We start from the raw sequence: 71461 nt of genomic DNA, 5'->3' as shown, positions 1-71461 counted from the left end.
ATAGCTAAGGTCTTAGACTCGTACTCTGGCCTAATGGTTAAGGTCTTAACTCTTACTCTGGCCTAATAGCAAAGTTCTTAGACCGGTAATCTGGCCTAATAGCTAAGGTCTTAACTCTTACTCTGGCCTAATAGCTAAGGTCTTAACTCTTACTCTGGCCTAATAGTTAAGGTTTTAGACTCGTACTATGGCCTACTGGTTAAGGTCTTAACTCTTAATTTGGCCTACTGGTTAAGGTCTTAACTCTTACTCTGGCCTAATAGCTAAGGTCTTAGACTCGTACTCTGGCCTAATGGTTAAGTTCTTCACTCTTACTCTGGCCTACTGGTTAAGGTCTTAGCTCTTTCTCTGGCCTACTGGTTAATGTCTTAACTCTTACTCTGGCCTAATAGTTAAGGTCTTAACTCTCACTCTGGCCTAATAACTAAGGTCTTAACTCTTACTCTAGCCTAATAGCTAAGGTCTTAGACTCGTACTCTGGCCTAATGGTTAAGGTCTTAACTCTTACTCTGGCCTAATAATTAAGGTCTTAGACTCGTACTATGGCCTATTGGTTAAGGCCTTCTCTCTTAATCTGGCCTAATAGCTAAGGTCTTAGACTCGTACTCTGGCCTAATGGTTAAGGTCTTAACTCTTACTCTTGCCTAATAGCTAAGGTCTTAGACTCGTACTCCGGTCCTAATAGCTAAGGTCTTAACTCTTACTCTGGCCTAATAGCTAAGGTCTTAGACTCGTACTCTGGCCTACTGGTTAAGGTCTTAACTCTTACTCTGGCCTACTGGTTAAGGTCTTAACCCTTACTCTGGCCTAATAGCTAAGGTCTTTGACGCGTACTCTGGCCTAATAGCTAAGGTCTTAGACTCGTACTCTGGCCTAATGGTTAAGGTCTTAACTCTTACTCTGGCCTAATAGCTAAGGTCTTAACTCTTACTCTGGCCTAATAGCTAAGGTCTTAGACCCGTACTCTGGCCTAATGGTTAAGGTCTTAACTCTTACTCTGGCCTACTGGTTAAGGTCTTAACTCTTACTCTGTCCTAATAGCTAAGGTCTTAGACTCGTACTCTGGCCTAATGGTTAAGGTCTTAACTCTTACTGTTACCTAATAGCTAAGGTCTTAACTCTTACTCTTGCCTAATAGTTAAGGTCTTAGACTCGTACTCTGGCCTAATGGTTAAGGTCTTAACTCTTACTCTGGCCTACTGGTTAAGGTCTTAACTCTTACTCTGGCCTAATAGCTAAGGTCTTAACTCTTACTCTGGCCTTATAGCTAAGGTCTTAGACTCGTACTCGGGCCTAATGGTTAAGGTCTTAACTCTTACTCTGGCCTACTGGTTAAGGTCTTAACTCTTACTCTGTCCTAATAGCTAAGGTCTTAGACTCGTACTCTGGCCTAATGGTTAAGGTCTTAACTCTGACTCTGGCCTACTGGTTAAGGTCTTAACTCTTACTCTGGCCTAATAGCTAAGGTCTTAGACTCGTACTCTGGCCTAATGGTTAAGGTCTTAACTCTTACTCTGGCCTAATAGCAAAGTTCTTAGACCGGTAATCTGGCCTAATAGCTAAGGTCTTAACTCTTACTCTGGCCTAATAGCTAAGGTCTTAACTCTTACTCTGGCCTAATAGTTAAGGTTTTAGACTCGTACTATGGCCTACTGGTTAAGGTCTTAACTCTTAATTTGGCCTACTGGTTAAGGTCTTAACTCTTACTCTGGCCTAATAGCTAAGGTCTTAGACTCGTACTCTGGCCTAATGGTTAAGTTCTTCACTCTTACTCTGGCCTACTGGTTAAGGTCTTAGCTCTTTCTCTGGCCTACTGGTTAATGTCTTAACTCTTACTCTGGCCTAATAGTTAAGGTCTTAACTCTCACTCTGGCCTAATAACTAAGGTCTTAACTCTTACTCTAGCCTAATAGCTAAGGTCTTAGACTCGTACTCTGGCCTAATGGTTAAGGTCTTAACTCTTACTCTGGCCTAATAATTAAGGTCTTAGACTCGTACTATGGCCTATTGGTTAAGGCCTTCTCTCTTAATCTGGCCTAATAGCTAAGGTCTTAGACTCGTACTCTGGCCTAATGGTTAAGGTCTTAACTCTTACTCTTGCCTAATAGCTAAGGTCTTAGACTCGTACTCCGGTCCTAATAGCTAAGGTCTTAACTCTTACTCTGGCCTAATAGCTAAGGTCTTAGACTCGTACTCTGGCCTACTGGTTAAGGTCTTAACTCTTACTCTGGCCTACTGGTTAAGGTCTTAACCCTTACTCTGGCCTAATAGCTAAGGTCTTTGACGCGTACTCTGGCCTAATAGCTAAGGTCTTAGACTCGTACTCTGGCCTAATGGTTAAGGTCTTAACTCTTACTCTGGCCTAATAGCTAAGGTCTTAACTCTTACTCTGGCCTAATAGCTAAGGTCTTAGACCCGTACTCTGGCCTAATGGTTAAGGTCTTAACTCTTACTCTGGCCTACTGGTTAAGGTCTTAACTCTTACTCTGTCCTAATAGCTAAGGTCTTAGACTCGTACTCTGGCCTAATGGTTAAGGTCTTAACTCTTACTCTGGCCTACTGGTTAAGGTCTTAACCCTTACTCTGGCCTAATAGCTAAGGTCTTTGACGCGTACTCTGGCTTAATAGCTAAGGTCTTAGACTCGTACTCTGGCCTAATGGTTAAGGTCTTAACTCTTACTCTGGCCTAATAGCTAAGGTCTTAACGCTTACTCTGGCCTAATAGCTAAGGTCTTAGACCCGTACTCTGGCCTACTGGTTCAGGTCTTAACTCTTACTCTGGCCTAATAGCTAAGATCTTAGACTCGTACTCTGGCCTAATGGTTAAGGTCTTAACTCTTACTCTGGCCTACTGGTTAAGGTCTTAACTCTTACTCTGGCCTAATAGCTAAGGTCTTAGACTCATACTCTGGCCTAATGGTTAAGGTCTTAACTCTTACTCTGGCCTAATAGCTAAGGTCTTAACTCTTACTCTGGCCTAATAGCTATGGTCTTAGACTCGTACTATGGCCTAATAGCTAAGGTCTTAACTCTTACTCTGGCCTAATAGCTAATGTCTTAGACTCGTACTCTGGCCTAATGGTTAAGGTCTTAACTCTTACTCTGGCCTACTGGTTAAGGTCTTAACTCTTACTCTGGCCTAATAGCTAAGGTCTTAGACTCGTACTCTGGCCTACTGTTTAAGGTCTTAACTCTTAATCTGTCCTAATAGCTAAGGTCTTAGACTCGTACTCTGGCCTAATAACTAAGGTCTGAGACTCGTACTCTGGCCTACTGGTTAAGGTCTTAACTCTTACTCTGGCCTAATAGCTAAGGTCTTAGACTCGTACTCTGGCCTAATGATTAAGGTCTTAACTCTTACTCTGGCCTAATAGCTAAGGTCTTAGACTCGTACTCTGGCCTAATGGTTAGGGTCTTAACTCTTATTCTGGCCTAATAGCTAAGGTCTTAACTCTTACTCTGGCCTAATAGCAAAGTTCTTAGACTGGTAATCTGGCCTAATAGCTAAGGTCTTAACTCTTACTCTGGCCTAATAGCTAAGGTCTTAACTCTTACTCTGGCCTAATAGTTAAGGTTTTAGACTCGTACTATGGCCTACTGGTTAAGGTCTTAACTCTTAATTTGGCCTACTGGTTAAGGTCTTAACTCTTACTCTGGCCTAATAGCTAAGGTCTTAGACTCGTACTCTGGCCTAATGGTTAAGTTCTTCACTCTTACTCTGGCCTACTGGTTAAGGTCTTAGCTCTTTCTCTGGCCTAACAGCTAAGGTCTTAGACTCGTACTCTGGCCTAATGGTTAAGGTCTTAACTCTTACTCTGGCCTAATAACTAAGGTCTTAACTCTTACTCTAGCCTAATAGCTAAGGTCTTAGACTCGTACTCTGGCCTACTGGTTAAGGTCTTAGCTCTTTCTCTGGCCTACTGGTTAAGGTCTTAACTCTTACTCTGGCCTAATAGTTAAGGTCTTAACTCTTACTCTGGCCTAATAGCTAAGGTCTTAACTCTTACTCTGGCCTAATAGCTAAGGTCTTAGACTCGTACTCTGGCCTAATGGTTAAGGTCTTAACTCTTACTCTGGCCTAATAATTAAGGTCTTAGACTCGTACTATGGCCTAATGGTTAAGGCCTTATCTCTTAATCTGGCCTAATAGCTAAGGTCTTAGACTCGTACTCTGGCCTAATCGTTAAGGTCTTAACTCTTACTCTTGCCTAATAGCTAAGGTCTTAGACTCGTACTCTGGCCTAATAGCTAAGATCTTAACTCTTACTCTGGCCTAATAGCTAAGGTCTTAGACTCGTACTCTGGCCTACTGGTTAAGGTCTTAACTCTTACTGTGGCCTACTGGTTAAGGTCTTAACCCTTACTCTGGCCTAATAGCTAAGGTCTTTGACGCATACTCTGGCCTAATAGCTAAGGTCTTAGACTCGTACTCTGGCCTAATGGTTAAGGTCTTAACTCTTACTCTGGCCTAATAGCTAAGGTCTTAACTCTTACTCTGGCCTACTGGTTAAGGTCTTAACTCTTACTCTGGCCTACTGGTTAAGGTCTTAACTCTTACTCTGGCCTAATAGCTAAGGTCTTAGACTCATACTCTGGCCTAATGGTTAAGGTCTTAACTCTTACTCTGGCCTAATAGCTAAGGTCTTAACTCTTACTCTGGCCTAATAGCTATGGTCTTAGACTCGTACTATGGCCTACAGGATAACGTCTTAACTCTTACTCTGGCTTACTGGTTAAGGTCTTAACTCCTATCTGGCCTAATAGCTAAGGTCTTAGACTCGTACTCTGGCCTACTGGTTAAGGTCTCAACTCTTACTCTGGCCTTATAGCTAAGGTCTTAACTCTTACTCTGGCCTAATAGCTAATGTCTTAGACTCGTACTCTGGCCTAATGGTTAAGGTCTTAACTCTAACTCTGGCCTACTGGTTAAGGTCTTAACTCTTACTCTGGCCTAATAGCTAAGGTCTAGACTCGTACTCTGGCCTAATGGTTAAGGTCTTAACTCTTACTCTGGCCTACTGGTTAAGGTCTTAGCTATTTCTCTGGCCTACTGGTTACGGTCTTAACCCTTAATCTGGCCTAATAGCTAAGGTCTTAACTCTTACTCTGGCCTAATAGCTAAGGTCTTAGACTCGTACTCTGGCCTAATGGTTAAGGTCTTAACTCTTACTCTGGCCTAATAGCTAAGGTCTTAGACTCGTACTCTGGCCTAATAGCTAAGGTCTTAGACTCGTACTCTGGCCTACTGGTTAAGGTCTTAACTCTTACTCTGGCCTAATAGCTAAGGTCTTAGACTCGCACTCTGGCCTAATAGCTAAGGTCTTAGACTCGTACTCTGGCCTACTGGTTAAGGTCTTAACTCTTACTCTGTCCTAATAGCTAAGGTCTTAGACTTGTACTCTGGCCTAATAGCTAAGGTCTTAGACTCGTACTCTGGCCAACTGGTTAAGGTCTTAACTCTTACTCTGGCCTAATAGCTAAGGTCTTAGACTCGTACTCTGGCCTAATGATTAAGGTTTTAACTCTTACTCTGGCCTAAAAGCTAAGGTCTTAGACTCGTATTCTGGCCTAATGGTTAAGGTCTTAACTCTTATTCTGGCCTAATAGCTAAGGTCTTAACTCTTACTCTGGCCTAATAGATAAGGTCTTAGACTCATACTCTGGCCTACTGGTTAAGGTCTCAACTCTTACTCTGGCCTTATAGCTAAGGTCTTAACTCTTACTCTGGCCTAATAGCTAATGTCTTAGACTCGTACTCTGGCCTAATGGTGAAGGTCTTAACTCTTACTCTGGCCTACTGGTTAAGGTCTTAACTCTTACTCTGGCCTAATAGCTAAGGTCTTAGACTCGTACTCTGGCCTAATGGTTAAGTTCTTAACTCTTACTCTGGCCTACTGGTTAAGGTCTTAGCTCTTTCTCTGGCCTACTGGTTAAGGTCTTAACTCTTACTCTGGCCTAATAGTTAAGGTCTTAACTCTTACTCTGGCCTAATAGCTAAGGTCTTAACTCTTACTCTGGCCTAATAGCTAAGGTCTTAGACTCGTACTCTGGCCTAATGGTTAAGGTCTTAACTCTTACTCTGGCCTAATAGTTAAGGTCTTAGACTCGTACTATGGCCTAATGTTTAAGGCCTTAACTCTTAATCTGGCCTAATAGCTAAGGTCTTAGACTCGTACTTTGGCCTAATGGTTAAGGTCTTAACTCTTACTCTTGCCTAATAGCTAAGGTCTCAGACTCATACTCTGGCCTAATAGCTAAGGTCTTAACTCTTACTCTGGCCTAATAGCTAAGGTCTTAGACTCGTACTCTGGCCTACTGGTTAAGGTCTTAACTCTTACTCTGGCCTTATAGCTAAGGTCTTAACTCTTACTCTGGCCTAATAGCTAAGGTCTAGACTCGTACTCTGGCCTAATGGTTAAGGTCTTAACTCTTACTCTGGCCTACTGGTTAAGGTCTTAGCTCTTTCTCTGGCCTACTGGTTAAGGTCTTAACCCTTACTCTGGCCTAATAGCTAAGGTCTTAACTCCTACTCTGGCCTAATAGCTAAGGTCTTAACTCTTACTCTGGCCTAATAGCTAAGGTCTTAGACTCGTACTCTGGCCTAATGGTTAAGGTCTTAACTCTTACTCTGGCCTAATAGCTAAGGTCTTTGACGTGTACTCTGGCCTAATATCTAAGGTCTTAGACTCGTACTCTGGCCTAATGGTTAAGGTCATAACTCTTACTCTGGCCTAATAGCTACGGTCTTAACTCTTACTCTGCCCTAATAGCTAAGGTCTTAGACTCGTACTCTGGCCTAATGGTTAAGGTCTTAACTCTTACTGTTACCTAATAGCTAAGGTCTTAACTCTTACTCTTGCCTAATAGTTAAGGTCTTAGACTCGTACTCTGGCCTAATGGTTAAGGTCTTAACTCTTACTCTGGCCTACTGGTTAAGGTCTTAACTCTTACTCTGGCCTAATAGCTAAGGTCTTAACTCTTACTCTGGCCTAATAGCTAAGGTCTTAGACTCGTACTCTGGCCTAATGGTTAAGGTCTTAACTCTGACTCTGGCCTACTGGTTAAGGTCTTAACTCTTACTCTGGCCTAATAGCTAAGGTCTTAGACTCGTACTCTGGCCTAATGGTTAAGGTCTTAACTCTTACTCTGGCTGACTGGTTAAGGTCTCAACTCTCACTCTGGCATACTGGTTAAGGTCTTAACTCTTACTCTGGCCTAATAGCTAAGGTCTTAACTCTTACTCTGGCCTAATGGTTAAGGTCTTAACTCTTACTCTGGCCTAATAGCTAAGGTCTTAACTCTTACTCTGGCCTAATAGCTAAGGTCTTAGATTCGTACTCTGGCCTAATGATTAAGGTCTTAACTCTTACTCTGGCCTAATAGCTAAGGTCTTAGACTCGTACTCTGGCCTAATGGTTAAGGTCTTAACTCTTATTCTGGCCTAATAGCTAAGGTCTTAACTCTTACTCTGGCCTAATAGCTAAGGTCTTAACTCTTACTCTGGCCTAATAGCTAAGGTCTTAGACTCGTACTCTGGCCTAATGGTTAAGGTCTTAACTCTTACTCTGGCCTAATAGCTAAGGTCTTAGACTCGTACTCTGGCCTAATAGCTAAGGTCTTAGACTCGTACTCTGGCCTACTGGTTAAGGTCTTAACTCTTACTCTGTCCTAATAGCTAAGGTCTTAGACTCGTACTCTGGCCTAATAGCAAAGGTCTTAGACTCGTACTGTGGCCTACTGGTTAAGGTCTTAACTCTTACTCTAGCCTAATAGCTAAGGTCTTAGACGCGTACTCTGGCCTAATAGCTAAGGTCTTAGACTCGTACTCTGGCCTACTGGTTAAGGTCTTAACTCTTACTCTGTCCTAATAGCTAAGGTCTTAGACTCATACTCTGGCCTAATGGTTAAGGTCTTAACTCTGACTCTGGCCTACTGGTTAAGGTCTTAAATCTTACTCTGGCCTAATAGCTAAGATCTTAGACTCGTACTCTGGCCTAATGGTTAAGGTCTTAACTCTTACTCTGGCCTACTGGTTAAGGTCTTAACTCTTACTCTGGCCTAATAGCTAAGGTCTTAGACTCATACTCTGGCCTAATGGTTAAGGTCTTAACTCTTACTCTTGCCTAATAGCTAAGGTCTCAGACTCATACTCTGGCCTAATAGCTAAGGTCTTAACTCTTACTCTGGCCTAATAGCTAAGGTCTTAGACTCGTACTCTGGCCTACTGGTTAAGGTCTTAACTCTTACTCTGGCCTTATAGCTAAGGTCTTAACTCTTACTCTGGCCTAATAGCTAAGGTCTAGACTCGTACTCTGGCCTAATGGTTAAGGTCTTAACTCTTACTCTGGCCTACTGGTTAAGGTCTTAGCTCTTTCTCTGGCCTACTGGTTAAGGTCTTAACCCTTACTCTGGCCTAATAGCTAAGGTCTTAACTCCTACTCTGGCCTAATAGCTAAGGTCTTAACTCTTACTCTGGCCTAATAGCTAAGGTCTTAGACTCGTACTCTGGCCTAATGGTTAAGGTCTTAACTCTTACTCTGGCCTAATAGCTAAGGTCTTTGACGTGTACTCTGGCCTAATAGCTAAGGTCTTAGACTCGTACTCTGGCCTAATGGTTAAGGTCATAACTCTTACTCTGGCCTAATAGCTACGGTCTTAACTCTTACTCTGCCCTAATAGCTAAGGTCTTAGACTCGTACTCTGGCCTAATGGTTAAGGTCTTAACTCTTACTGTTACCTAATAGCTAAGGTCTTAACTCTTACTCTTGCCTAATAGTTAAGGTCTTAGACTCGTACTCTGGCCTAATGGTTAAGGTCTTAACTCTTACTCTGGCCTACTGGTTAAGGTCTTAACTCTTATTCTGGCCTAATAGCTAAGGTCTTAACTCTTACTCTGGCCTAATAGCTAAGGTCTTAGACTCGTACTCTGGCCTAATGGTTAAGGTCTTAACTCTTACTCTGGCCTACTGGTTAAGGTCTTAACTCTTACTCTGTCCTAATAGCTAAGGTCTTAGACTCGTACTCTGGCCTAATGGTTAAGGTCTTAACTCTGACTCTGGCCTACTGGTTAAGGTCTTAACTCTTACTCTGGCCTAATAGCTAAGGTCTTAGACTCGTACTCTGGCCTAATGGTTAAGGTCTTAACTCTTACTCTGGCTGACTGGTTAAGGTCTCAACTCTTACTCTGGCATACTGGTTAAGGTCTTAACTCTTACTCTGGCCTAATAGCTAAGGTCTTAACTCTTACTCTGGCCTAATGGTTAAGGTCTTAACTCTTACTCTGGCCTAATAGCTAAGGTCTTAACTCTTACTCTGGCCTAATAGCTAAGGTCTTAGATTCGTACTCTGGCCTAATGATTAAGGTCTTAACTCTTACTCTGGCCTAATAGCTAAGGTCTTAGACTCGTACTCTGGCCTAATGGTTAAGGTCTTAACTCTTACTCTGGCCTAATAGCTAAGGTCTTAACTCTTACTCTGGCCTAATAGCTAAGGTCTTAGACTCGTACTCTGGCCTAATGGTTAAGGTCTTAACTCTTACTCTGGCCTAATAGCTGAGGTCTTAGACTCGTACTCTGGCCTAATAGCTAAGGTCTTAGACTCGTACTCTGGCCTACTGGTTAAGGTCTTAACTCTTACTCTGTCCTAATAGCTAAGGTCTTAAACTCGTACTCTGGCCTAATAGCTAAGGTCTTAGACTCGTACTCTGGCCTACTGGTTAAGGTCTTAACTCTTACTCTGGCCTAATAGCTAAGGTCTTAGACGCGTACTCTGGCCTAATAGCTAAGGTCTTAGACTCGTACTCTGGCCTACTGGTTAAGGTCTTAACTCTTACTCTGTCCTAATAGCTAAGGTCTTAGACTCATACTCTGGCCTAATGGTTAAGGTCTTAACTCTTACTCTGGCCTACTGGTTAAGGTCTTAACTCTTACTCTGGCCTAATAGCTAAGGTCTTAGACTCATACTCTGGCCTAATGGTTAAGGTCTTAACTCTTACTCTGGCCTAATAGCTAAGGTCTTAACTCTTACTCTGGCCCAATAGCTATGGTCTTAGACTCGTACTATGGCCTACAGGTTAACGTCTTAACTCGTACTCTGGCTTACTGGTTAAGGTCTTAACTCTTACTCTGGCCTAATAGCTAAGGTCTTAGACTCGTACTCTGGCCTAATGGTTAAGGTCTTAACTCTTATTCTGGCCTAATAGCTAAGGTCTTAACTCTTACTCTGTCCTAATAGCAAAGTTCTTAGACTGGTAATCTGGCCTAATAGCTAAGGTCTTAACTTTTACTCTGGCCTAATAGCTAAGGTCTTAACTCTTACTCTGGCCTAATAGTTAAGGTTTTAGACTCGTACTATGGCCTACTGGTTAAGGTCTTAAATCTTAATTTGGCCTACTGGTTAAGGTATTAACTCTTACTCTGGCCTAATAGCTAAGGTCTTAGACTCGTACTCTGGCCTAATGGTTAAGTTCTTCACTCTTACTCTGGCCTACTGGTTAAGGTCTTAGCTCTTTCTCTGGCCTACTGGTTAATGTCGTAACTCTTACTCTGGCCTAATAGTTAAGGTCTTAACTCTTACTCTGGCCTAATAACTAAGGTCTTAACTCTTACTCTAGCCTAATAGCTAAGGTCTTAGACTCGTACTCTGGCCTAATGGTTAAGGTCTTAAATCTTACTCTGGCCTAATAATTAAGGTCTTAGACTCGTACTATGGCCTAATGGTTAAGGCCTTATCTCTTAATCTGGCCTAATAGCTAAGGCCTTAGACTCGTACTCTGGCCTAATGGTTAAGGTCTTAACTCTTACTCTTGCCTAATAGCTAAGGTCTTAGACTCGTACTCTGGCCTAATAGCTAAGGTCTTAACTCTTACTCTGGCCTAATAGCTAAGGTCTTAGACTCGTACTCTGGCCTACTGGTTAAGGTCTTAACTCTTACTCTGGCCTACTGGTTAAGGTCTTAACCCTTACTCTGGCCTAATAGCTAAGGTCTTTGACGCATACTCTGGCCTAATAGCTAAGGTCTTAGACTCATACTCTGGCCTAATGGTTAAGGTCTTAACTCTTACTCTTGCCTAATAGCTAAGGTCTCAGACTCATACTCTGGCCTAATAGCTAAGGTCTTAACTCTTACTCTGGCCTAATAGCTAAGGTCTTAGACTCGTACTCTGGCCTACTGGTTAAGGTCTTAACTCTTACTCTGGCCTTATAGCTAAGGTCTTAACTCTTACTCTGGCCTAATAGCTAAGGTCTAGACTCGTACTCTGGCCTAATGGTTAAGGTCTTAACTCTTACTCTGGCCTACTGGTTAAGGTCTTAGCTCTTTCTCTGGCCTACTGGTTAAGGTCTTAACCCTTACTCTGGCCTAATAGCTAAGGTCTTAACTCCTACTCTGGCCTAATAGCTAAGGTCTTAACTCTTACTCTGGCCTAATAGCTAAGGTCTTAGACTCGTACTCTGGCCTAATGGTTAAGGTCTTAACTCTTACTCTGGCCTAATAGCTAAGGTCTTTGACGTGTACTCTGGCCTAATAGCTAAGGTCTTAGACTCGTACTCTGGCCTAATGGTTAAGGTCATAACTCTTACTCTGGCCTAATAGCTACGGTCTTAACTCTTACTCTGCCCTAATAGCTAAGGTCTTAGACTCGTACTCTGGCCTAATGGTTAAGGTCTTAACTCTTACTGTTACCTAATAGCTAAGGTCTTAACTCTTACTCTTGCCTAATAGTTAAGGTCTTAGACTCGTACTCTGGCCTAATGGTTAAGGTCTTAACTCTTACTCTGGCCTACTGGTTAAGGTCTTAACTCTTATTCTGGCCTAATAGCTAAGGTCTTAACTCTTACTCTGGCCTAATAGCTAAGGTCTTAGACTCGTACTCTGGCCTAATGGTTAAGGTCTTAACTCTTACTCTGGCCTACTGGTTAAGGTCTTAACTCTTACTCTGTCCTAATAGCTAAGGTCTTAGACTCGTACTCTGGCCTAATGGTTAAGGTCTTAACTCTGACTCTGGCCTACTGGTTAAGGTCTTAACTCTTACTCTGGCCTAATAGCTAAGGTCTTAGACTCGTACTCTGGCCTAATGGTTAAGGTCTTAACTCTTACTCTGGCTGACTGGTTAAGGTCTCAACTCTTACTCTGGCATACTGGTTAAGGTCTTAACTCTTACTCTGGCCTAATAGCTAAGGTCTTAACTCTTACTCTGGCCTAATGGTTAAGGTCTTAACTCTTACTCTGGCCTAATAGCTAAGGTCTTAACTCTTACTCTGGCCTAATAGCTAAGGTCTTAGATTCGTACTCTGGCCTAATGATTAAGGTCTTAACTCTTACTCTGGCCTAATAGCTAAGGTCTTAGACTCGTACTCTGGCCTAATGGTTAAGGTCTTAACTCTTACTCTGGCCTAATAGCTAAGGTCTTAACTCTTACTCTGGCCTAATAGCTAAGGTCTTAGACTCGTACTCTGGCCTAATGGTTAAGGTCTTAACTCTTACTCTGGCCTAATAGCTGAGGTCTTAGACTCGTACTCTGGCCTAATAGCTAAGGTCTTAGACTCGTACTCTGGCCTACTGGTTAAGGTCTTAACTCTTACTCTGTCCTAATAGCTAAGGTCTTAAACTCGTACTCTGGCCTAATAGCTAAGGTCTTAGACTCGTACTCTGGCCTACTGGTTAAGGTCTTAACTCTTACTCTGGCCTAATAGCTAAGGTCTTAGACGCGTACTCTGGCCTAATAGCTAAGGTCTTAGACTCGTACTCTGGCCTACTGGTTAAGGTCTTAACTCTTACTCTGTCCTAATAGCTAAGGTCTTAGACTCATACTCTGGCCTAATGGTTAAGGTCTTAACTCTTACTCTGGCCTACTGGTTAAGGTCTTAACTCTTACTCTGGCCTAATAGCTAAGGTCTTAGACTCATACTCTGGCCTAATGGTTAAGGTCTTAACTCTTACTCTGGCCTAATAGCTAAGGTCTTAACTCTTACTCTGGCCCAATAGCTATGGTCTTAGACTCGTACTATGGCCTACAGGTTAACGTCTTAACTCGTACTCTGGCTTACTGGTTAAGGTCTTAACTCTTACTCTGGCCTAATAGCTAAGGTCTTAGACTCGTACTCTGGCCTAATGGTTAAGGTCTTAACTCTTATTCTGGCCTAATAGCTAAGGTCTTAACTCTTACTCTGTCCTAATAGCAAAGTTCTTAGACTGGTAATCTGGCCTAATAGCTAAGGTCTTAACTTTTACTCTGGCCTAATAGCTAAGGTCTTAACTCTTACTCTGGCCTAATAGTTAAGGTTTTAGACTCGTACTATGGCCTACTGGTTAAGGTCTTAAATCTTAATTTGGCCTACTGGTTAAGGTATTAACTCTTACTCTGGCCTAATAGCTAAGGTCTTAGACTCGTACTCTGGCCTAATGGTTAAGTTCTTCACTCTTACTCTGGCCTACTGGTTAAGGTCTTAGCTCTTTCTCTGGCCTACTGGTTAATGTCTTAACTCTTACTCTGGCCTAATAGTTAAGGTCTTAACTCTTACTCTGGCCTAATAACTAAGGTCTTAACTCTTACTCTAGCCTAATAGCTAAGGTCTTAGACTCGTACTCTGGCCTAATGGTTAAGGTCTTAAATCTTACTCTGGCCTAATAATTAAGGTCTTAGACTCGTACTATGGCCTAATGGTTAAGGCCTTATCTCTTTATCTGGCCTAATAGCTAAGGCCTTAGACTCGTACTCTGGCCTAATGGTTAAGGTCTTAACTCTTACTCTTGCCTAATAGCTAAGGTCTTAGACTCGTACTCTGGCCTAATAGCTAAGGTCTTAACTCTTACTCTGGCCTAATAGCTAAGGTCTTAGACTCGTACTCTGGCCTACTGGTTAAGGTCTTAACTCTTACTCTGGCCTACTGGTTAAGGTCTTAACCCTTACTCTGGCCTAATAGCTAAGGTCTTTGACGCATACTCTGGCCTAATAGCTAAGGTCTTAGACTCGTACTCTGGCCTAATGGTTAAGGTCTTAACTATTACTCTGGCCTAATAGCTAAGGTCTTAACTCTCACTCTGGCCTAATAGCTAAGGTCTTAGACCCGTACTCTGGCCTAATGGTTAAGGTCTTAACTCTTACTCTGGCCTAATAGCTAAGGTCTTAACTCTGGCCTAATAGCTAAGGTCTTAGACTTGTACTCTGGCCTAATAGCTAAGGTCTTAGACTCGTACTCTGGCCAACTGGTTAAGGTCTTAACTCTTACTCTGGCCTAATAGCTAAGGTCTTAGACTCGTACTCTGGCCTAATGATTAAGGTCTTAACTCTTACTCTGGCCTAATAGCTAAGGTCTTAGACTCGTATTCTGGCCTAATGGTTAAGGTCTTAACTCTTATTCTGGCCTAATAGCTAAGGTCTTAACTCTTACTCTGGCCTAATAGCTAAGGTCTTAGACTCATACTCTGGCCTACTGGTTAAGGTCTCAACTCTTACTCTGGCCTTATAGCTAAGGTCTTAACTCTTACTCTGGCCTAATAGCTAATGTCTTAGACTCGTACTCTGGCCTAATGGTTAAGGTCTTAACTCTTACTCTGGCCTACTGGTTAAGGTCTTAACTCTTGCTCTCGCCTAATAGCTAAGGTCTTAGACTCGTACTCTGGCCTAATGGTTAAGTTCTTAACTCTTACTCTGGCCTACTGGTTAAGGTCTTAGCTCTTTCTCTGGCCTACTGGTTAAGGTCTTAACTCTTACTCTGGCCTAATAGTTAAGGTCTTAACTCTTACTCTGGCCTAATAACTAAGGTCTTAACTCTTACTCTGGCCTAATAGCTAAGGTCTTATACTTGTACTCTGGCCTAATGGTTAAGGTCTTAACTCTTACTCTGGCCTAATAGTTAAGGTCTTAGACTCGTACTATGGCCTAATGGTTAAGGCCTTAACTCTTAATCTGGCCTAATAGCTAAGGTCTTAGACTCGTACTTTGGCCTAATGGTTAAGGTCTTAACTCTTACTCTTGCCTAATAGCTAAGGTCTCAGACTCATACTCTGGCCTAATAGCTAAGGTCTTAACTCTTACTCTGGCCTAATAGCTAAGGTCTTAACTCTTACTCTGGCCTAATAGCAAAGTTCTTAGACTGGTAATCTGGCCTAATAGCTAAGGTCTTAACTCTTACTCTGGCCTAATAGCTAAGGTCTTAACTCTTACTCTGGCCTAATAGTTACGGTTTTATACTCGTACTATGGCCTACTGGTTAAGGTCTTAACTCTTAATTTGGCCTACTGGTTAAGGTCTTAACTCTTACTCTGGCCTAATAGCTAAGGTCTTAGACTCGTACTCTGGCCTAATGGTTAAGTTCTTCACTCTTACTCTGGCCTACTGGTTAAGGTCTTAGCTCTTTCTCTGGCCTACTGGTTAATGTCTTAACTCTTACTCTGGCCTAATAGTTAAGGTCTTAACTCTCACTCTGGCCTAATAACTAAGGTCTTAACTCTTACTCTAGCCTAATAGCTAAGGTCTTAGACTCGTACTCTGGCCTAATGGTTAAGGTCTTAACTCTTACTCTGGCCTAATAATTAAGGTCTTAGACTCGTACTATGGCCTATTGGTTAAGGCCTTCTCTCTTAATCTGGCCTAATAGCTAAGGTCTTAGACTCGTACTCTGGCCTAATGGTTAAGGTCTTAACTCTTACTCTTGCCTAATAGCTAAGGTCTTAGACTCGTACTCCGGTCCTAATAGCTAAGGTCTTAACTCTTACTCTGGCCTAATAGCTAAGGTCTTAGACTCGTACTCTGGCCTACTGGTTAAGGTCTTAACTCTTAATCTGTCCTAATAGCTAAGGTCTTAGACTCGTACTCTGGCCTACTGGTTAAGGTCTTAACTCTTACTCTGGCCTAATAGCTAAGGTCTTAGACTCGTACTCTGGCCTAATGGTTAAGGTCTTAACTCTTACTCTGGCCTAATAGTTAAGGTCTTAGACTCGTACTATGGCCTAATGGTTAAGGCCTTAACTCTTAATCTGGCCTAATAGCTAAGGTCTTAGACTCGTACTATGGCCTACAGGTTAAGGTCTTAACTCTTACTCTGGCCTAATGTTTAAGGTCTTAACTCTTACTCTGGCCTAATAGCTAAGGTCTTAGACTCGTACTCTGGCCTACTGGTTAAGGTCTTAACTCTTACTCTGGCCTAATAGCTAAGGTCTTAACCCTTACTCTGGCCTAATAGCTAAGGTCTTTGACGCGTACTCTGGCCTAATAGCTAAGGTCTTAGACTCGTACTCTGGCCTAATGGTTAAGGTCTTAACTCTTACTCTGGCCTAATAGCTAAGGTCTTAACTCTTACTCTGGCCTAATAGCTAAGGTCTTAGACCCGTACTCTGGCCTAATGGTTAAGGTCTTAACTCTTACTCTGGCCTACTGGTTAAGGTCTTAACTCTTACTCTGTCCTAATAGCTAAGGTCTTAGACTCGTACTCTGGCCTAATGGTTAAGGTCTTAACTCTTACTCTGGCCTACTGGTTAAGGTCTTAACCCTTACTCTGGCCTAATAGCTAAGGTCTTTGACGCGTACTCTGGCTTAATAGCTAAGGTCTCAGACTCGTACTCTGGCCTAATGGTTAAGGTCTTAACTCTTACTCTGGCCTAATAGCTAAGGTCTTAACGCTTACTCTGGCCTAATAGCTAAGGTCTTAGACCCGTACTCTGGCCTACTGGTTCAGGTCTTAACTCTTACTCTGGCCTAATAGCTAAGATCTTAGACTCGTACTCTGGCCTAATGGTTAAGGTCTTAACTCTTACTCTGGCCTACTGGTTAAGGTCTTAACTCTTACTCTGGCCTAATAGCTAAGGTCTTAGACTCATACTCTGGCCTAATGGTTAAGGTCTTAACTCTTACTCTGGCCTAATAGCTAAGGTCTTAACTCTTACTCTGGCCTAATAGCTATGGTCTTAGACTCGTACTATGGCCTAATAGCTAAGGTCTTAACTCTTACTCTGGCCTAATAGCTAATGTCTTAGACTCGTACTCTGGCCTAATGGTTAAGGTCTTAACTCTTACTCTGGCCTACTGGTTAAGGTCTTAACTCTTACTCTGGCCTAATAGCTAAGGTCTTAGACTCGTACTCTGGCCTACTGTTTAAGGTCTTAACTCTTAATCTGTCCTAATAGCTAAGGTCTTAGACTCGTACTCTGGCCTAATAACTAAGGTCTGAGACTCGTACTCTGGCCTACTGGTTAAGGTCTTAACTCTTACTCTGGCCTAATAGCTAAGGTCTTAGACTCGTACTCTGGCCTAATGATTAAGGTCTTAACTCTTACTCTGGCCTAATAGCTAAGGTCTTAGACTCGTACTCTGGCCTAATGGTTAGGGTCTTAACTCTTATTCTGGCCTAATAGCTAAGGTCTTAACTCTTACTCTGGCCTAATAGCAAAGTTCTTAGACTGGTAATCTGGCCTAATAGCTAAGGTCTTAACTCTTACTCTGGCCTAATAGCTAAGGTCTTAACTCTTACTCTGGCCTAATAGTTAAGGTTTTAGACTCGTACTATGGCCTACTGGTTAAGGTCTTAACTCTTAATTTGGCCTACTGGTTAAGGTCTTAACTCTTACTCTGGCCTAATAGCTAAGGTCTTAGACTCGTACTCTGGCCTAATGGTTAAGTTCTTCACTCTTACTCTGGCCTACTGGTTAAGGTCTTAGCTCTTTCTCTGGCCTAACAGCTAAGGTCTTAGACTCGTACTCTGGCCTAATGGTTAAGGTCTTAACTCTTACTCTGGCCTAATAACTAAGGTCTTAACTCTTACTCTAGCCTAATAGCTAAGGTCTTAGACTCGTACTCTGGCCTAATGGTTAAGGTCTTAACTCTTACTCTGGCCTAATAATTAAGGTCTTAGACTCGTACTATGGCCTAATGGTTAAGGCCTTATCTCTTAATCTGGCCTAATAGCTAAGGTCTTAGACTCGTACTCTGGCCTAATCGTTAAGGTCTTAACTCTTACTCTTGCCTAATAGCTAAGGTCTTAGACTCGTACTCTGGCCTAATAGCTAAGGTCTTAACTCTTACTCTGGCCTAATAGCTAAGGTCTTAGACTCGTACTCTGGCCTACTGGTTAAGGTCTTAACTCTTACTGTGGCCTACTGGTTAAGGTCTTAACCCTTACTCTGGCCTAATAGCTAAGGTCTTTGACGCATACTCTGGCCTAATAGCTAAGGTCTTAGACTCGTACTCTGGCCTAATGGTTAAGGTCTTAACTCTTACTCTGGCCTAATAGCTAAGGTCTTAACTCTTACTCTGGCCTACTGGTTAAGGTCTTAACTCTTACTCTGGCCTACTGGTTAAGGTCTTAACTCTTACTCTGGCCTAATAGCTAAGGTCTTAGACTCATACTCTGGCCTAATGGTTAAGGTCTTAACTCTTACTCTGGCCTAATAGCTAAGGTCTTAACTCTTACTCTGGCCTAATAGCTATGGTCTTAGACTCGTACTATGGCCTACAGGATAACGTCTTAACTCTTACTCTAGCTTACTGGTTAAGGTCTTAACTCCTATCTGGCCTAATAGCTAAGGTCTTAGACTCGTACTCTGGCCTACTGGTTAAGGTCTCAACTCTTACTCTGGCCTTATAGCTAAGGTCTTAACTCTTACTCTGGCCTAATAGCTAATGTCTTAGACTCGTACTCTGGCCTAATGGTTAAGGTCTTAACTCTAACTCTGGCCTACTGGTTAAGGTCTTAACTCTTACTCTGGCCTAATAGCTAAGGTCTTAGACTCGTACTCTGGCCTACTGGTTAAGGTCTTAACTCTTACTCTGGCCTACTGGTTAAGGTCTTAACCCTTACTCTGGCCTAATAGCTAAGGTCTTTGACGCGTACTCTGGCCTAATAGCTAAGGTCTTAGACTCGTACTCTGGCCTAATGGTTAAGGTCTTAACTCTTACTCTGGCCTAATAGCTAAGGTCTTAACTCTTACTCTGGCCTAATAGCTAAGGTCTTAGACCCGTACTCTGGCCTAATGGTTAAGGTCTTAACTCTTACTCTGGCCTACTGGTTAAGGTCTTAACTCTTACTCTGTCCTAATAGCTAAGGTCTTAGACTCGTACTCTGGCCTAATGGTTAAGGTCTTAACTCTTACTCTGGCCTACTGGTTAAGGTCTTAACCCTTACTCTGGCCTAATAGCTAAGGTCTTTGACGCGTACTCTGGCTTAATAGCTAAGGTCTTAGACTCGTACTCTGGCCTAATGGTTAAGGTCTTAACTCTTACTCTGGCCTAATAGCTAAGGTCTTAACGCTTACTCTGGCCTAATAGCTAAGGTCTTAGACCCGTACTCTGGCCTACTGGTTCAGGTCTTAACTCTTACTCTGGCCTAATAGCTAAGATCTTAGACTCGTACTCTGGCCTAATGGTTAAGGTCTTAACTCTTACTCTGGCCTACTGGTTAAGGTCTTAACTCTTACTCTGGCCTAATAGCTAAGGTCTTAGACTCATACTCTGGCCTAATGGTTAAGGTCTTAACTCTTACTCTGGCCTAATAGCTAAGGTCTTAACTCTTACTCTGGCCTAATAGCTATGGTCTTAGACTCGTACTATGGCCTAATAGCTAAGGTCTTAACTCTTACTCTGGCCTAATAGCTAATGTCTTAGACTCGTACTCTGGCCTAATGGTTAAGGTCTTAACTCTTACTCTGGCCTACTGGTTAAGGTCTTAACTCTTACTCTGGCCTAATAGCTAAGGTCTTAGACTCGTACTCTGGCCTACTGTTTAAGGTCTTAACTCTTAATCTGTCCTAATAGCTAAGGTCTTAGACTCGTACTCTGGCCTAATAACTAAGGTCTGAGACTCGTACTCTGGCCTACTGGTTAAGGTCTTAACTCTTACTCTGGCCTAATAGCTAAGGTCTTAGACTCGTACTCTGGCCTAATGATTAAGGTCTTAACTCTTACTCTGGCCTAATAGCTAAGGTCTTAGACTCGTACTCTGGCCTAATGGTTAGGGTCTTAACTCTTATTCTGGCCTAATAGCTAAGGTCTTAACTCTTACTCTGGCCTAATAGCAAAGTTCTTAGACTGGTAATCTGGCCTAATAGCTAAGGTCTTAACTCTTACTCTGGCCTAATAGCTAAGGTCTTAACTCTTACTCTGGCCTAATAGTTAAGGTTTTAGACTCGTACTATGGCCTACTGGTTAAGGTCTTAACTCTTAATTTGGCCTACTGGTTAAGGTCTTAACTCTTACTCTGGCCTAATAGCTAAGGTCTTAGACTCGTACTCTGGCCTAATGGTTAAGTTCTTCACTCTTACTCTGGCCTACTGGTTAAGGTCTTAGCTCTTTCTCTGGCCTAACAGCTAAGGTCTTAGACTCGTACTCTGGCCTAATGGTTAAGGTCTTAACTCTTACTCTGGCCTAATAACTAAGGTCTTAACTCTTACTCTAGCCTAATAGCTAAGGTCTTAGACTCGTACTCTGGCCTAATGGTTAAGGTCTTAACTCTTACTCTGGCCTAATAATTAAGGTCTTAGACTCGTACTATGGCCTAATGGTTAAGGCCTTATCTCTTAATCTGGCCTAATAGCTAAGGTCTTAGACTCGTACTCTGGCCTAATCGTTAAGGTCTTAACTCTTACTCTTGCCTAATAGCTAAGGTCTTAGACTCGTACTCTGGCCTAATAGCTAAGGTCTTAACTCTTACTCTGGCCTAATAGCTAAGGTCTTAGACTCGTACTCTGGCCTACTGGTTAAGGTCTTAACTCTTACTGTGGCCTACTGGTTAAGGTCTTAACCCTTACTCTGGCCTAATAGCTAAGGTCTTTGACGCATACTCTGGCCTAATAGCTAAGGTCTTAGACTCGTACTCTGGCCTAATGGTTAAGGTCTTAACTCTTACTCTGGCCTAATAGCTAAGGTCTTAACTCTTACTCTGGCCTACTGGTTAAGGTCTTAACTCTTACTCTGGCCTACTGGTTAAGGTCTTAACTCTTACTCTGGCCTAATAGCTAAGGTCTTAGACTCATACTCTGGCCTAATGGTTAAGGTCTTAACTCTTACTCTGGCCTAATAGCTAAGGTCTTAACTCTTACTCTGGCCTAATAGCTATGGTCTTAGACTCGTACTATGGCCTACAGGATAACGTCTTAACTCTTACTCTGGCTTACTGGTTAAGGTCTTAACTCCTATCTGGCCTAATAGCTAAGGTCTTAGACTCGTACTCTGGCCTACTGGTTAAGGTCTCAACTCTTACTCTGGCCTTATAGCTAAGGTCTTAACTCTTACTCTGGCCTAATAGCTAATGTCTTAGACTCGTACTCTGGCCTAATGGTTAAGGTCTTAACTCTAACTCTGGCCTACTGGTTAAGGTCTTAACTCTTACTCTGGCCTAATAGCTAAGGTCTAGACTCGTACTCTGGCCTAATGGTTAAGGTCTTAACTCTTACTCTGGCCTACTGGTTAAGGTCTTAGCTATTTCTCTGGCCTACTGGTTACGGTCTTAACCCTTAATCTGGCCTAATAGCTAAGGTCTTAACTCTTACTCTGGCCTAATAGCTAAGGTCTTAACTCTTACTCTGGCCTAATAGCTAAGGTCTTAGACTCGTACTCTGGCCTAATGGTTAAGGTCTTAACTCTTACTCTGGCCTAATAGCTAAGGTCTTAGACTCGTACTCTGGCCTAATAGCTAAGGTCTTAGACTCGTACTCTGGCCTACTGGTTAAGGTCTTAACTCTTACTCTGGCCTAATAGCTAAGGTCTTAGACTCGCACTCTGGCCTAATAGCTAAGGTCTTAGACTCGTACTCTGGCCTACTGGTTAAGGTCTTAACTCTTACTCTGTCCTAATAGCTAAGGTCTTAGACTTGTACTCTGGCCTAATAGCTAAGGTCTTAGACTCGTACTCTGGCCAACTGGTTAAGGTCTTAACTCTTACTCTGGCCTAATAGCTAAGGTCTTATTCTGGCCTAATGGTTAAGGTCTTAACTCTTATTCTGGCCTAATAGCTAAGGTCTTAACTCTTACTCTGGCCTAATAGCTAAGGTCTTAGACTCATACTCTGGCCTACTGGTTAAGGTCTCAACTCTTACTCTGGCCTTATAGCTAAGGTCTTAACTCTTACTCTGGCCTAATAGCTAATGTCTTAGACTCGTACTCTGGCCTAATGGTGAAGGTCTTAACTCTTACTCTGGCCTACTGGTTAAGGTCTTAACTCTTACTCTGGCCTAATAGCTAAGGTCTTAGACTCGTACTCTGGCCTAATGGTTAAGTTCTTAACTCTTACTCTGGCCTACTGGTTAAGGTCTTAGCTCTTTCTCTGGCCTACTGGTTAAGGTCTTAACTCTTACTCTGGCCTAATAGTTAAGGTCTTAACTCTTACTCTGGCCTAATAGCTAAGGTCTTAACTCTTACTCTGGCCTAATAGCTAAGGTCTTAGACTCGTACTCTGGCCTAATGGTTAAGGTCTTAACTCTTACTCTGGCCTAATAGTTAAGGTCTTAGACTCGTACTATGGCCTAATGTTTAAGGCCTTAACTCTTAATCTGGCCTAATAGCTAAGGTCTTAGACTCGTACTTTGGCCTAATGGTTAAGGTCTTAACTCTTACTCTTGCCTAATAGCTAAGGTCTCAGACTCATACTCTGGCCTAATAGCTAAGGTCTTAACTCTTACTCTGGCCTAATAGCTAAGGTCTTAGACTCGTACTCTGGCCTACTGGTTAAGGTCTTAACTCTTACTCTGGCCTTATAGCTAAGGTCTTAACTCTTACTCTGGCCTAATAGCTAAGGTCTAGACTCGTACTCTGGCCTAATGGTTAAGGTCTTAACTCTTACTCTGGCCTACTGGTTAAGGTCTTAGCTCTTTCTCTGGCCTACTGGTTAAGGTCTTAACCCTTACTCTGGCCTAATAGCTAAGGTCTTAACTCCTACTCTGGCCTAATAGCTAAGGTCTTAACTCTTACTCTGGCCTAATAGCTAAGGTCTTAGACTCGTACTCTGGCCTAATGGTTAAGGTCTTAACTCTTACTCTGGCCTAATAGCTAAGGTCTTTGACGTGTACTCTGGCCTAATATCTAAGGTCTTAGACTCGTACTCTGGCCTAATGGTTAAGGTCATAACTCTTACTCTGGCCTAATAGCTACGGTCTTAACTCTTACTCTGCCCTAATAGCTAAGGTCTTAGACTCGTACTCTGGCCTAATGGTTAAGGTCTTAACTCTTACTGTTACCTAATAGCTAAGGTCTTAACTCTTACTCTTGCCTAATAGTTAAGGTCTTAGACTCGTACTCTGGCCTAATGGTTAAGGTCTTAACTCTTACTCTGGCCTACTGGTTAAGGTCTTAACTCTTACTCTGGCCTAATAGCTAAGGTCTTAACTCTTACTCTGGCCTAATAGCTAAGGTCTTAGACTCGTACTCTGGCCTAATGGTTAAGGTCTTAACTCTGACTCTGGCCTACTGGTTAAGGTCTTAACTCTTACTCTGGCCTAATAGCTAAGGTCTTAGACTCGTACTCTGGCCTAATGGTTAAGGTCTTAACTCTTACTCTGGCTGACTGGTTAAGGTCTCAACTCTCACTCTGGCATACTGGTTAAGGTCTTAACTCTTACTCTGGCCTAATAGCTAAGGTCTTAACTCTTACTCTGGCCTAATGGTTAAGGTCTTAACTCTTACTCTGGCCTAATAGCTAAGGTCTTAACTCTTACTCTGGCCTAATAGCTAAGGTCTTAGATTCGTACTCTGGCCTAATGATTAAGGTCTTAACTCTTACTCTGGCCTAATAGCTAAGGTCTTAGACTCGTACTCTGGCCTAATGGTTAAGGTCTTAACTCTTATTCTGGCCTAATAGCTAAGGTCTTAACTCTTACTCTGGCCTAATAGCTAAGGTCTTAACTCTTACTCTGGCCTAATAGCTAAGGTCTTAGACTCGTACTCTGGCCTAATGGTTAAGGTCTTAACTCTTACTCTGGCCTAATAGCTAAGGTCTTAGACTCGTACTCTGGCCTAATAGCTAAGGTCTTAGACTCGTACTCTGGCCTACTGGTTAAGGTCTTAACTCTTACTCTGTCCTAATAGCTAAGGTCTTAGACTCGTACTCTGGCCTAATAGCAAAGGTCTTAGACTCGTACTGTGGCCTACTGGTTAAGGTCTTAACTCTTACTCTAGCCTAATAGCTAAGGTCTTAGACGCGTACTCTGGCCTAATAGCTAAGGTCTTAGACTCGTACTCTGGCCTACTGGTTAAGGTCTTAACACTTACTCTGTCCTAATAGCTAAGGTCTTAGACTCATACTCTGGCCTAATGGTTAAGGTCTTAACTCTGACTCTGGCCTACTGGTTAAGGTCTTAAATCTTACTCTGGCCTAATAGCTAAGATCTTAGACTCGTACTCTGGCCTAATGGTTAAGGTCTTAACTCTTACTCTGGCCTACTGGTTAAGGTCTTAACTCTTACTCTGGCCTAATAGCTAAGGTCTTAGACTCATACTCTGGCCTAATGGTTAAGGTCTTAACTCTTACTCTTGCCTAATAGCTAAGGTCTCAGACTCATACTCTGGCCTAATAGCTAAGGTCTTAACTCTTACTCTGGCCTAATAGCTAAGGTCTTAGACTCGTACTCTGGCCTACTGGTTAAGGTCTTAACTCTTACTCTGGCCTTATAGCTAAGGTCTTAACTCTTACTCTGGCCTAATAGCTAAGGTCTAGACTCGTACTCTGGCCTAATGGTTAAGGTCTTAACTCTTACTCTGGCCTACTGGTTAAGGTCTTAGCTCTTTCTCTGGCCTACTGGTTAAGGTCTTAACCCTTACTCTGGCCTAATAGCTAAGGTCTTAACTCCTACTCTGGCCTAATAGCTAAGGTCTTAACTCTTACTCTGGCCTAATAGCTAAGGTCTTAGACTCGTACTCTGGCCTAATGGTTAAGGTCTTAACTCTTACTCTTGCCTAATAGCTAAGGTCTCAGACTCATACTCTGGCCTAATAGCTACGGTCTTAACTCTTACTCTGCCCTAATAGCTAAGGTCTTAGACTCGTACTCTGGCCTAATGGTTAAGGTCTTAACTCTTACTGTTACCTAATAGCTAAGGTCTTAACTCTTACTCTTGCCTAATAGTTAAGGTCTTAGACTCGTACTCTGGCCTAATGGTTAAGGTCTTAACTCTTACTCTGGCCTACTGGTTAAGGTCTTAACTCTTATTCTGGCCTAATAGCTAAGGTCTTAACTCTTACTCTGGCCTAATAGCTAAGGTCTTAGACTCGTACTCTGGCCTAATGGTTAAGGTCTTAACTCTTACTCTGGCCTACTGGTTAAGGTCTTAACTCTTACTCTGTCCTAATAGCTAAGGTCTTAGACTCGTACTCTGGCCTAATGGTTAAGGTCTTAACTCTGACTCTGGCCTACTGGTTAAGGTCTTAAATCTTACTCTGGCCTAATAGCTAAGATCATAGACTCGTACTCTGGCCTAATGGTTAAGGTCTTAACTCTTACTCTGGCCTACTGGTTAAGGTCTTAACTCTTACTCTGGCCTAATAGCTAAGGTCTTAGACTCATACTCTGGCCTAATGGTTAAGGTCTTAACTCTTACTCTTGCCTAATAGCTAAGGTCTCAGACTCATACTCTGGCCTAATAGCTAAGGTCTTAACTCTTACTCTGGCCTAATAGCTAAGGTCTTAGACTCGTACTCTGGCCTACTGGTTAAGGTCTTAACTCTTACTCTGGCCTTATAGCTAAGGTCTTAACTCTTACTCTGGCCTAATAGCTAAGGTCTAGACTCGTACTCTGGCCTAATGGTTAAGGTCTTAACTCTTACTCTGGCCTACTGGTTAAGGTCTTAGCTCTTTCTCTGGCCTACTGGTTAAGGTCTTAACCCTTACTCTGGCCTAATAGCTAAGGTCTTAACTCCTACTCTGGCCTAATAGCTAAGGTCTTAACTCTTACTCTGGCCTAATAGCTAAGGTCTTAGACTCGTACTCTGGCCTAATGGTTAAGGTCTTAACTCTTACTCTTGCCTAATAGCTAAGGTCTCAGACTCATACTCTGGCCTAATAGCTACGGTCTTAACTCTTACTCTGCCCTAATAGCTAAGGTCTTAGACTCGTACTCTGGCCTAATGGTTAAGGTCTTAACTCTTACTGTTACCTAATAGCTAAGGTCTTAACTCTTACTCTTGCCTAATAGTTAAGGTCTTAGACTCGTACTCTGGCCTAATGGTTAAGGTCTTAACTCTTACTCTGGCCTACTGGTTAAGGTCTTAACTCTTATTCTGGCCTAATAGCTAAGGTCTTAACTCTTACTCTGGCCTAATAGCTAAGGTCTTAGACTCGTACTCTGGCCTAATGGTTAAGGTCTTAACTCTTACTCTGGCCTACTGGTTAAGGTCTTAACTCTTACTCTGTCCTAATAGCTAAGGTCTTAGACTCGTACTCTGGCCTAATGGTTAAGGTCTTAACTCTGACTCTGGCCTACTGGTTAAGGTCTTAACTCTTACTCTGGCCTAATAGCTAAGGTCTTAGACTCGTACTCTGGCCTAATGGTTAAGGTCTTAACTCTTACTCTGGCTGACTGGTTAAGGTCTCAACTCTTACTCTGGCATACTGGTTAAGGTCTTAACTCTTACTCTGGCCTAATAGCTAAGGTCTTAACTCTTACTCTGGCCTAATGGTTAAGGTCTTAACTCTTACTCTGGCCTAATAGCTAAGGTCTTAACTCTTACTCTGGCCTAATAGCTAAGGTCTTAGATTCGTACTCTGGCCTAATGATTAAGGTCTTAACTCTTACTCTGGCCTAATAGCTAAGGTCTTAGACTCGTACTCTGGCCTAATGGTTAAGGTCTTAACTCTTACTCTGGCCTAATAGCTAAGGTCTTAACTCTTACTCTGGCCTAATAGCTAAGGTCTTAGACTTGTACTCTGGCCTAATGGTTAAGGTCTTAACTCTTACTCTGGCCTAATAGCTGAGGTCTTAGACTCGTACTCTGGCCTAATAGCTAAGGTCTTAGACTCGTACTCTGGCCTACTGGTTAAGGTCTTAACTCTTACTCTGTCCTAATAGCTAAGGTCTTAAACTCGTACTCTGGCCTAATAGCTAAGGTCTTAGACTCGTACTCTGGCCTACTGGTTAAGGTCTTAACTCTTACTCTGGCCTAATAGCTAAGGTCTTAGACGCGTACTCTGGCCTAATAGCTAAGGTCTTAGACTCGTACTCTGGCCTACTGGTTAAGGTCTTAACTCTTACTCTGTCCTAATAGCTAAGGTCTTAGACTCATACTCTGGCCTAATGGTTAAGGTCTTAACTCTTACTCTGGCCTACTGGTTAAGGTCTTAACTCTTACTCTGGCCTAATAGCTAAGGTCTTAGACTCATACTCTGGCCTAATGGTTAAGGTCTTAACTCTTACTCTGGCCTAATAGCTAAGGTCTTAACTCTTACTCTGGCCTAATAGCTATGGTCTTAGACTCGTACTATGGCCTACAGGTTAACGTCTTAACTCGTACTCTGGCTTACTGGTTAAGGTCTTAACTCTTACTCTGGCCTAATAGCTAAGGTCTTAGACTCGTACTCTGGCCTAATGGTTAAGGTCTTAACTCTTATTCTGGCCTAATAGCTAAGGTCTTAACTCTTACTCTGGCCTAATAGCAAAGTTCTTAGACTGGTAATCTGGCCTAATAGCTAAGGTCTTAACTTTTACTCTGGCCTAATAGCTAAGGTCTTAACTCTTACTCTGGCCTAATAGTTAAGGTTTTAGACTCGTACTATGGCCTACTGGTTAAGGTCTTAAATCTTAATTTGGCCTACTGGTTAAGGTATTAACTCTTACTCTGGCCTAATAGCTAAGGTCTTAGACTCGTACTCTGGCCTAATGGTTAAGTTCTTCACTCTTACTCTGGCCTACTGGTTAAGGTCTTAGCTCTTTCTCTGGCCTACTGGTTAATGTCTTAACTCTTACTCTGGCCTAATAGTTAAGGTCTTAACTCTTACTCTGGCCTAATAACTAAGGTCTTAACTCTTACTCTAGCCTAATAGCTAAGGTCTTAGACTCGTACTCTGGCCTAATGGTTAAGGTCTTAAATCTTACTCTGGCCTAATAATTAAGGTCTTAGACTCGTACTATGGCCTAATGGTTAAGGCCTTATCTCTTAATCTGGCCTAATAGCTAAGGCCTTAGACTCGTACTCTGGCCTAATGGTTAAGGTCTTAACTCTTACTCTTGCCTAATAGCTAAGGTCTTAGACTCGTACTCTGGCCTAATAGCTAAGGTCTTAACTCTTACTCTGGCCTAATAGCTAAGGTCTTAGACTCGTACTCTGGCCTACTGGTTAAGGTCTTAACTCTTACTCTGGCCTACTGGTTAAGGTCTTAACCCTTACTCTGGCCTAATAGCTAAGGTCTTTGACGCATACTCTGGCCTAATAGCTAAGGTCTTAGACTCGTACTCTGGCCTAATGGTTAAGGTCTTAACTATTACTCTGGCCTAATAGCTAAGGTCTTAACTCTCACTCTGGCCTAATAGCTAAGGTCTTAGACCCGTACTCTGGCCTAATGGTTAAGGTCTTAACTCTTACTCTGGCCTAATAGCTAAGGTCTTAACTCTGGCCTAATAGCTAAGGTCTTAGACTTGTACTCTGGCCTAATAGCTAAGGTCTTAGACTCGTACTCTGGCCAACTGGTTAAGGTCTTAACTCTTACTCTGGCCTAATAGCTAAGGTCTTAGACTCGTACTCTGGCCTAATGATTAAGGTCTTAACTCTTACTCTGGCCTAATAGCTAAGGTCTTAGACTCGTATTCTGGCCTAATGGTTAAGGTCTTAACTCTTATTCTGGCCTAATAGCTAAGGTCTTAACTCTTACTCTGGCCTAATAGCTAAGGTCTTAGACTCATACTCTGGCCTACTGGTTAAGGTCTCAACTCTTACTCTGGCCTTATAGCTAAGGTCTTAACTCTTACTCTGGCCTAATAGCTAATGTCTTAGACTCGTACTCTGGCCTAATGGTTAAGGTCTTAACTCTTACTCTGGCCTACTGGTTAAGGTCTTAACTCTTACTCTGGCCTAATAGCTAAGGTCTTAGACTCGTACTCTGGCCTAATGGTTAAGTTCTTAACTCTTACTCTGGCCTACTGGTTAAGGTCTTAGCTCTTTCTCTGGCCTACTGGTTAAGGTCTTAACTCTTACTCTGGCCTAATAGTTAAGGTCTTAACTCTTACTCTGGCCTAATAACTAAGGTCTTAACTCTTACTCTGGCCTAATAGCTAAGGTCTTATACTTGTACTCTGGCCTAATGGTTAAGGTCTTAACTCTTACTCTGGCCTAATAGTTAAGGTCTTAGACTCGTACTATGGCCTAATGGTTAAGGCCTTAACTCTTAATCTGGCCTAATAGCTAAGGTCTTAGACTCGTACTTTGGCCTAATGGTTAAGGTCTTAACTCTTACTCTTGCCTAATAGCTAAGGTCTCAGACTCATACTCTGGCCTAATAGCTAAGGTCTTAACTCTTACTCTGGCCTAATAGCTAAGGTCTTAACTCTTACTCTGGCCTAATAGCAAAGTTCTTAGACTGGTAATCTGGCCTAATAGCTAAGGTCTTAACTCTTACTCTGGCCTAATAGCTAAGGTCTTAACTCTTACTCTGGCCTAATAGTTAAGGTTTTAGACTCGTACTATGGCCTACTGGTTAAGGTCTTAACTCTTAATTTGGCCTACTGGTTAAGGTCTTAACTCTTACTCTGGCCTAATAGCTAAGGTCTTAGACTCGTACTCTGGCCTAATGATTAAGTTCTTCACTCTTACTCTGGCCTACTGGTTAAGGTCTTAGCTCTTTCTCTGGCCTACTGGTTAATGTCTTAACTCTTACTCTGGCCTAATAGTTAAGGTCTTAACTCTTACACTGGCCTAATAACTAAGGTCTTAACTCTTACTCTAGCCTAATAGCTAAGGTCTTAGACTCGTACTCTGGCCTAATGGTTAAGGTCTTAACTCTTACTCTGGCCTAATAATTAAGGTCTTAGACTCGTACTATGGCCTAATGGTTAAGGCCTTATCTCTTAATCTGGCCTAATAGCTAAGGTCTTAGACTCGTACTCTGGCCTAATGGTTAAGGTCTTAACTCTTACTCTTGCCTAATAGCTAAGGTCTTAGACTCGTACTCTGGCCTAATAGCTAAGGTCTTAACTCTTACTCTGGCCTAATAGCTAAGATCTTAGACTCGTACTCTGGCCTACTGGTTAAGGTCTTAACTCTTACTCTGGCCTACTGGTTAAGGTCTTAACCCTTACTCTGGCCTAATAGCTAAGGTCTTTGACGCATACTCTGGCCTAATAGCTAAGGTCTTAGACTCGTACTCTGGCCTAATGGTTAAGGTCTTAACTCTTACTCTGGCCTAATAGCTAAGATCTTAGACTCGTACTCTGGCCTAATGGTTAAGGTCTTAACTCTTACTCTGGCCTACTGGTTAAGGTCTTAACTCTTACTCTGGCCTAATAGCTAAGGTCTTAACTCTTACTCTGGCCTAATAGCTAAGGTCTTAGACCCGTACTCTGGCCTAATGGTTAAGGTCTTAACTCTTACTCTGGCCTAATAGCTAAGATCTTAGACTCGTACTCTGGCCTAATGGTTAAGGTCTTAACTCTTACTCTGGCCTACTGGTTAAGGTCTTAACTCTTACTCTGGCCTAATAGCTAAGGTCTTAGACTCATACTCTGGCCTAATGGTTAAGGTCTTAACTCTTACTCTGGCCTAATAGCTAAGGTCTTAACTCTTACTCTGGCCTAATAGCTATGGTCTTAGACTCGTACTATGGCCTACAGGATAACGTCTTAACTCTTACTCTGGCTTACTGGTTAAGGTCTTAACTCTTACTCTGGCCTAATAGCTAAGGTCTTAGACTCGTACTCTGGCCTACTGGTTAAGGTCTCAACTCTTACTCTGGCCTTATAGCTAAGGTCTTTACTCTTACTCTGGCCTAATAGCTAATGTCTTAGACTCGTACTCTGGCCTAATGGTTAAGGTCTTAACTCTAACTCTGGCCTACTGGTTAAGGTCTTAACTCTTACTCTGGCCTAATAGCTAAGGTCTAGACTCGTACTCTGGCCTAATGGTTAAGGTCTTAACTCTTACTCTGGCCTACTGGTTAAGGTCTTAGCTATTTCTCTGGCCTACTGGTTACGGTCTTAACCCTTAATCTGGCCTAATAGCTAAGGTCTTAACTCTTACTCTGGCCTAATAGCTAAGGTCTTAACTCTTACTCTGGCCTAATAGCTAAGGTCTTAGACTCGTACTCTGGCCTAATGGTTAAGGTCTTAACTCTTACTCTGGCCTAATAGCTAAGGTCTTAGACTCGTACTCTGGCCTAATAGCTAAGGTCTTAGACTCGTACTCTGGCCTAATAGCTAAGGTCTTAGACTCGTACTCTGGCCTACTGGTTAAGGTCTTAACTCTTACTCTGGCCTAATAGCTAAGGTCTTAGACTCGCACTCTGGCCTAATAGCTAAGGTCTTAGACTCGTACTCTGGCCTACTGGTTAAGGTCTTAACTCTTACTCTGTCCTAATAGCTAAGGTCTTAGACTTGTACTCTGGCCTAATAGCTAAGGTCTTAGACTCGTACTCTGGCCAACTGGTTAAGGTCTTAACTCTTACTCTGGCCTAATAGCTAAGGTCTTAGACTCGTACTCTGGCCTAATGATTAAGGTCTTAACTCTTACTCTGGCCTAATAGCTAAGGTCTTAACTCTTACTCTGGCCTAATAGCTAAGGTCTTAGACTCATACTCTGGCCTACTGGTTAAGGTCTCAACTCTTACTCTGGCCTTATAGCTAAGGTCTTAACTCTTACTCTGGCCTAATAGCTAATGTCTTAGACTCATACTCTGGCCTAATGGTTAAGGTCTTAACTCTTACTCTGGCCTACTGGTTAAGGTCTTAACTCTTACTCTGGCCTAATAGCTAAGGTCTTAGACTCGTACTCTGGCCTAATGGTTAAGTTCTTAACTCTTACTCTGGCCTACTGGTTAAGGTCTTAGCTCTTTCTCTGGCCTACTGGTTAAGGTCTTAACTCTTACTCTGGCCTAATAGTTAAGGTCTTAACTCTTACTCTGGCCTAATAGCTAAGGTCTTAACTCTTACTCTGGCCTAATAGCTAAGGTCTTAGACTTGTACTCTGGCCTAATGGTTAAGGTCTTAACTCTTACTCTGGCCTAATAGTTAAGGTCTTAGACTCGTACTATGGCCTAATGGTTAAGGCCTTAACTCTTAATCTGGCCTAACAGCTAAGGTCTTAGACTCGTACTTTGGCCTAATAGTTAAGGTCTTAACTCTTACTCTTGCCTAATAGCTAAGGTCTCAGAATCATACTCTGGCCTAATAGCTAAGGTCTTAACTCTTACTCTGGCCTAATAGCTAAGGTCTTAGACTCGTACTCTGGCCTACTGGTTAAGGTCTTAACTCTTACTCTGGCCTTATAGCTAAGGTCTTAACTCTTACTCTGGCCTAATAGCTAAGGTCTAGACTCGTACTCTGGCCTAATGGTTAAGGTCTTAACTCTTACTCTGGCCTACTGGTTAAGGTCTTAGCTCTTTCTCTGGCCTACTGGTTAAGGTCTTAACCCTTACTCTGGCCTAATAGCTAAGGTCTTAACTCCTACTCTGGCCTAATAGCTAAGGTCTTAACTCTTACTCTGGCCTAATAGCTAAGGTCTTAGACTTGTACTCTGGCCTAATGGTTAAGGTCTTAACTCTTACTCTGGCCTAATAGCTAAGGTCTTTGACGTGTACTCTGGCCTAATAGCTAAGGTCTTAGACTCGTACTCTGGCCTAATGGTTAAGGTTATAACTCTTACTCTGGCCTAATAGCTACGGTCTTAACTCTTACTCTGCCCTAATAGCTAAGGTCTTAGACTCGTACTCTGGCCTAATGGTTAAGGTCTTAACTCTTACTGTTACCTAATAGCTAAGGTCTTAACTCTTACTCTTGCCTAATAGTTAAGGTCTTAGACTCGTACTCTGGCCTAATGGTTAAGGTCTTAACTCTTACTCTGGCCTACTGGTTAAGGTCTTAATTCTTACTCTGGCCTAATAGCTAAGGTCTTAACTCTTACTCTGGCCTTATAGCTAAGGTCTTAGACTCGTACTCGGGCCTAATGGTTAAGGTCTTAACTCTTACTCTGGCCTACTGGTTAAGGTCTTAACTCTTACTCTGTCCTAATAGCTAAGGTCTTAGACTCGTACTCTGGCCTAATGGTTAAGGTCTTAACTCTGACTCTGGCCTACTGGTTAAGGTCTTAACTCTTACTCTGGCCTAATAGCTAAGGTCTTAGACTCGTACTCTGGCCTAATGGTTAAGGTCTTAACTCTTACTCTGGCCTAATAGCAAAGTTCTTAGACCGGTAATCTGGCCTAATAGCTAAGGTCTTAACTCTTACTCTGGCCTAATAGCTAAGGTCTTAACTCTTACTCTGGCCTAATAGTTAAGGTTTTAGACTCGTACTATGGCCTACTGGTTAAGGTCTTAACTCTTAATTTGGCCTACTGGTTAAGGTCTTAACTCTTACTCTGGCCTAATAGCTAAGGTCTTAGACTCGTACTCTGGCCTAATGGTTAAGTTCTTCACTCTTACTCTGGCCTACTGGTTAAGGTCTTAGCTCTTTCTCTGGCCTACTGGTTAATGTCTTAACTCTTACTCTGGCCTAATAGTTAAGGTCTTAACTCTCACTCTGGCCTAATAACTAAGGTCTTAACTCTTACTCTAGCCTAATAGCTAAGGTCTTAGACTCGTACTCTGGCCTAATGGTTAAGGTCTTAACTCTTACTCTGGCCTAATAATTAAGGTCTTAGACTCGTACTATGGCCTATTGGTTAAGGCCTTCTCTCTTAATCTGGCCTAATAGCTAAGGTCTTAGACTCGTACTCTGGCCTAATGGTTAAGGTCTTAACTCTTACTCTTGCCTAATAGCTAAGGTCTTAGACTCGTACTCCGGTCCTAATAGCTAAGGTCTTAACTCTTACTCTGGCCTAATAGCTAAGGTCTTAGACTCGTACTCTGGCCTACTGGTTAAGGTCTTAACGCTTACTCTGGCCTACTGGTTAAGGTCTTAACCCTTACTCTGGCCTAATAGCTAAGGTCTTTGACGCGTACTCTGGCCTAATAGCTAAGGTCTTAGACTCGTACTCTGGCCTAATGGTTAAGGTCTTAACTCTTACTCTGGCCTAATAGCTAAGGTCTTAACTCTTACTCTGGCCTAATAGCTAAGGTCTTAGACCCGTACTCTGGCCTAATGGTTAAGGTCTTAACTCTTACTCTGGCCTACTGGTTAAGGTCTTAACTCTTACTCTGTCCTAATAGCTAAGGTCTTAGACTCGTACTCTGGCCTAATGGTTAAGGTCTTAACTCTTACTCTGGCCTACTGGTTAAGGTCTTAACCCTTACTCTGGCCTAATAGCTAAGGTCTTTGACGCGTACTCTGGCTTAATAGCTAAGGTCTTAGACTCGTACTCTGGCCTAATGGTTAAGGTCTTAACTCTTACTCTGGCCTAATAGCTAAGGTCTTAACGCTTACTCTGGCCTAATAGCTAAGGTCTTAGACCCGTACTCTGGCCTACTGGTTCAGGTCTTAACTCTTACTCTGGCCTAATAGCTAAGATCTTAGACTCGTACTCTGGCCTAATGGTTAAGGTCTTAACTCTTACTCTGGCCTACTGGTTAAGGTCTTAACTCTTACTCTGGCCTAATAGCTAAGGTCTTAGACTCATACTCTGGCCTAATGGTTAAGGTCTTAACTCTTACTCTGGCCTAATAGCTAAGGTCTTAACTCTTACTCTGGCCTAATAGCTATGGTCTTAGACTCGTACTATGGCCTAATAGCTAAGGTCTTAACTCTTACTCTGGCCTAATAGCTAATGTCTTAGACTCGTACTCTGGCCTAATGGTTAAGGTCTTAACTCTTACTCTGGCCTACTGGTTAAGGTCTTAACTCTTACTCTGGCCTAATAGCTAAGGTCTTAGACTCGTACTCTGGCCTACTGTTTAAGGTCTTAACTCTTAATCTGTCCTAATAGCTAAGGTCTTAGACTCGTACTCTGGCCTAATAACTAAGGTCTGAGACTCGTACTCTGGCCTACTGGTTAAGGTCTTAACTCTTACTCTGGCCTAATAGCTAAGGTCTTAGACTCGTACTCTGGCCTAATGATTAAGGTCTTAACTCTTACTCTGGCCTAATAGCTAAGGTCTTAGACTCGTACTCTGGCCTAATGGTTAAGGTCTTAACTCTTATTCTGGCCTAATAGCTAAGGTCTTAACTCTTACTCTGGCCTAATAGCAAAGTTCTTAGACTGGTAATCTGGCCTAATAGCTAAGGTCTTAACTCTTACTCTGGCCTAATAGCTAAGGTCTTAACTCTTACTCTGGCCTAATAGTTAAGGTTTTAGACTCGTACTATGGCCTACTGGTTAAGGTCTTAACTCTTAATTTGGCCTACTGGTTAAGGTCTTAACTCTTACTCTGGCCTAATAGCTAAGGTCTTAGACTCGTACTCTGGCCTAATGGTTAAGTTCTTCACTCTTACTCTGGCCTACTGGTTAAGGTCTTAGCTCTTTCTCTGGCCTACTGGTTAATGTCTTAACTCTTACTCTGGCCTAATAGTTAAGGTCTTAACTCTTACTCTGGCCTAATAACTAAGGTCTTAACTCTTACTCTAGCCTAATAGCTAAGGTCTTAGACTCGTACTCTGGCCTAATGGTTAAGGTCTTAACTCTTACTCTGGCCTAATAATTAAGGTCTTAGACTCGTACTATGGCCTAATGGTTAAGGCCTTATCTCTTAATCTGGCCTAATAGCTAAGGTCTTAGACTCGTACTCTGGCCTAATCGTTAAGGTCTTAACTCTTACTCTTGCCTAATAGCTAAGGTCTTAGACTCGTACTCTGGCCTAATAGCTAAGGTCTTAACTCTTACTCTGGCCTAATAGCTAAGGTCTTAGACTCGTACTCTGGCCTACTGGTTAAGGTCTTAACTCTTACTCTGGCCTACTTGTTAAGGTCTTAACCCTTACTCTGGCCTAATAGCTAAGGTCTTTGACGCATACTCTGGCCTAATAGCTAAGGTCTTAGACTCGTACTCTGGCCTAATGGTTAAGGTCTTAACTCTTACTCTGGCCTAATAGCTAAGGTCTTAACTCTTACTCTGGCCTACTGGTTAAGGTCTTAACTCTTACTCTGGCCTACTGGTTAAGGTCTTAACTCTTACTCTGGCCTAATAGCTAAGGTCTTAGACTCATACTCTGGCCTAATGGTTAAGGTCTTAACTCTTACTCTGGCCTAATAGCTAAGGTCTTAACTCTTACTCTGGCCTAATAGCTATGGTCTTAGACTCGTACTATGGCCTCCAGGATAACGTCTTAACTCTTACTCTGGCTTACTGGTTAAGGTCTTAACTCTTACTCTGGCCTAATAGCTAAGGTCTTAGACTCGTACTCTGGCCTACTGGTTAAGGTCTCAACTCTTACTCTGGCCTTATAGCTAAGGTCTTAACTCTTACTCTGGCCTAATAGCTAATGTCTTAGACTCGTACTCTGGCCTAATGGTTAAGGTCTTAACTCTAACTCTGGCCTACTGGTTAAGGTCTTAACTCTTACTCTGGCCTAATAGCTAAGGTCTAGACTCGTACTCTGGCCTAATGGTTAAGGTCTTAACTCTTACTCTGGCCTACTGGTTAAGGTCTTAGCTATTTCTCTGGCCTACTGGTTACGGTCTTAACCCTTAATCTGGCCTAATAGCTAAGGTCTTAACTCTTACTCTGGCCTAATAGCTAAGGTCTTAACTCTTACTCTGGCCTAATAGCTAAGGTCTTAGACTCGTACTCTGGCCTAATGGTTAAGGTCTTAACTCTTACTCTGGCCTAATAGCTAAGGTCTTAGACTCGTACTCTGGCCTAATAGCTAAGGTCTTAGACTCGTACTCTGGCCTACTGGTTAAGGTCTTAACTCTTACTCTGGCCTAATAGCTAAGGTCTTAGACTCGCACTCTGGCCTAATAGCTAAGGTCTTAGACTCGTACTCTGGCCTACTGGTTAAGGTCTTAACTCTTACTCTGTCCTAATAGCTAAGGTCTTAGACTTGTACTCTGGCCTAATAGCTAAGGTCTTAGACTCGTACTCTGGCCAACTGGTTAAGGTCTTAACTCTTACTCTGGCCTAATAGCTAAGGTCTTAGACTCGTACTCTGGCCTAATGATTAAGGTTTTAACTCTTACTCTGGCCTAATAGCTAAGGTCTTAGACTCGTATTCTGGCCTAATGGTTAAGGTCTTAACTCTTATTCTGGCCTAATAGCTAAGGTCTTAACTCTTACTCTGGCCTAATAGCTAAGGTCTTAGACTCATACTCTGGCCTACTGGTTAAGGTCTCAACTCTTACTCTGGCCTTATAGCTAAGGTCTTAACTCTTACTCTGGCCTAATAGCTAATGTCTTAGACTCGTACTCTGGCCTAATGGTGAAGGTCTTAACTCTTACTCTGGCCTACTGGTTAAGGTCTTAACTCTTACTCTGGCCTAATAGCTAAGGTCTTAGACTCGTACTCTGGCCTAATGGTTAAGTTCTTAACTCTTACTCTGGCCTACTGGTTAAGGTCTTAGCTCTTTCTCTGGCCTACTGGTTAAGGTCTTAACTCTTACTCTGGCCTAATAGTTAAGGTCTTAACTCTTACTCTGGCCTAATAGCTAAGGTCTTAACTCTTACTCTGGCCTAATAGCTAAGGTCTTACACTCGTACTCTGGCCTAATGGTTAAGGTCTTAACTCTTACTCTGGCCTAATAGTTAAGGTCTTAGACTCGTACTATGGCCTAATGGTTAAGGCCTTAACTCTTAATCTGGCCTAATAGCTAAGGTCTTAGACTCGTACTTTGGCCTAATGGTTAAGGTCTTAACTCTTACTCTTGCCTAATAGCTAAGGTCTCAGACTCATACTCTGGCCTAATAGCTAAGGTCTTAACTCTTACTCTGGCCTAATAGCTAAGGTCTTAGACTCGTACTCTGGCCTACTGGTTAAGGTCTTAACTCTTACTCTGGCCTTATAGCTAAGGTCTTAACTCTTACTCTGGCCTAATAGCTAAGGTCTAGACTCGTACTCTGGCCTAATGGTTAAGGTCTTAACTCTTACTCTGGCCTACTGGTTAAGGTCTTAGCTCTTTCTCTGGCCTACTGGTTAAGGTCTTAACCCTTACTCTGGCCTAATAGCTAAGGTCTTAACTCCTACTCTGGCCTAATAGCTAAGGTCTTAACTCTTACTCTGGCCTAATAGCTAAGGTCTTAGACTCGTACTCTGGCCTAATGGTTAAGGTCTTAACTCTTACTCTGGCCTAATAGCTAAGGTCTTTGACGTGTACTCTGGCCTAATAGCTAAGGTCTTAGACTCGTACTCTGGCCTAATGGTTAAGGTCATAACTCTTACTCTGGCCTAATAGCTACGGTCTTAACTCTTACTCTGCCCTAATAGCTAAGGTCTTAGACTCGTACTCTGGCCTAATGGTTAAGGTCTTAACTCTTACTGTTACCTAATAGCTAAGGTCTTAACTCTTACTCTTGCCTAATAGTTAAGGTCTTAGACTCGTACTCTGGCCTAATGGTTAAGGTCTTAACTCTTACTCTGGCCTACTGGTTAAGGTCTTAACTCTTACTCTGGCCTAATAGCTAAGGTCTTAACTCTTACTCTGGCCTAATAGCTAAGGTCTTAGACTCGTACTCTGGCCTAATGGTTAAGGTCTTAACTCTTACTCTGGCCTACTGGTTAAGGTCTTAACTCTTACTCTGTCCTAATAGCTAAGGTCTTAGACTCGTACTCTGGCCTAATGGTTAAGGTCTTAACTCTGACTCTGGCCTACTGGTTAAGGTCTTAACTCTTACTCTGGCCTAATAGCTAAGGTCTTAGACTCGTACTCTGGCCTAATGGTTAAGGTCTTAACTCTTACTCTGGCTGACTGGTTAAGGTCTCAACTCTCACTCTGGCATACTGGTTAAGGTCTTAACTCTTACTCTGGCCTAATAGCTAAGGTCTTAACTCTTACTCTGGCCTAATGGTTAAGGTCTTAACTCTTACTCTGGCCTAATAGCTAAGGTCTTAACTCTTACTCTGGCCTAATAGCTAAGGTCTTAGATTCGTACTCTGGCCTAATGATTAAGGTCTTAACTCTTACTCTGGCCTAATAGCTAAGGTCTTAGACTCGTACTCTGGCCTAATGGTTAAGGTCTTAACTCTTATTCTGGCCTAATAGCTAAGGTCTTAACTCTTACTCTGGCCTAATAGCTAAGGTCTTAACTCTTACTCTGGCCTAATAGCTAAGGTCTTAGACTCGTACTCTGGCCTAATGGTTAAGGTCTTAACTCTTACTCTGGCCTAATAGCTAAGGTCTTAGACTCGTACTCTGGCCTAATAGCTAAGGTCTTAGACTCGTACTCTGGCCTACTGGTTAAGGTCTTAACTCTTACTCTGTCCTAATAGCTAAGGTCTTAGACTCGTACTCTGGCCTAATAGCAAAGGTCTTAGACTCGTACTCTGGCCTACTGGTTAAGGTCTTAACTCTTACTCTGGCCTAATAGCTAAGGTCTTAGACGCGTACTCTGGCCTAATAGCTAAGGTCTTAGACTCGTACTCTGGCCTACTGGTTAAGGTCTTAACTCTTACTCTGTCCTAATAGCTAAGGTCTTAGACTCATACTCTGGCCTAATGGTTAAGGTCTTAACTCTGACTCTGGCCTACTGGTTAAGGTCTTAAATCTTACTCTGGCCTAATAGCTAAGATCTTAGACTCGTACTCTGGCCTAATGGTTAAGGTCTTAACTCTTACTCTGGCCTACTGGTTAAGGTCTTAACTCTTACTCTGGCCTAATAGCTAAGGTCTTAGACTCATACTCTGGCCTAATGGTTAAGGTCTTAACTCTTACTCTTGCCTAATAGCTAAGGTCTCAGACTCATACTCTGGCCTAATAGCTAAGGTCTTAACTCTTACTCTGGCCTAATAGCTAAGGTCTTAGACTCGTACTCTGGCCTACTGGTTAAGGTCTTAACTCTTACTCTGGCCTTATAGCTAAGGTCTTAACTCTTACTCTGGCCTAATAGCTAAGGTCTAGACTCGTACTCTGGCCTAATGGTTAAGGTCTTAACTCTTACTCTGGCCTACTGGTTAAGGTCTTAGCTCTTTCTCTGGCCTACTGGTTAAGGTCTTAACCCTTACTCTGGCCTAATAGCTAAGGTCTTAACTCCTACTCTGGCCTAATAGCTAAGGTCTTAACTCTTACTCTGGCCTAATAGCTAAGGTCTTAGACTCGTACTCTGGCCTAATGGTTAAGGTCTTAACTCTTACTCTGGCCTAATAGCTAAGGTCTTTGACGTGTACTCTGGCCTAATAGCTAAGGTCTTAGACTCGTACTCTGGCCTAATGGTTAAGGTCATAACTCTTACTCTGGCCTAATAGCTACGGTCTTAACTCTTACTCTGCCCTAATAGCTAAGGTCTTAGACTCGTACTCTGGCGTAATGGTTAAGGTCTTAACTCTTACTGTTACCTAATAGCTAAGGTCTTAACTCTTACTCTTGCCTAATAGTTAAGGTCTTAGACTCGTACTCTGGCCTAATGGTTAAGGTCTTAACTCTTACTCTGGCCTACTGGTTAAGGTCTTAACTCTTATTCTGGCCTAATAGCTAAGGTCTTAACTCTTACTCTGGCCTAATAGCTAAGGTCTTAGACTCGTACTCTGGCCTAATGGTTAAGGTCTTAACTCTTACTCTGGCCTACTGGTTAAGGTCTTAACTCTTACTCTGTCCTAATAGCTAAGGTCTTAGACTCGTACTCTGGCCTAATGGTTAAGGTCTTAACTCTGACTCTGGCCTACTGGTTAAGGTCTTAACTCTTACTCTGTGTGAGAAGTTGGCCTGGCATATGCTGTTCCTAGTTATAGGGACACCTTGCACCAGTCCAATTCGACTCCTATTGATGGTAGGTTTAAGACAACCTTTAAAGAAAGCTATCCTAGTGGTAGCTGTGGAGAGCAGCCTTCAGGCTAAGTCTTGAAGGAGTGTTAAGCTTATTGTTTTACCATAATAACCTCTTGAATAACCAAATGAAAGAGTAGCCCACACAGGTATATATATAAAATATATGTATTTATTCTAGACAGAATCCCACAGTCACTTTATGTGGCTAGTGGCAAAGTTACAATTCAAACAAGCATTTCTAAACACAATAAATAGCACAGAAATCAATGGGCCCCAGGGGGGGACCAAACCATATACTAAAATAGTGGTATAAGAACCACGACAATTCTACAGGCAATGCCTAGGGCATTCAGGATCGCTGGCCCCTTAAGAATCCACCCACAGTTAAGAGGAAGGTGACCCACGGGAGGCGTGTGCAGTGCGAGAAGCTGCTGTCGGGATCGCAATGTTAGCCTATGGAGAATGTCGCGGTTGAATAATTAAGGTTTAAGGACACTTCTAACAACAGTACAAAGTTAAGGCTTGAGACTTAAGGCTTTGGAGAGCCCACCACCACGGAAGTACCGAAGTACCACTGTTACCTGCCCCAGGGAAGCCGGGTGCTTAGGTCGATTCTGGTGTCGGGTCGCGGGCTGATTTTCTATGGAAAAGGAGTCCAAACTGCTGCTAGCTGGAAGTGTCGCTGAAGTCGTGAAGATTGAAGTTGAAGAAAAGACAAAGATGAGCCTGAAAGCAGAGGGGACAGAGTCTGGGTCACAGCACAGTGACCAGGGAGCTCACAGGAAGGAGCTCGTGGATGTCGGGTGCTTCAGGTGTGGAAGGTACAGCTGGGCTCTGCAGTCACGGGCTCCGGGAGGCTTCAAGGAAGGCCAGCTTCTGGAGGGCGACTGTCCCACGTCGGCTGAAGGTCGCTGCAGTGTTAGTGTCCCGATTGGATCCACTAAGCATTGGCAACCGCAACCCACGCAAGATGAACAAAGCAGCTGCTGGTGCAGACCCACGTGGTCTGAGGGTGCTCTCCTTTGCAGGGAGCGTAGAGCAGGCCTGGAGCAACCAGGGGAACTCTTAGAAAAGAAGATTGTCCTCCGTCAGGGCCCACAAGTCGAGAGACAAGGGACCGCGGAAGGCAGCAAAATGGAGTGCGTAAAAGGGCTCCCACGGGCCACCGGAGCGGGCCAGGGAGCTGAGGGTCGGCACAAATGCTGCTTGAAGGTTGGCTCAAGGATGGGCCAAAGCACAACTTCCCCACTGGTCGGGGTCGTGTGCTGGACAAGAGGTGGCCGGTGTCTCGGGGTATGCGGGGATCTCGACACCCACGTGGTCCAGGGTGCTCAGACTTGCTGGGCACACTCACAGGACGCTGGGATGCACTGGAGACCCACCTCGAGGTCGCTGGAAGGCGTCGAAGGTCGTGAGAGCAACGAAGTTCCAACCGGGTATCTTGTAGTCTTTTAGGTGCCTGCCAAGCAGGGGGATAACTCCTTTATCCCAAGGGAGATTTCTTCAGTCAGCTGGGCAGCAGCTCGTCGAAGGTCAGTTCTGTGAAGTCCTGTACGAATCTAAGGCTCTAGGGCAAAGTTATTCCCATATATCCCCAAGATTAGGGGATGGTCCAAAATAGAGCCTACCAATCAGAGTAGAGGCGGGAAAGGGTGGCTACACCCACTCCCCTTTGTGTGTTTCCCGCCTGGGCGAGGGGCAGGATGCCCCTGAACCGGTTCCAGGCGGTGTATGCAGAATTGGGGCTCTGCAGCTGCCTACGTGCAACTCTGAATGGACTTTTGGTGCACCCACCCTGTTCCAATCCACATATCCTGTCTGGGGAGGTGCTGGCACCTCCCTGCCACAGGAGCCCTATTGTCCAGATGGCGAGGCTGGGGTTTTCCCCAGCAACAGCCAGCCAGAGTCGTGTAGGTGGCGAACAGTAGCCATTTTGTGGTACATGTGCACTTTTAAATTGGTTTCCAAATATACCGCTTTTCCCATATCACCCTCCTAGCAAGGGGGAATTGTGCCCCCATGCCCATGGCTGGACTGGGGGTATGATTCCTTCATGTTTGACACCAAACACGATATGGTTCTGTGTAGCCAGTCCCAAGTTACAGCGATGACGCAATAACTTATAATGCGGTAAGAGTATATGGTATGGCTACACTACAAACAACCCAGTAACGGTTTTACGAAGGTTGCAGGGAGGTCCTACTCATGTAGGGGTCCCCCCTCACACATACCTCAGCACCCAGCCCTGTAGGATTACCAGGGCCTGCCATAGGGGTGACCTATGAGAGTATATGTGTTGTATGGTATGGGACATAGGGTACCTACATCCCTGTAAGGGGTGCTAGCACCACCTTACCCAGGCTACAGTAGTGGCCTGGTGGTGTCAGTTTGGGTGGCTGTCCCAGGGTGGCACAATAAGTGCTGCAGCCCTGGTAGGCCTACTGGGGGACCCATGCCCTGGGTACCTAGGGTACCATCTACAAGGGACTGGATGGGCAGGCCCAGCATCCAATTATGTTTGTACCTAGAGTACTCACAACAGTTTTAGGGAGAAAGCAGATAGGCTGGGGTCCTGGATAGCAGGATCCCAGCCGGACCAGTCAAAAACCACTTAAATACCAGGCAAAAAGTTGGGGGCAACCATTAGTCAGATTCCACTCTCCTACATAACCCCCCCCCAAACGAAAGGAGATAAGGCTAACCTTGTCCAGATAAGCCTTTATTTCCTGAGTGGCCATATAAGGAAGAACCTGTACTAACATGGTTGCTCCCTGTGTCATGGTCCACTTGGGAAATCCTACCCCAAGGGGTTCTAGAGTTTCTCCAAAGTCTAGGGAAATTACCTGTATTGGTTTTTGGGTCAGAGGTGGGCTGGTGGGGTGTCTGAGTCTGGAAGTGAGACCCTACTTGGGTTGGTCTCAACCTCCTCAGATCACTGGCCACTATGGAAGCCTTTCTGCCCAGGACGGTGTCATATCTGGCCCTAAGGGTCAACCTCTGGCTGCCTACAGCTGGGGGTTGGATCCCTTTGGCTGGAATAGTGGAGGGCACTGGAAGGTTTGGGGCAGCTAGGCCCCAGGTTTCCCTGTGCTCAACAACATCCATTTGAGGGGTGCCTATACCTAGGGGTAAGGGGGATCCCTCAGTTTGTAGAGGAATATCCACCTGGCTGAAACTACTCTGCTGGGTGTCCCTAATCTGCTGATGAGGGGGTTCCTCTGGGCAGGGGCCCAATAAGGGTCCACTGACCTCCCTGACCTCTGCAGCCCTGGGCTGACTGAGGCAGGGTAGAGAGGGGCAGGATACCTGCTCCAGACTGGGTACCACCTTGGAAGGATCCCCTGCCATCAGAGAGGTGGGCAGGCCAAGCCTGTCCACTTCTGGGGCAGTTACTTCACAAGGGGCAGGGTCAGTTCCCTGAGAAACTGGACCTTTACCTGTAGTCTGGTGGGGGGAAGACTGCTCTTCCTCCCCTATGCTCTCTGTTTGTGTAGAGTGATCCATAGTTTCAGGCTTCACTCTTTCTATTTCCTCCTGGGGTGGAGGTGAGGCCCTCAGGGTCTCATCCACTCTCTCAGGAATTCCTACCATTTTCAAATGGGCCTTGTGGTCAACCTCAGCCCAGGCTGAGATTTCTAGATCATTCCCCAGTAGACAATCTACAGGCAAGTTTGGGGACACTGCCACTCTCTTGGGGCCAGTGACTCCTCCCCAGCTGAGATTTATCACTGCCATGGGATGATCTGTCCTGATTCCATCAATATTGGTCACCTGATAGCTAAACCCAGGTAAAAGCTGATCTAGGGGCACTAGCCTCTTGGTCACCATGGTGACACTGGCCCCTGTGTCCTTATAGGCCACAGCCTTCTGACCATTGATTATTGGTTCTTGTCTGTACCTGCCCAGAATACTGGGGCTCATGGTAAAGTTGGCAAACCCCATGCCACCATCACAGACCATAGTTGCTAATGCAGGGGACCTGGCTAGGCCAGAGTCCACTGGTGTCCCCAAAGAGAACCCAACTAAGTTTTTGGGTGCACTCCCACCACCTGGGGGATTACTACTAGTAGTAACAGGAGGTGTTGGAGCTGGTTTTGGAGGAACATTTTCTTTATTGCCATTCTTAGGACAGCTGGAGTCAGTCTTCCAGTGGCCAGGTTTCTTACACACATGGCAATATGGTTTCTTGGTATTAGAGGAAGTATTTTGGGACCCACCCCCAGTACTGGTTTGTTGGGGCCCTTCAGAGGACTTTTCTTGTTTATCATCCCCACCTTTCTCTTTGGGCTTAGTGGAATCCTTCTTCTGGTCACCAACTTGGTTCTTAGGCCTGATCCTGGTTCTGACCCATTTGTCTGCCTTCTTTCCCAATTCTTGGGGAGAGGTCAGATCAGAGTCCACCAGGTGCTGGTGTAAAAGTTGGTTCTGACAATTATTAAGAATCTGCTCCCTCATAATGAGATTATACAATCCTTGATAATCATTAACTTTACTGCCATTTAACCAACCTTCCAGTGCCTTGGTTGCACAATCCACAAAGTCTATCCAATCCTGATTCTGTGCTTTCTGGGTGTCTCTGAACTTAAGTCTGTATTGATCAGTGGTTAAGCCAAACCCATCTATTAAAGCAGCTTTCAGGATATAATAATCATCAGCATCCTCTTCTCTTACAGAGAGGAGCTTGTCTCTTCCTTTATCTGAAAAGGAGAGCCACAGGATTGCTGCCCACTGCTCTACTGGGACCCACTGTACTCTACAGGCCCTTTCAAGAGCAGATATCCACTTGTGGATATCATCCCCATTCTGATAGGGGGGCACAATCTTGTGGAGGTTCCTATTGTCAGGGACTCTCTCTCTAACTCTAGGGGTTTCATTACTGCCACCAGGGATCTCTAGACCCCACTTTCTTGAAGCTTTCTGAAGCTCCAGGGTTTCCCTGTCCAATGCTAACTGTTCTCTTTTAAGCTCAAGCTTAGCCTGCTCAAATTTGATCAGTCTGCATTTCCTCTCATGAGAGGTTTCTCTTCTCTGAGAAGAGGCAGAGGACCCGTTGGATCCCTTAGAATGGTTGGATCCCACTGAGGGGGATCTGTTCCTTCTTGGACCCACCACTCCCCTTTTAAGGGTGGAGGGAGTGCCTCTTGGGCCATCACCTCCATGCTGTGAGTGGTTTGTTTCTTCCAGGTCAGGATTTTCATCCTCTTCCTGTTCCTCTTCAGATTCCACTCTGGGAGTGTCCTCTTCTGAGGGGTGCCCACCCACTCTGTCCGTCCCTCTGGATCCTATGGACTCCATAAAGTCTGCTATGAGCAGGATCTCCTTGAGACGTTTTGTGTTGGCACCTCTTTCTGTCTTCAGTCCCCTAAGGGTGCACATTTCCCTGAGCTCTGCAAAGGTGAAATTATCATACTTATTTACTGGGACCCTCTGGGGTCCTTCCATAGCCTTAGTGCCACCTGAAGACATGTTTAGTGTAGTGATGTATCTACCTACACTAAGTGTGGCCTACTGAACCCTCTCTTGAGTTGTAGTCAAGGTGTGCTAAACCCTCTACACACAACTCCAAGTTCAGTAGAACTTATTGTATTCTAGCTTGAATTTATATGTACCTTTGGTACCTTGTGGCTTTCACTTTAGAAATTCAATTTGTTATCTGGTAAAACAATGGCAAGCTTGAATCCCACCGCTGCACACCAATGTGAGAAGTTGGCCTGGCATATGCTGTTCCTAGTTATAGGGACACCTTGCACCAGTCCAATTCGACTCCTATTGATGGTAGGTTTAAGACAACCTTTAAAGAAAGCTATCCTAGTGGTAGCTGTGGAGAGCAGCCTTCAGGCTAAGTCTTGAAGGAGTGTTAAGCTTATTGTTTTACCATAATAACCTCTTGAATAACCAAATGAAAGAGTAGCCCACACAGGTATATATATAAAATATATGTATTTATTCTAGACAGAATCCCACAGTCACTTTATGTGGCTAGTGGCAAAGTTACAATTCAAACAAGCATTTCTAAACACAATAAATAGCACAGAAATCAATGGGCCCCAGGGGGGGACCAAACCATATACTAAAATAGTGGTATAAGAACCACGACAATTCTACAGGCAATGCCTAGGGCATTCAGGATCGCTGGCCCCTTAAGAATCCACCCACAGTTAAGAGGAAGGGGACCCACGGGAGGCGTGTGCAGTGCGAGAAGCTGCTGTCGGGATCGCAATGTTAGCCTATGGAGAATGTCGCGGTTGAATAATTAAGGTTTAAGGACACTTCTAACAACAGTACAAAGTTAAGGCTTGAGACTTAAGGCTTTGGAGAGCCCACCACCACGGAAGTACTGAAGTACCACTGTTACCTGCCCCAGGGAAGCCGGGTGCATAGGTCGATTCTGGTGTCGGGTCGCGGGCTGATTTTCTATGGAAAAGGAGTCCAAACTGCTGCTAGCTGGAAGTGTCGCTGAAGTCGTGAAGATTGAAGTTGAAGAAAAGACAAAGATGAACCTGAAAGCAGAGGGGACAGAGTCTGGGTCACAGCACAGTGACCAGGGAGCTCACAGGAAGGAGCTCGTGGATGTCGGGTGCTTCAGGTGTGGAAGGTACAGCTGGGCTCTGCAGTCACGGGCTCCGGGAGGCTTCAAGGAAGGCCAGCTTCTGGAGGGCGACTGTCCCACGTCGGCTGAAGGTCGCTGTGGTGTTAGTGTCCCGATTGGATCCACTAAGCATTGGCAACCGCAACCCACGCAAGATGAACAAAGCAGCTGCTGGTGCAGACCCACGTGGTCTGAGGGTGCTCTCCTTTGCAGGGAGCGTAGAGCAGGCCTGGAGCAACCAGGGGAACTCTTAGAAAAGAAGATTGTCCTCCGTCAGGGCCCACAAGTTGAGAGACAAGGGACCGCGGAAGGCAGCAAAATGGAGTGCGTAAAAGGGCTCCCACGGGCCACCGGAGCGGGCCAGGGAGCTGAGGGTCGGCACAAATGCTGCTTGAAGGTTGGCTCAAGGATGGGCCAAAGCACAACTTCCCCACTGGTCGGGGTCGTGTGCTGGACAAGAGGTGGCCGGTGTCTCGGGGTATGCGGGGATCTCGACACCCACGTGGTCCAGGGTGCTCAGACTTGCTGGGCACACTCACAGGACGCTGGGATGCACTGGAGACCCACCTCGAGGTCGCTGGAAGGCGTCGAAGGTCGTGAGAGCAACGAAGTTCCAACCGGGTATCTTGTAGTCTTTTAGGTGCCTGCCAAGCAGGGGGATAACTCCTTTATCCCAAGGGAGATTTCTTCAGTCAGCTGGGCAGCAGCTCGTCGAAGGTCAGTTCTGTGAAGTCCTGTACGAATCTAAGGCTCTAGGGCAAAGTTATTTCCATATATCCCCAAGATTAGGGGATGGTCCAAAATAGAGCCTACCAATCAGAGTAGAGGCGGGAAAGGGTGGCTACACCCACTCCCCTTTGTGTGTTTCCCGCCTGGGCGAGGGGCAGGATGCCCCTGAACCGGTTCCAGGCGGTGTATGCAGAATTGGGGCTCTGCAGCTGCCTACGTGCAACTCTGAATGGACTTTTGGTGCACCCACCCTGTTCCAATCCACATATCCTGTCTGGGGAGGTGCTGGCACCTCCCTGCCACAGGAGCCCTATTGTCCAGATGGCGAGGCTGGGGTTTTCCCCAGCAACAGCCAGCCAGAGTCGTGTAGGTGGCGAACAGTAGCCATTTTGTGGTACATGTGCACTTTTAAATTGGTTTCCAAATATACCGCTTTTCCCATATCACCCTCCTAGCAAGGGGGAATCGTGCCCCCATGCCCATGGCTGGACTGGGGGTATGATTCCTTCATGTTTGACACCAAACACGATATGGTTCTGTGTAGCCAGTCCCAAGTTACAGCGATGACGCAATAACTTATAATGCGGTAAGAGTATATGGTATGGCTACACTACAAACAACCCAGTAACGGTTTTACGAAGGTTGCAGGGAGGTCCTACTCATGTAGGGGTCCCCCCTCACACATACCTCAGCACCCAGCCCTGTAGGATTACCAGGGCCTGCCATAGGGGTGACCTATGAGAGTATATGTGTTGTATGGTATGGGACATAGGGTACCTACATCCCTGTAAGGGGTGCTAGCACCACCTTACCCAGGCTACAGTAGTGGCCTGGTGGTGTCAGTTTGGGTGGCTGTCCCAGGGTGGCACAATAAGTGCTGCAGCCCTGGTAGGCCTACTGGGGGACCCATGCCCTGGGTACCTAGGGTACCATCTACAAGGGACTGGATGGGCAGGCCCAGCATCCAATTATGTTTGTACCTAGAGTACTCACAACAGTTTTAGGGAGAAAGCAGATAGGCTGGGGTCCTGGATAGCAGGATCCCAGCCGGACCAGTCAAAAACCACTTAAATACCAGGCAAAAAGTTGGGGGCAACCATTAGTCAGATTCCACTCTCCTACACTCTGGCCTAATAGCTAAGGTCTTAGACTCGTACTCTGGCCTAATGGTTAAGGTCTTAACTCTTACTCTGGCTGACTGGTTAAGGTCTCAACTCTTACTCTGGCATACTGGTTAAGGTCTTAACTCTTACTCTGGCCTAATAGCTAAGGTCTTAACTCTTACTCTGGCCTAATGGTTAAGGTCTTAACTCTTACTCTGGCCTAATAGCTAAGGTCTTAACTCTTACTCTGGCCTAATAGCTAAGGTCTTAGATTCGTACTCTGGCCTAATGATTAAGGTCTTAACTCTTACTCTGGCCTAATAGCTAAGGTCTTAGACTCGTACTCTGGCCTAATGGTTAAGGTCTTAACTCTTACTCTGGCCTAATAGCTAAGGTCTTAACTCTTACTCTGGCCTAATAGCTAAGGTCTTAGACTCGTACTCTGGCCTAATGGTTAAGGTCTTAACTCTTACTCTGGCCTAATAGCTGAGGTCTTAGACTCGTACTCTGGCCTAATAGCTAAGGTCTTAGACTCGTACTCTGGCCTACTGGTTAAGGTCTTAACTCTTACTCTGTCCTAATAGCTCAGGTCTTAAACTCGTACTCTGGCCTAATAGCTAAGGTCTTAGACTCGTACTCTGGCCTACTGGTTAAGGTCTTAACTCTTACTCTGGCCTAATAGCTAAGGTCTTAGACGCGTACTCTGGCCTAATAGCTAAGGTCTTAGACTCGTACTCTGGCCTACTGGTTAAGGTCTTAACTCTTACTCTGTCCTAATAGCTAAGGTCTTAGACTCATACTCTGGCCTAATGGTTAAGGTCTTAACTCTTACTCTGGCCTACTGGTTAAGGTCTTAACTCTTACTCTGGCCTAATAGCTAAGGTCTTAGACTCATACTCTGGCCTAATGGTTAAGGTCTTAACTCTTACTCTGGCCTTATAGCTAAGGTCTTAACTCTTACTCTGGCCTAATAGCTAATGTCTTAGACTCGTACTCTGGCCTAATGGTTAAGGTCTTAACTCTTACTCTGGCCTACTGGTTAAGGTCTTAACTCTTACTCTGGCCTAATAGCTAAGGTCTAGACTCGTACTCTGGCCTAATGGTTAAGGTCTTAACTCTTACTCTGGCCTACTGGTTAAGGTCTTAGCTATTTCTCTGGCCTACTGGTTAAGGTCTTAACCCTTACTCTGGCCTAATAGCTAAGGTCTTAGACTCATACTCTGGCCTAATGGTTAAGGTCTTAACTCTTACTCTGGCCTAATAGCTAAGGTCTTAATTCTTACTCTGGCCTAATAGCTAAGGTCTTAGACTCGTACTCTGGCCTAATGGTTAAGTTCTTAACTCTTACTCTGGCCTACTGGTTAAGGTCTTAGCTCTTTCTCTGGCCTACTGGTTAATGTCTTAACTCTTACTCTGGCCTAATAGTTAAGGTCTTAACTCTTACTCTGGCCTAATAGCTAAGGTCTTAACTCTTACTCTGGCCTAATAGCTAAGGTCTTAGACTCGTACTCTGGCCTAATGGTTAAGGTCTTAACTCTTACTCTGGCCTAATAGTTAAGGTCTTAGACGCGTACTATGGCCTAATGGTTAAGGCCTTAACTCTTAATCTGGCCTAATAGCTAAGGTCTTAGACTCGTACTCTGGCCTAATGGTTAAGGTCTTAACTCTTACTCTTGCCTAATAGCTAAGGTCTTAGACTCGTACTCTGGCCTAATAGCTAAGGTCTTAACTCTTACTCTGGTCTGCTGGTTAAGGTCTTAACTCTTACTCTGGCCTAATAGTTAATGTCTTTACTCTTACTCTGGCCTAATAGCTAAGGTCTTAACTCTTACTCTGGCCTAATAGCTAAGGTCTTAGACTCGTACTCTGGCCTAATGGTTAAGGTCTTAACTCTTACTCTGGCCTAATAGTTAAGGTCTTAGACTCGTACTATGGCCTAATGGTTAAGGCCTTAACTCTTAATCTGGCCTAATAGCTAAGGTCTTAGACTCGTACTCTGGCCTAATGGTTAAGGTCTTAACTCTTACTCTTGCCTAATGGTTAAGGTCTTAACTCTTACTCTGGCCTAATAGCTAAAGTCTAGACTCGTGCTCTGGCCTAATGGTTAAGGTCTTAACTCTTACTCTGGCCTACTGGTTAAGGTCTTAGCTCTTTCTCTGGCCTACTGGTTAAGGTCTTAACCCTTACTCTGGCCTAATAGCTAAGGTCTTAACTCTTACTCTGGCCTAATAGCTAAGGTCTTAACTCTTACTCTGGCCTAATAGATAAGGTCTTAGACTCGTACTCTGGCCTAATAGCTAAGGTCTTAGACTCGTACTCTGGCCTACTGGTTAAGGTCTTAACTCTTACTGTGGCCTAATAGCTAAGGTCTTAGACGCGTACTCTGGCCTAATAGCTAAGGTCTTAGACTCGTACTCTGGCCTACTGGTTAAGGTCTTAACTCTTAATCTGTCCTAATAGCTAAGGTCTTAGACTCGTACTCTGGCCTAATAGCTAAGGTCTGAGACTCGTACTCTGGCCTACTGGTTAAGGTCTTAACTTTTATTCTTGCCTAATAGCTAAGGTCTTAACTCTTACTCTGGCCTAATAGCAAAGTTCTTAGACTGGTAATCTGGCCTAATAGCTAAGGTCTTAACTCTTACCCTGGCCTAATAGCTAAGGTCTTAACTCTCACTCTGGCCTAATAGTTAAGGTTTTAGACTCGTACTATGGCCTACTGGTTAAGGTCTTAACTCTTAATTTGGCCTACTGGTTAAGGTCTTAACTCTTACTCTGGCCTAATAGCTAAGGTCTTAGACTCGTACTCTGGCCTAATGGTTAAGTTCTTCACTCTTACTCTGGCCTACTGGTTAAGGTCTTAGCTCTTTCTCTGGCCTACTGGTTAATGTCTTAACTCTTACTCTGGCCTAATAGTTAAGGTCTTAACTCTTACTCTGGCCTAATAACTAAGGTCTTAACTCTTACTCAAGCCTAAAAGCTAAGGTCTTAGACTTGTGCTCTGGCCTAATGGTTAAGGTCTTAGACTCGTACTATGGCCTAATGGTTAAGGCCTTATCTCTTAATCTGGCCTAATAGCTAAGGTCTTAGACTCGTACTCAGGCCTATTGGTTAAGGTCTTAACTCTTACTCTTGCCTAATAGCTAAGGTCTTAGACTCGTACTCTGGCCTAATAGCTAAGGTCTTAACTCTTACTCTGGCCTACTGGTTAAGGTCTTAACTCTTACTCTGGCCTAATGGTTAATGTCTTAACTCTTACTCTGGCCTAATAGCTAAGGTCTTAGACTCGTACTCTGGCCTAATAGCTAAGGTCTTAGACTCGTACTCTGGCCAACTGGTTAAGGTCTTAACTCTTACTCTGGCCTAATAGCTAAGGTCTTAGACTCGTACTCTGGCCTAATGATTAAGGTCTTAACTCTTACTCTGGCCTAATAGCTAAGGTCTTAGACTCGTATTCTGGCCTAATGGTTAAGGTCTTAACTCTTATTCTGGCCTAATAGCTAAGGTCTTAACTCTTACTCTGGCCTAATAGCTAAGGTCTTAGACTCATACTCTGGCCTACTGGTTAAGGTCTTAGCTCTTTCTCTGGCCTACTGGTTAATGTCTTAACTCGTACTCTGGCCTAATGGTTAAGGTCTTAACTCTTACTCTGGCCTACTGGTTAAGGTCTTAACTCTTACTCTGGCCTAATAGCTAAGGTCTTAGACTCGTACTCTGGCCTAATGGTTAAGTTCTTAACTCTTACTCTGGCCTACTGGTTAAGGTCTTAGCTCTTTCTCTGGCCTACTGGTTAAGGTCTTAACTCTTACTCTGGCCTAATAGTTAAGGTCTTAACTCTTACTCTGGCCTAATAGCTAAGGTCTTAACTCTTACTCTGGCCTAATAGCTAAGGTCTTAGACTCGTACTCTGGCCTAATGGTTAAGGTCTTAACTCTTACTCTGGCCTAATAGTTAAGGTCTTAGACTCGTACTATGGCCTAATGGTTAAGGCCTTAACTCTTAATCTGGCCTAATAGCTAAGGTCTTAGACTCGTACTCTGGCCTAATGGTTAAGGTCTTAACTCTTACTCTTGCCTAATAGCTAAGGTCTCAGACTCATACTCTGGCCTAATAGCTAAGGTCTTACCTCTTACTCTGGCCTAATAGCTAAGGTCTTAGACTCGTACTCTGGCCTACTGGTTAAGGTCTTAACTCTTACTCTGGCCTTATAGCTAAGGTCTTAACTCTTACTCTGGCCTAATAGCTAAGGTCTAGACTCGTACTCTGGCCTAATGGTTAAGATCTTAACTCTTACTCTGGCCTACTGGTTAAGGTCTTAGCTCTTTCTCTGGCCTACTGGTTAAGGTCTTAACCCTTACTCTGGCCTAATAGCTAAGGTCTTAACTCCTACTCTGGCCTAATACCTAAGGTCTTAACTCTTACTCTGGCCTAATAGCTAAGGTCTTAGACTCGTACTCTGGCCTAATGGTTAAGGTCTTAACTCTTACTCTGGCCTAATAGCTACGGTCTTAACTCTTACTCTGCCCTAATAGCTAAGGTCTTAGACTCGTACTCTGGCCTAATGGTTAAGGTCTTAACTCTTACTGTTACCTAATAGCTAAGGTCTTAACTCTTACTCTTGCCTAATAGTTAAGGTCTTAGACTCGTACTCTGGCCTAATGGTTAAGGTCTTAACTCTTACTCTGGCCTACTGGTTAAGGTCTTAACTCTTACTCTGGCCTAATAGCTAAGGTCTTAACTCTTACTCTGGCCTAATAGCTAAGGTCTTAGACTCGTACTCTGGCCTAATGGTTAAGGTCTTAACTCTTACTCTGGCCTACTGGTTAAGGTCTTAACTCTTACTCTGTCCTAATAGCTAAGGTCTTAGACTCGTTCTCTGGCCTAATGGTTAAGGTCTTAACTCTGACTCTGGCCTACTGGTTAAGGTCTTAACTCTTACTCTGGCCTAATAGCTAAGGTCTTAGACTCGTACTCTGGCCTAATGGTTAAGGTCTTAACTCTTACTCTGGCTGACTGGTTAAGGTCTCAACTCTCACTCTGGCATACTGGTTAAGGTCTTAACTCTTACTCTGGCCTAATAGCTAAGGTCTTAACTCTTACTCTGGCCTAATGGTTAAGGTCTTAACTCTTACTCTGGCCTAATAGCTAAGGTCTTAACTCTTACTCTGGCCTAATAGCTAAGGTCTTAGACTCATACTCTGGCCTAATGATTAAGGTCTTAACTCTTACTCTGGCCTAATAGCTAAGGTCTTAGACTCGTACTCTGGCCTAATGGTTAAGGTCTTAACTCTTACTCTGGCCTAATAGCTAAGGTCTTTGACGTGTACTCTGGCCTAATAGCTAAGGTCTTAGACTCGTACTCTGGCCTAATGGTTAAGGTCATAACTCTTACTCTGGCCTAATAGCTACGGTCTTAACTCTTACTCTGCCCTAATAGCTAAGGTCTTAGACTCGTACTCTGGCCTAATGGTTAAGGTCTTAACTCTTACTGTTACCTAATAGCTAAGGTCTTAACTCTTACTCTTGCCTAATAGTTAAGGTCTTAGACTCGTACTCTGGCCTAATGGTTAAGGTCTTAACTCTTACTCTGGCCTACTGGTTAAGGTCTTAACTCTTACTCTGGCCTAATAGCTAAGGTCTTAACTCTTACTCTGGCCTAATAGCTAAGGTCTTAGACTCGTACTCTGGCCTAATGGTTAAGGTCTTAACTCTTACTCTGGCCTACTGGTTAAGGTCTTAACTCTTACTCTGTCCTAATAGCTAAGGTCTTAGACTCGTACTCTGGCCTAATGGTTAAGGTCTTAACTCTGACTCTGGCCTACTGGTTAAGGTCTTAACTCTTACTCTGGCCTAATAGCTAAGGTCTTAGACTCGTACTCTGGCCTAATGGTTAAGGTCTTAACTCTTACTCTGGCTGACTGGTTAAGGTCTCAACTCTCACTCTGGCATACTGGTTAAGGTCTTAACTCTTACTCTGGCCTAATAGCTAAGGTCTTAACTCTTACTCTGGCCTAATGGTTAAGGTCTTAACTCTTACTCTGGCCTAATAGCTAAGGTCTTAACTCTTACTCTGGCCTAATAGCTAAGGTCTTAGACTCATACTCTGGCCTAATGATTAAGGTCTTAACTCTTACTCTGGCCTAATAGCTAAGGTCTTAGACTCGTACTCTGGCCTAATGGTTAAGGTCTTAACTCTTATTCTGGCCTAATAGCTAAGGTCTTAACTCTTACTCTGGCCTAATATCTAAGGTCTTAACTCTTACTCTGGCCTAATAGCTAAGGTCTTAGACTCGTACTCTGGCCTAATGGTTAAGGTCTTAACTCTTACTCTGGCCTAATAGCTAAGGTCTTAGACTCGTACTCTGGCCTAATAGCTAAGGTCTTAGACTCGTACTCTGGCCTACTGGTTAAGGTCTTAACTCTTACTCTGTCCTAATAGCTAAGGTCTTAGACTCGTACTCTGGCCTAATAGCTAAGGTCTTAGACTCGTACTCTGGCCTACTGGTTAAGGTCTTAACTCTTACTCTAGCCTAATAGCTAAGGTCTTAGACGCGTACTCTGGCCTAATAGCTAAGGTCTTAGACTCGTACTCTGGCCTACTGGTTAAGGTCTTAACTCTTACTCTGTCCTAATAGCTAAGGTCTTAGACTCGTACTCTGGCCTAATGGTTAAGGTCTTAACTCTGACTCTGGCCTACTGGTTAAGGTCTTAAATCTTACTCTGGCCTAATAGCTAAGATCTTAGACTCGTACTCTGGCCTAATGGTTAAGGTCTTAACTCTTACTCTGGCCTACTGGTTAAGGTCTTAACTCTTACTCTGGCCTAATAGCTAAGGTCTTAGACTCATACTCTGGCCTAATGGTTAAGGTCTTAACTCTTACTCTGGCCTAATAGCTAAGGTCTTAACTCTTACTCTGGCCTAATAGCTATGGTCTTAGACTTGTACTATGGCCTACAGGTTAACGTCTTAACTCTTACTCTGGCTTACTGGTTAAGGTCTTAACTCTTACTCTGGCCTAATAGCTAAGGTCTTAGACTCATACTCTGGCCTACTGGTTAAGGTCTCAACTCTTACTCTGGCCTTATAGCTAAGGTCTTAACTCTTACTCTGGCCTAATAGCTAATGTCTTATACTCGTACTCTGGCCTAATGGTTAAGGTCTTAACTCTTACTCTGGCCTACTGGTTAAGGTCTTAACTCTTACTCTGGCCTAATAGCTAAGGTCTAGACTCGTACTCTGGCCTAATGGTTAAGGTCTTAACTCTTACTCTGGCCTACTGGTTAAGGTCTTAGCTATTTCTCTGGCCTACTGGTTAAGGTCTTAACCCTTACTCTGGCCTAATAGCTAAGGTCTTAGACTCATACTCTGGCCTAATGGTTAAGGTCTTAACTCTTACTCTGGCCTAATAGCTAAGGTCTTAATTCTTACTCTGGCCTAATAGCTACGGTCTTAGACTCGTACTCTGGCCTAATGGTTAAGTTCTTAACTCTTACTCTGGCCTCCTGGTTAAGGTCTTAGCTCTTTCTCTCGCCTACTGGTTAATGTCTTAACTCTTACTCTGGCCTAATAGTTAAGGTCTTAACTCTTACTCTGGCCTAATAGCTAAGGTCTTAACTCTTACTCTGGCCTAATAGCTAAGGTCTTAGACTCGTACTCTGGCCTAATGGTTAAGGTCTTAACTCTTACTCTGGCCCAATAGTTAAGGTCTTAGACGCGTACTATGGCCTAATGGTTAAGGCCTTAACTCTTAATCTGGCCTAATAGCTAAGGTCTTAGACTCGTACTCTGGCCTAATGGTTAAGGTCTTAACTCTTACTCTTGCCTAATAGCTAAGGTCTTAGACTCGTACTCTGGCCTAATAGCTAAGGTCTTAACTCTTACTCTGGCCTACTGGTTAAGGTCTTAACTCTTACTCTGGCCTAATAGTTAATGTCTTTACTCTTACTCTGGCCTAATAGCTAAGGTCTTAACTCTTACTCTGGCCTAATAGCTAAGGTCTTAGACTCGTACTCTGGCCTAATGGTTAAGGTTTTAACTCTTACTCTGGCCTAATAGTTAAGGTCTTAGACTCGTACTATGGCCTAATGGTTAAGGCCTTAACTCTTAATCTGGCATAATAGCTAAGGTCTTAGACTCGTACTCTGGCCTAATGGTTAAGGTCTTAACTCTTACTCTTGCCTAATGGTTAAGGTCTTAACTCTTACTCTGGCCTAATAGCTAACGTCTAGACTCGTACTCTGGCCTAATGGTTAAGGTCTTAACTCTTACTCTGGCCTACTGGTTAAGGTCTTAGCTCTTTCTCTGGCCTACTGGTTAAGGTCTTAACCCTTACTCTGGCCTAATAGCTAAGGTCTTAACTCTTACTCTGGCCTAATAGCTAAGGTCTTAACTCTTACTCTGGCCTAATAGATAAGGTCTTAGACTCGTACTCTGGCTTAATAGCTAAGGTCTTAGACTCGTACTCTGGCCTACTGGTTAAGGTCTTAACTCTTACTGTGGCCTAATAGCTAAGGTCTTAGACGCGTACTCTGGCCTAATAGCTAAGGTCTTAGACTCGTACTCTGGCCTACTGGTTAAGGTCTTAACTCTTAATCTGTCCTAATAGCTAAGGTCTTAGACTCGTACTCTGGCCTAATAGCTAAGGTCTGAGACTCGTACTCTGGCCTACTGGTTAAGGTCTTAACTCTTACTCTGGCCTAATAGCTAAGGTCTTAGACTCGTACTCTGGCCTAATGATTAAGGTCTTAACTCTTACTCTGGCCTAATAGCTAAGGTCTTAGACTCGTACTCTGGCCTAATGGTTAAGGTCTTAACTCTTATTCTGGCCTAATAGCTAAGGTCTTAACTCTTACTCTGGCCTAATGGCAAAGTTCTTAGACTGGTAATCTGGCCTAATAGCTAAGGTCTTAACTCTTACTCTGGCCTAATAGCTAAGGTCTTAACTCTCACTCTGGCCTAATAGTTAAGGTTTTAGACTCGTACTATGGCCTACTGGTTAAGGTCTTAACTCTTAATTTGGCCTACTGGTTAAGGTCTTAACTCTTACTCTGGCCTAATAGCTAAGGTCTTAGACTCGTACTCTGGCCTAATGGTTAAGTTCTTCACTCTTACTCTGGCCTACTGGTTAAGGTCTTAGCTCTTTCTCTGGCCTACTGGTTAATGTCTTAACTCTTACTCTGGCCTAATAGTTAAGGTCTTAACTCTTACTCTGGCCTAATAACTAAGGTCTTAACTCTTACTCTAGCCTAATAGCTAAGGTCTTAGACTCGTACTCTGGCCTAATGGTTAAGGTCTTAACTCTTACTCTGGCCTAATAGTTAAGGTCTTAGACTCGTACTATGGCCTAATGGTTAAGGCCTTATCTCTTAATCTGGCCTAATAGCTAAGGTCTTAGACTCGTACTCTGGCCTATTGGTTAAGGTCTTAACTCTTACTCTTGCCTAATAGCTAAGGTCTTAGACTCGTACTCTGGCCTAATAGCTAAGGTCTTAACTCTTACTCTGGCCTACTGGTTAAGGTCTTAACTCTTACTCTGGCCTAATAGTTAAGGTCTTTACTCTTACTCTGGCCTAATAGCGAAGGTCTTAACTCTTACTCTGGCCTAATAGCTAAGGTCTTAGACTCGTACTCTGGCCTAATGGTTAAGGTCTTAACTCTTACTCTGGCCTAATAGTTAAGGTCTTAGACTCGTACTATGGCCTAATGGTTAAGGCCTTAACTCTTAATCTGGCCTAATAGCTAAGGTCTTAGACTCGTACTCTGGCCTAATGGTTAAGGTCTTAACTCTTACTCTTGCCTAATGGTTAAGGTCTTAACTCTTACTCTGGCCTAATAGCTAAAGTCTAGACTCGTACTCTGGCCTAATGGTTAAGGTCTTAACTCTTACTCTGGCCTACTGGTTAAGGTCTTAGCTCTTTCTCTGGCCTACTGGTTAAGGTCTTAACCCTTACTCTGGCCTAATAGCTAAGGTCTTAACTCTTACTCTGGCCTAATAGCTAAGGTCTTAACTCTTACTCTGGCCTAATAGATAAGGTCTTAGACTCGTACTCTGGCCTAATAGCTAAGGTCTTAGACTCGTACTCTGGCCTACTGGTTAAGGTCTTAACTCTTACTGTGGCCTAATAGCTAAGGTCTTAGACGCGTACTATGGCCTAATAGCTAAGGTCTTAGACTCGTACTCTGGCCTACTGGTTAAGGTCTTAACTCTTAATCTATCCTAATAGCTAAGGTCTTAGACTCGTACTCTGGCCTAATAGCTAAGGTCTGAGAGTCGTACTCTGGCCTACTGGTTGAGGTCTTAACTCTTACTCTGGCCTAATAGCTAAGGTCTTAGACTCGTACTCTGGCCTAATGATTAAGGTCTTAACTCGTACTCTGGCCTAATGGTTAAGGTCTTAACTCTTATTCTGGCCTAATAGCTAAGGTCTTAACTCTTACTCTGGCCTAATAGCAAAGTTCTTAGACTGGTAATCTGGCCTAATAGCTAAGGTCTTAACTCTTACTCTGGCCTAATAGCTAAGGTCTTAACTCTTACTCTGGCCTAAAAGTTAAGGTTTTAGACTCGTACTATGGCCTACTGGTTAAGGTATTAACTCTTAATTTGGCCTACTGGTTAAGGTCTTAACTCTTACTCTGGCCTAATAGCTAAGGTCTTAGACTCGTACTCTGGCCTAATGGTTAAGTTCTTCACTCTTACTCTGGCCTACTGGTTAAGGTCTTAGCTCTTTCTCTGGCCTACTGGTTAATGTCTTAACTCTTACTCTGGCCTAATAGTTAAGGTCTTAACTCTTACTCTGGCCTAATAACTAAGGTCTTAACTCTTACTCTAGCCTAATAGCTAAGGTCTTAGACTTGTACTCTGGCCTAATGGTTAAGGTCTTAACTCTTACTCTGGCCTAATAGTTAAGGTCTTAGACTCGTACTATGGCCTCATGGTTAAGGCCTTATCTCTTAATCTGGCCTAATAGCTAAGGTCTTAGACTCGTACTCTGGCCTAATGGTTAAGGTCTTAACTCTTACTCTTGCCTAATAGCTAAGGTCTTAGACTCGTACTCTGGCCTAATAGCTAAGGTCTTAACTCTTACTCTGGCCTAATAGCTAAGGTCTTAGACTCGTACTCTGGCCTACTGGTTAAGGTCTTAACTCTTACTCTGGCCTACTGGTTAAGGTCTTAACCCTTACTCTGGCCTAATAGCTAAGGTCTTTGACGCGTACTCTGGCCTAATAGCTAAGGTCTTAGACTCGTACTCTGGCCTAATGGTTAAGGTCTTAACACTTACTCTGGCCTAATAACTAAGGTCTTAACTTTTACTCTGGCCTAATAGCTAAGGTCTTAGACCCGTACTCTGGCCTAATGGTTAAGGTCTTAACTCTTACTCTGGCCTACTGGTTAAGGTCTTAACTCTTACTCTGTCCTAATAGCTAAGGTCTTAGACTCGTACTCTGGCCTAATGGTTACGGTCTTAACTCTGACTCTCGCCTACTGGTTCAGGTCATAACTCTTACTCTGGCCTAATAGCTAAGATCTTAGACTCGTACTCTGGCCTAATGGTTAAGGTCTTAACTCTTACTCTGGCCTAATAGCTAAGGTCTTAGACTCATACTCTGGCCTAATGGTTAAGGTCTTAACTCTTACTCTGGCCTAATAGCTAAGGTCTTAACTCTTACTCTGGCCTAATAGCTATGGTCTTAGACTCATACTATGGCCTACAGGTTAACGTCTTAACTCTTACTCTGGCTTACTGGTTAAGGTCTTAACTCTTACTCTGGCCTAATAGCTAAGGTCTTAGACTCGTACTCTGGCCTACTGGTTAAGGTCTCAACTCTTACTCTGGCCTTATAGCTAAGGTCTTAACTCTTACTCTGGTCTAATAGCTAATGTCTTAGACTCATACTCTGGCCTAATGGTTAAGGTCTTAACTCTTACTCTGGCCTACTGGTTAAGGTCTTAACTCTTACTCTGGCCTAATAGCTAAGGTCTAGACTCGTACTCTGGCCTAATGGTTAAGGTCTTAACACTAACTCTGGCCTACTGGTTAAGGTCTTAGCTATTTCTCTGGCCTACTGGTTACGGTCTTAACCCTTAATCTGGCCTAATAGCTAAGGTCTTAACTCTTACTCTGGCCTAATAGCTAAGGTCTTAACTCTTACTCTGGCCTAATAGCTAAGGTCTTAGACTCGTACTCTGGCCTAATGGTTAAGGTCTTAACTCTTACTCTGGCCTAATAGCTAAGGTCTTAGACTCGTACTCTGGCCTAATAGCTAAGGTCTTAGACTCGTACTCTGGCCTACTGGTTAAGGTCTTAACTCTTACTCTGGCCTAATAGCTAAGGTCTTAGACTCGCACTCTGGCCCAATAGCTAAGGTCTTAGACTCATACTCTGGCCTACTGGTTAAGGTCTTAACTCTTACTCTGTCCTAATAGCTAAGGTCTTAGACTCGTACTCTGGCCTAATAGCTAAGGTCTTAGACTCGTACTCTGGCCAACTGGTTAAGGTCTTAACTCTTACTCTGGCCTAATAGCTAAGGTCTTAGACTCGTACTCTGGCCTAATGATTAAGGTCTTAACTCTTACTCTGGCCTAATAGCTAAGGTCTTAGACTCGTACTCTGGCCTAATGGTTAAGGTCTTAACTCTTATTCTGGCCTAATAGCTAAGGTCTTAACTCTTACTCTGGCCTAATAGGTAAGGTCTTGGACTCATACTCTGGCCTACTGGTTAAGGTCTCAACTCTTACTCTGGCCTTATAGCTAAGGTCTTAACTCTTACTCTGGCCTAATAGCTAATGTCTTAGACTCGTACTCTGGCCTAATGGTTAAGGTCTTAACTCTTACTCTGGCCTACTGGTTAAGGTCTTAACTCTTACTCTGGCCTAATAGCTAGGGTCTTAGACTCGTACTCTGGCCTAATGGTTAAGTTCTTAACTCTTACTCTGGCCTACTGGTTAAGGTCTTAGCTCTTTCGCTGGCCTACTGGTTAAGGTCTTAACTCTTACTCTGGCCTAATAGTTAAGGTCTTAACTCTTACTCTGGCCTAATAGCTAAGGTCTTAACTCTTACTCTGGCCTAATAGCTAGGGTCTTAGACTCGTACTCTGGCCTAATGGTTAAGGTCTTAACTCTTACTCTGGCCTAATAGTTAAGGTCTTAGACTCGTACTATGGCCTAATGGTTAAGGCCTTAACTCTTAATCTGGCCTAATAGCTAAGGTCTTAGACTCGTACTCAGGCCTAATAGCTAAGGTCTTAACTCTTACTCTGGCCTAATAGCTAAAGTCTTAGACTCGTACTCTGGCCTACTAGTTAAGGTCTTAACTCTTACTCTGGCCTTATAGCTAAGGTCTTAACTCTTACTCTGGCCTAATAGCTAAGGTCTAGACTCGTACTCTGGCCTAATGGTTAAGGTCTTAACTCTTACTCTGGCCTACTGGTTAAGGTCTTAGTTCTTTCTCTGGCCTACTGGTTAAGGTCTTAACCCTTACTCTGGCCTAATAGCTAAGGTCTTAACTCCTACTCTGGCCTAATAGCTAAGGTCTTAACTCTTACTCTGGTCTAATAGCTAAGGTCTTAGACTCGTACTCTGGCCTAATGGTTAAGGTCTTAACTCTTACTCTGGCCTAATAGCTAAGGTCTTTGACGTGTACTCTGGCCTAATAGCTAAGGTCTTAGACTCGTACTCTGGCCTAATGGTTAAGGTCATAACTCTTACTCTGGCCTAATAGCTACGGTCTTAACTCTTACTCTGCCCTAATAGCTAAGGTCTTAGACTCGTACTCTGGCCTAATGGTTAAGGTCTTAACTCTTACTGTGACCTAATAGCTAAGGTCTTAACTCTTACTCTTGCCTAATAGTTAAGGTCTTAGACTCGTACTCTGGCCTAATGGTTAAGGTCTTAACTCTTACTCTGGCCTACTGGTTAAGGTCTTAACTCTTACTCTGGCCTAATAGCTAAGGTCTTAACTCTTACTCTGGCCTAATAGCTAAGGTCTTAGACTCGTACTTTGGCCTAATGGTTAAGGTCTTAACTCTTACTCTGGCCTACTGGTTAAGGTCTTAACTCTTACTCTGTCCTAATAGCTAAGGTCTTAGACTCGTACTCTGGCCTAATGGTTAAGGTCTTAACTCTGACTCTGGCCTACTGGTTAAGGTCTTAACTCTTACTCTGGCCTAATAGCTAAGGTCTTAGACTCGTACTCTGGCCTAATGGTTAAGGTCTTGACTCTTACTCTGGCTGACTGTTTAAGGTCTCAACTCTCACTCTGGCATACTGGTTAAGGTCTTAACTCTTACTCTGGCCTAATAGCTAAGGTCTTAACTCTTACTCTGGCCTAATGGTTAAGGTCTTAACTCTTACTCTGGCCTAATAGCTAAGGTCTTAACTCTTACTCTGGCCTAATAGCTAAGGTCTTAGACTCGTACTCTGGCCTAATGATTAAGGTCTTAACTCTTACTCTGGCCTAATAGCTAAGGTCTTAGACTCGTACTCTGGCCTAATGGTTAAGGTCTTAACTCTTATTCTGGCCTAATAGCTAAGGTCTTAACTCTTACTCTGGCCTAATAGCTAAGGTCTTAACTCTTACTCTGGCCTAATAGCTAAGGTCTTAGACTCGTACTCTGGCCTAATAGCTAAGGTCTTAGACTCGTACACTGGCCTACTGGTTAAGGTCTTAACTCTTACTCTGGCCTAATAGCTAAGGTCTTAGACGCGTACTCTGGCCTAATAGCTAAATTCTTAGACTCGTACTCTGGCCTACTGGTTAAGGTCTTAACTCTTAATCTGTCCTAATAGCTAAGGTCTTAGACTTGTACTCTGGCCTAATGGTTAAGGTCTTAACTCTTACTCTGGCCTACTGGTTAAGGTCTTAACTCTTACTCTGGCCTAATAGCTAAGGTCTAGACTCGTACTCTGGCCTAATGGTTAGGGTCTTAACTCTTACTCTGGCCTACTGGTTAAGGTCTTAGCTATTTCTCTGGCCTACTGGTTAAGGTCTTAACCCTTACTCTGGCCTAATAGCTAAGGTCTTAACTCTTACTCTGGCCTAATAGCTAAGGTCTTAACTCTTACTCTGGCCTAATAGCTAAGGTCTTAGACTCGTACTCTGGCCTAATGGTTAAGGTCTTAACTCTTACTCTGGCCTAATAGCTAAGGTCTTAGACTCGTACTCTGGCCTAATAGCTAAGGTCTTAGACTCGTACTCTGGCCTAATAGCTAAGGTCTTAGACTCGTACTCTGGCCTACTGGTTAAGGTCTTAACTCTTACTCTGGCCTAATAGCTAAGGTCTTAGACTCGCACTCTGGCCTAATAGCTAAGGTCTTAGACTCGTACTCTGGCCTACTGGTTAAGGTCTTAACTCTTACTCTGTCCTAATAGCTAAGGTCTTAGACTCGTACTCTGGCCTAATAGCTAAGGTCTTAGACTCATACTCTGGCCTACTGGTTAAGGTCTTAACTCTTACTCTGGCCTAATAGCTAAGGTCTTAACTCTTACTCTGGCCTAATAGCTAAGGTCTTAGACTCGTACTCTGGCCTACTGGTTAAGTTCTTAACTCTTACTCTGGCCTACTGTTTAAGGTCTTAACCCTTACTCTGGCCTAATAGCTAAGGTCTTTGACGCGTACTCAGGCCTAATAGCTAAGGCCTTAGACTCGTACTCTGGCCTAATGGTTAAGGTCATAACTCTTACTCTGGCCTAATAGCTATGGTCTTAACTCTTACTCTGCCCCAATAGCTAAGGTCTTAGACTCGTACTCTGGCCTAATGGTTAAGGTCTTAACTCTTACTGTGACCTAATAGCTAAGGTCTTAACTCTTACTCTTGCCTAATGGTTAAGGTCTTAGACTCGTACTCTGGCCTAATGGTTAAGGTCTTAACTCTTACTCTGGCCTACTGGTTAAGGTCTTAACTCTTACTCTGGCCTAATAGCTAAGGTCTTAACTCTTACTCTGGCCTAATAGCTAAGGTCTTAGACTCGTACTCTGGCCTAATGGTTAAGGTCTTAACTCTTACTCTGGCCTACTGGTTAAGGTCCTAACTCTTACTCTGTCCTAATAGCTAAGGTCTTAGACTCGTACTCTGGCCTAATGGTTAAGGTCTTAACTCTTATTCTGGCCTAATAGCTAAGGTCTTAACTCTTACTCTGGCCTAATAGCAAAGTTCTTAGACTGGTAATCTGGCCTAATAGCTAAGGTCTTAACTCTTACTCTGGCCTAATAGCTAAGGTCTTAACTCTCACTCTGGCCTAATAGTTAAGGTTTTAGACTCGTACTATGGCCTACTGGTTAAGGTCTTAACTCTTAATTTGGCCTACTGGTTAAGGTCTTAACTCTTACTCTGGCCTAATAGCTAAGGTCTTAGACTCGTACTCTGGCCTAATGGTTAAGTTCTTCACTCTTACTCTGGCCTACTGGTTAAGGTCTTAGCTCTTTCTCTGGCCTACTGGTTAATGTCTTAACTCTTACTCTGGCCTAATAGTTAAGGTCTTAACTCTTACTCTGGCCTAATAACTAAGGTCTTAACTCTTACTCTAGCCTAATAGCTAAGGTCTTAGACTCGTACTCTGGCCTAATGGTTAAGGTCTTAACTCTTACTCTGGCCTAATAGTTAAGGTCTTAGACTCGTACTATGGCCTCATGGTTAAGGCCTTATCTCTTAATCTGGCCTAATAGCTAAGGTCTTAGACTCGTACTCTGGCCTAATGGTTAAGGTCTTAACTCTTACTCTTGCCTAATAGCTAAGGTCTTAGACTCGTACTCTGGCCTAATAGCTAAGGTCTTAACTCTTACTCTGGCCTAATAGCTAAGGTCTTAGACTCGTACTCTGGCCTACTGGTTAAGGTCTTAACTCTTACTCTGGCCTACTGGTTAAGGTCTTAACCCTTACTCTGGCCTAATAGCTAAGGTCTTTGACGCGTACTCTGGCCTAATAGCTAAGGTCTTAGACTCGTACTCTGGCCTAATGGTTAAGGTCTTAACACTTACTCTGGCCTAATAGCTAAGGTCTTAACTCTTACTCTGGCCTAATAGCTAAGGTCTTAGACCCGTACTCTGGCCTAATGGTTAAGGTCTTAACTCTTACTCTGGCCTACTGGTTAAGGTCTTAACTCTTACTCTGTCCTAATAGCTAAGGTCTTAGACTCGTACTCTGGCCTAATGGTTAAGGTCTTAACTCTGACTCTCGCCTACTGGTTCAGGTCTTAACTCTTACTCTGGCCTAATAGCTAAGATCTTAGACTCGTACTCTGGCCTAATGGTTAAGGTCTTAACTCTTACTCTGGCCTAATAGCTAAGGTCTTAGACTCATACTCTGGCCTAATGGTTAAGGTCTTAACTCTTACTCTGGCCTAATAGCTAAGGTCTTAACTCTTACTCTGGCCTAATAGCTATGGTCTTAGACTCGTACTATGGCCTACAGGTTAACGTCTTAACTCTTACTCTGGCTTACTGGATAAGGTCTTAACTCTTACTCTGGCCTAATAGCTAAGGTCTTAGACTCGTACTCTGGCCTACTGGTTAAGGTCTCAACTCTTACTCTGGCCTTATAGCTAAGGTCTTAACTCTTACTCTGGTCTAATAGCTAATGTCTTAGACTCGTACTCTGGCCTAATGGTTAAGGTCTTAACTCTTACTCTGGCCTACTGGTTAAGGTCTTTACTCTTACTCTGGCCTAATAGCTAAGGTCTAGACTCGTACTCTGGCCTAATGGTTAAGGTCTTAACACTAACTCTGGCCTACTGGTTAAGGTCTTAGCTATTTCTCTGGCCTACTGGTTACGGTCTTAACCCTTAATCTGGCCTAATAGCTAAGGTCTTAACTCTTACTCTGGCCTAATAGCTAAGGTCTTAACTCTTACTCTGGCCTAATAGCTAAGGTCTTAGACTCGTACTCTGGCCTAATGGTTAAGGTCTTAACTCTTACTCTGGCCTAATAGCTAAGGTCTTAGACTCGTACTCTGGCCTAATAGCTAAGGTCTTAGACTCGTACTCTGGCCTAATAGCTAAGGTCTTAGACTCGTACTCTGGCCTACTGGTTAAGGTCTTAACTCTTACTCTGGCCTAATAGCTAAGGTCTTAGACTCGCACTCTGGCCCAATAGCTAAGGTCTTAGACTCATACTCTGGCCTACTGGTTAAGGTCTTAACTCTTACTCTGTCCTAATAGCTAAGGTCTTAGACTCGTACTCTGGCCTAATAGCTAAGGTCTTACACTCGTACTCTGGCCAACTGGTTAAGGTCTTAACTCTTACTCTGGCCTAATAGCTAAGGTCTTAGACTCGTACTCTGGCCTAATGATTAAGATCTTAACTCTTACTCTGGCCTAATAGCTAAGGTCTTAGACTCGTACTCTGGCCTAATGGTTAAGGTCTTAACTCTTATTCTGGCCTAATAGCTAAGGTCTTAACTCTTACTCTGGCCTAATAGCTAAGGTCTTGGACTCATACTCTGGCCTACTGGTTAAGGTCTCAACTCTTACTCTGGCCTTATAGCTAAGGTCTTAACTCTTACTCTGGCCTAATAGCTAATGTCTTAGACTCGTACTCTGGCCTAATGGTTACGGTCTTAACTCTTACTCTGGCCTACTGGTTAAGGTCTTAACTCTTACTCTGGCCTAATAGCTAAGGTCTTAGACTCGTACTCTGGCCTAATGGTTAAGTTCTTAACTCTTACTCTGGCCTACTGGTTAAGGTCTTAGCTCTTTCGCTGGCCTACTGGTTAAGGTCTTAACTCTTACTCTGGCCTAATAGTTAAGGTCTTAACTCTTACTCTGGCCTAATAGCTAAGGTCTTAACTCTTACTCTGGCCTAATAGCTAGGGTCTTAGACTCGTACTCTGGCCTAATGGTTAAGGTCTTAACTCTTACTCTGGCCTAATAGTTAAGGTCTTAGACTCGTACTATGGCCTAATGGTTAAGGCCTTAACTCTTAATCTGGCCTAATAGCTAAGGTCTTAGACTCGTACTCTGGCCTAATAGCTAAGGTCTTAACTCTTACTCTGGCCTAATAGCTAAAGTCTTAGACTCGTACTCTGGCCTACTGGTTAAGGTCTTAACTCTTACTCTGGCCTTATAGCTAAGGTCTTAACTCTTACTCTGGCCTAATAGCTAAGGTCTAGACTCGTACTCTGGCCTAATGGTTAAGGTCTTAACTCTTACTCTGGCCTACTGGTTAAGGTCTTAGTTCTTTCTCTGGCCTACTGGTTAAGGTCTTAACCCTTACTCTGGCCTAATAGCTAAGGTCTTAACTCCTACTCTGGCCTAATAGCTAAGGTCTTAACTCTTACTCTGGCCTAATAGCTAAGGTCTTAGACTCGTACTCTGGCCTAATGGTTAAGGTCTTAACTCTTACTCTGGCCTAATAGCTAAGGTCTTTGACGTGTACTCTGGCCTAATAGCTAAGGTCTTAGACTCGTACTCTGGCCTAATGGTTAAGGTCATAACTCTTACTCTGGCCTAATAGCTACGGTCTTAACTCTTACTCTGCCCTAATAGCTAAGGTCTTAGACTCGTACTCTGGCCTAATGGTTAAGGTCTTAACTCTTACTGTGACCTAATAGCTAAGGTCTTAACTCTTACTCTTGCCTAATAGTTAAGGTCTTAGACTCGTACTCTGGCCTAATGGTTAAGGTCTTAACTCTTACTCTGGCCTACTGGTTAAGGTCTTAACTCTTACTCTGGCCTAATAGCTAAGGTCTTAACTCTTACTCTGGCCTAATAGCTAAGGTCTTAGACTCGTACTTTGGCCTAATGGTTAAGGTCTTAACTCTTACTCTGGCCTACTGGTTAAGGTCTTAACTCTTACTCTGTCCTAATAGCTAAGGTCTTAGACTCGTACTCTGGCCTAATGGTTAAGGTCTTAACTCTGACTCTGGCCTACTGGTTAAGGTCTTAACTCTTACTCTGGCCTAATAGCTAAGGTCTTAGACTCGTACTCTGGCCTAATGGTTAAGGTCTTGACTCTTACTCTGGCTGACTGTTTAAGGTCTCAACTCTCACTCTGGCATACTGGTTAAGGTCTTAACTCTTACTCTGGCCTAATAGCTAAGGTCTTAACTCTTACTCTGGCCTAATGGTTAAGGTCTTAACTCTTACTCTGGCCTAATAGCTAAGGTCTTAACTCTTACTCTGGCCTAATAGCTAAGGTCTTAGACTTGTACTCTGGCCTAATGATTAAGGTCTTAACTCTTACTCTGGCCTAATAGCTAAGGTCTTAGACTCGTACTCTGGCCTAATGGTTAAGGTCTTAACTCTTATTCTGGCCTAATAGCTAAGGTCTTAACTCTTACTCTGGCCTAATAGCTAAGGTCTTAACTCTTACTCTGGCCTAATAGCTAAGGTCTTAGACTCGTACTCTGGCCTAATGGTTAAGGTCTTAACTCTTACTCTGGCCTAATAGCTAAGGTCTTAGACTCGTACTCTGGCCTAATAGCTAAGGTCTTAGACTCGTACTCTGGCCTACTGGTTAAGGTCTTAACTCTTACTCTGGCCTAATAGCTAAGGTCTTAGACGCGTACTCTGGCCTAATAGCTAAATTCTTAGACTCGTACTCTGGCCTACTGGTTAAGGTCTTAACTCTTAATCTGTCCTAATAGCTAAGGTCTTAGACTTGTACTCTGGCCTAATGGTTAAGGTCTTAACTCTTACTCTGGCCTACTAGTTAAGGTCTTAACTCTTACTCTGGCCTAATAGCTAAGGTCTAGACTCGTACTCTGGCCTAATGGTTAGGGTCTTAACTCTTACTCTGGCCTACTGGTTAAGGTCTTAGCTATTTCTCTGGCCTACTGGTTAAGGTCTTAACCCTTACTCTGGCCTAATAGCTAAGGTCTTAACTCTTACTCTGGCCTAATAGCTAAGGTCTTAACTCTTACTCTGGCCTAATAGCTAAGGTCTTAGACTCGTACTCTGGCCTAATGGTTAAGGTCTTAACTCTTACTCTGGCCTAATAGCTAAGGTCTTAGACTCGTACTCTGGCCTAATAGCTAAGGTCTTAGACTCGTACTCTGGCCTAATAGCTAAGGTCTTAGACTCGTACTCTGGCCTACTGGTTAAGGTCTTAACTCTTACTCTGGCCTAATAGCTAAGGTCTTAGACTCGCACTCTGGCCTAATAGCTAAGGTCTTAGACTCGTACTCTGGCCTACTGGTTAAGGTCTTAACTCTTACTCTGTCCTAATAGCTAAGGTCTTAGACTCGTACTCTGGCCTAATAGCTAAGGTCTTAGACTCATACTCTGGCCTACTGGTTAAGGTCTTAACTCTTACTCTGGCCTAATAGCTAAGGTCTTAACTCTTACTCTGGCCTAATAGCTAAGGTCTTAGACTCGTACTCTGGCCTACTGGTTAAGTTCTTAACTCTTACTCTGGCCTACTGTTTAAGGTCTTAACCCTTACTCTGGCCTAATAGCTAAGGTCTTTGACGCGTACTCAGGCCTAATAGCTAAGGCCTTAGACTCGTACTCTGGCCTAATGGTTAAGGTCATAACTCTTACTCTGGCCTAATAGCTACAGTCTTAACTCTTACTCTGCCCCAATAGCTAAGGTCTTAGACTCGTACTCTGGCCTAATGGTTAAGGTCTTAACTCTTACTGTGACCTAATAGCTAAGGTCTTAACTCTTACTCTTGCCTAATGGTTAAGGTCTTAGACTCGTACTCTGGCCTAATGGTTAAGGTCTCAACTCTTACTCTGGCCTACTGGTTAAGGTCTTAACTCTTACTCTGGCCTAATAGCTAAGGTCTTAACTCTTACTCTGGCCTAATAGCTAAGGTCTTAGACTCGTACTCTGGCCTAATGGTTAAGGTCTTAACTCTTACTCTGGCCTACTGGTTAAGGTCCTAACTCTTACTCTGTCCTAATAGCTAAGGTCTTAGACTCGTACTCTGGCCTAATGGTTAAGGTCTTAACTCTTATTCTGGCCTAATAGCTAAGGTCTTAACTCTTACTCTGGCCTAATAGCAAAGTTCTTAGACTGGTAATCTGGCCTAATAGCTAAGGTCGTAACTCTTACTCTGGCCTAATAGCTAAGGTCTTAACTCTCACTCTGGCCTAATAGTTAAGGTTTTAGACTCGTACTATGGCCTACTGGTTAAGGTCTTAACTCTTAATTTGGCCTACTGGTTAAGGTCTTAACTCTTACTCTGGCCTAATAGCTAAGGTCTTA

Source organism: Triturus cristatus, chromosome 1_2 (genome assembly GCF_964204655.1).
Source record: "Triturus cristatus chromosome 1_2, aTriCri1.1, whole genome shotgun sequence".
NCBI classification, from domain to species: Eukaryota; Metazoa; Chordata; class Amphibia; order Caudata; family Salamandridae; genus Triturus; species Triturus cristatus.
Note: the sequence above shows the minus strand (reverse complement) of the source record.